The 72,089-nt window shown below is 42.1% G+C and overlaps 1 protein-coding gene across 1 annotated transcript; it reads right to left on the reverse strand.

Moving 5' to 3' along the window:
- Window positions 1-14,877: 14,877 nt before the first annotated feature.
- Window positions 14,878-43,196, reverse strand: EGLN3 (egl-9 family hypoxia inducible factor 3). The gene is made up of 5 exons (XM_032188640.1): window positions 42,738-43,196; window positions 22,750-22,869; window positions 20,718-20,854; window positions 19,965-20,038; window positions 14,878-18,663 (listed from the first exon to the last, which is right to left on the reverse strand). The coding sequence occupies exons 1-5, from the start codon at window positions 43,092-43,094 to the stop codon at window positions 18,626-18,628; spliced, it is 726 nt and encodes a 241-aa protein (XP_032044531.1). The 5' UTR covers window positions 43,095-43,196; the 3' UTR covers window positions 14,878-18,625.
- Window positions 43,197-72,089: the final 28,893 nt, after the last annotated feature.

A 72,089-nucleotide genomic window follows, 5' to 3' on the forward strand; every position in this document is an offset into this window, starting at 1 on the left:
AGATAAGGGTTATAAGGGTATAAAGAAATAGTTGGAGCATGTCTTCCCTGTTCAGAAGAAAAGATTGCTTACACACTTTATGATGATGGGAAGTTTTGAAGCGGAGGATAACCTATCATGTATTTATGTATTTCTTAATGAAAAAAAAAAAAAAAAAAAAAAAAAAAAGTAGTTAAGTTAATAGACTTATCATATGTAATTTATTCAATGGCAATGGCATAAAGATACATTACTTCTATATAGAATCCCACAGTCAAAGAAATATGGTTTAATAACAAGTGCATAATACTAACTTACACATAAAATCCGAGACACCAAATGTCTTTAAGAGATCAGCTATTGTCTAGGCATATGCCCTAGAAAGTTCCATCAGCCAGCAAGTGATATGCCATACTCTACAAGTAGAAATTGTACAGTTATTTTTCTGAACAAATCTGATCATGGGTGACAGATTAGATGATGTTAACAGCTCTTCTGGCCATAAGACCCCATGAAGCAGTGACCTTGCTGACACTAGTAAGGAATCTGCTCCATAAGTGTGCGTTTTATTTGATTTATTTGTGGAGCTAAGGACTAGACAAATTAGGAATCACAAGAAGTGAACAAAATATGTGGAACAAAAGCAGAAACAAATTTATCTATCGTGTCTATAAATTTCTGCCTATGCTTGCCATAATAATTTTGTGAGCAACAGTGAAGTTTTGTAAAGAATAGAAAGTATCTTTTCATTATTATATTAACTCCATGTTCTCATGCAGCACATAAGTTGTACTTGCAGGAATCTGCAGTCCACTGCAGAAAAGGTGTCAGTGGGAGTAGAGCAGGGGAACTGACATGTAAGACAGGCAGCACAGTACACACGACTCCAGCACAGACCTGCCTCACTGTCAACTGTCGTGCTCTGCACTCTGTCCCTCCAAGAAATCATTTCTGGCTGGTTGTGTTATGGGTACACTGATTCTGGTGTGTGTGGGCACAACACAGAATTACTAAAGATGTTTGTGGCCACCTAAATTGAAATTGAGATGCTTAGGATACTTAAATTCATATAACCAGAAAGTATCCCATGAAAACAATTTGCCCAATCCCCACAAACTCTAACTTGACTAATGTCACAATAATAGGCTCAAGAAAAAGAGTGCAGAGCTCAAAAATTCTTCCACTGCTTTAACAGTGTGGTGCTGAGGTGTGCATTGTCTCACACATACACCATTCTGTCTTTGCGGTGGTACAATGAGGCATAGACTTAGTCACCAAGCTATACGTTTAGTACATTTAGTTAAATTCATTTTAAAATACAGGCAAGAGATTTTTTTTCAAATTAAATGAAGTAACTATAACACCCTAGACCCTCAGTTAGATTATGCACACAAGCCTTCCTTCCTCACTGAGGATGTGTTACTGAGCCACTAATGCAAATGGAAAAGTAACTCCCTGGAGTCCATAGGTGCCACGGAAAAGTGTGAAATCCCATATTCCTTCTTTGAGAGATTCATGCTTCATCTTAAGACCTCCCATGTTGTTTTGGCCAGGTTCAAAAGAAAGAAAATGGTGGAGAGTGTGATATGTAAATGTAAGAAAACAGTTGCTTCTAATTAGGTAAAACTGTGTAGCGACGCTACTTAGTAATGAGACTGCTACTGTTAGCCGTAGAAGTTGTGTTAGAATCATTAGTATTGATAGCATACTGTAGGAGGAGGAGCAGTAGTATCACTCTGATTATCCCATAGCAGTAGTGGAGATTAACTATTTGAAATATTATCAAGATTAGCTCAAAGTACTTCTGGATTTCCTTGTGCTCATAAGATTTTGCTTAACTAGGAACATTTACTTTCAACTTCTTTTTCCCTATGCTTGCTTCTACCCTTTCTGGTCATTGATAGACTCTTTTTTTTTTTTTTTTTCACTTTACACAAGATTGTACACTGTCAGAGGTCAGAAAAGTGGGCAACTTGGAAGCTTCATTTTGAAATATTATTTGTCTGTTGACCTTGTAATACTGTCATTTTATAACTGTATATGATAGCAGCATTTAATACTCTGTCTGAACTGACAGATAAAATTCAAGGCACAAATCAGTAAATATCCAAGGACTTGATCACCATGAAGACAGCCTGCCTCTTCAAGAAGTGCCCAAACTAATACTTCCAAAAGAAATCTGCATGGGCAATTAGGAGGGTTTCATCATGGTAGGTCACCAGCTCTCAGACCGATTCCATTTATAATTTGCCACTGTGGGAACTTGGGAACCTTGAAAGGAGCTTTTCTTTGTCTAAAATGCCTGGTAAATTGTATAATGTTATACATCAGAAATAAAATTTTATTTGATGATATGGGTTGCTTTGGGGGCCTGCAAGGCAATTTCTGCTCCATACTATAAGAATCTGTTACAGACAAGAACTCCACAAATATCAAAATGCTGATTATTGTCTCAAAACAGGTTAATAATAACAGTAATAATAAACAGGCTTACTCACAAATATTAGTTAGAAGTGAAATCTGATTACATCTTCATGCACATCCCATCTATATACTGTACAGCTCTTTGCTGAAAAATAAAGGTGAGTGGCATGTGCTCAGTGAAGCTGACCCATACAATGAAATGGTTTATGAGAAATGACGATATATGATGAGAATACAAAACTTGATAATAGGTTTATTTATTGATTGAAAATAAAATTCATGAACTGTGAAGCTGAAAACTGCACCAGAGGGAATTGTTCCAAGAGGACATTAGGAAGAGAGAGAGATGGAGTGTGTGTGTGCGCGCACGCGTGTATTACACATAAACTAAGTTAAAGGTTGCCTAAAGGCTTCTGATTCCACAAGCAGAGCCTCTGAGGATAGGATCTGAAAGCCTTTAATGCTACTAAGGCTTTGTCAGTAAGATATTTGCATATTTTGCCTACAAACCCAAAATGCTATATTAATACGTTTTTATTTACCTTTCTGCTGCTTCCAAAAGAAACCTCACAGGAAGCCATTAATGACACAGCTTCATAAGAGATAATTTTCAGAGAGGCTTTGCAGGTAGTGACCGAGGGGGAAAAAAATGTGTGTCAAATTTAGGTTATTAACAACATAATCCTTAAACAGACAGTATCTCAAAGACTAATTCATCTTCAAATTTGACAGTAAAAACTGCATGATCCTTTGCTCTGTGTGCATGTGAATTTATATGGTATGTCTTTTTTTTTTTTTTCTTCATGTTTACTAGGGGAATGTGGTTAGAAAGTGAAGCAGGAGAGTTTTGAAGCACTGGGCTGGAGGTTAGAAAACACAATTTCATCTTCATGCTACCCATTCAAATTTGGGTCCTGTTCTTAGGCTTGCAGACCACCAGCAAAACTGCTGGGCACAGTGCTTTATCTCACAGTACATGTGCAAAGCCATGTGTCCTGCTCAAAGCAGCATCTGCCTGCAGAGAACTATCTGGGCAGGCAAGACTGCTGGGGAGCTCTCTGCAGGGATCTCCAGCAAGTCACAGCCCAAAGACTTTGCTCGCTCAGGGTGCATGGAGGGGAGTATTTGCCTTCCCTGGTATCACATGTAGGAAAGCTGGATTTCCATAACAACTCTCTGTAAACAAAATCATGCTGGAGTCTATTTCATCTGGGTTTCTTCACACAGAATTGGACCCGGAGTCCCTACTTTGTCCATGTTTCACAGCAGTAGGTATTTGGAACAAGGCTGCTGTATTAACTTAAATAATAGTTTTCATTTAGTTTAGTGCCTGGGTCTCAGTGGACAAGCCTTTGGACAAGCTGAATGAGAAGCAATTGCTCTGAAAACTGTGGCAGCAAGAAGGCAGGAGTCCCATTTAATACAATTTTAACAGCATGATTTGTTAATCACAATACAGCAAAAGCAGTCATGGACTATTCTCAGTCTCAACCTTTTCCCCACATAAGCATGATGTACCAAAACCTTTGTGTCCTTCCACACTGAGAGAAAGGAAAAAAAAAAAAAAAAAAAAAAAAAAGTAATTTTTCTCATGTGGATTTATAATATTCAGTATAAATTTCTTTTAAATTTTCCTGTTGTTTGCAATATTTTTTTTCCTCCCTCTACTTGGATCCTTTTAAGATCTATAATTTATTAGAGGTTTCCTCTTCCTTTCTGTACTTTTCTGCTTTGGATGCTCTATTTATAGTTTTTGTAATGTCAAAATTAGACATTCAATCTCTACTGAAAGGCTACAGTAAATTGCAGTTTTAGTTTTCTTATCAACTGTTGTGTTGTTCTGGTTCTTTTCTTCATAAATGGAGCAAATGTTGCATCTGAAAAATCCCAAAGTCAGTGGTGTTGAATCCAATACCCCCAAAGTGTCCTGCCTCCAGGGACTGTCAGGAGCAGGAAGTTTATTTGGATACAAAGATCTTGGCATGCAATACACCTAGGCACCTGCTGCTTGAGAAATAACCAAGTCTTTGATGCTAGTGAGTTGCCTATTGCTCATAGGCATTTTAATCATAGAATGAATCACAGAATGGTTTGCGTTGAAAGGGACTTTTAAAGACATTCTAGTGCAACCCCCTTGCCCTGGGCAGGACTCCTTCCACCAGACCAGGTTGCTCAAAGCCCCATCCAATGTGAACACTTTCAGGGATAAGGTTTCTTAATTTGGGTCAATTGCCTCCAGATTTGTTCTCATGCCAAAACAGCCCTATAAAGTTTGGTCCACCATTTTTCCATTTCACTCAACAGAATACACATACTCTGCTTAACCAAGATTACTTAGGTTTTTGTTTGTTTGTTTGTTTGTTTGTATTTTCTGTGTTCGGTATTGCTTGCTTTTTTCTTTTTGTTTTTCTTTTTGTTTTTCTTTTTGTTTTTTTTTTTTTTTTTTAATCAGAGATATAGCACAGTATTCACTTCACTGATTTAACACCTTCACTGAAGGCATTTGCCCATAAGCAAATATGGGTAACAACTAGAAAGCTTCCTGGCCCTTGTAAAGTCTGAATAAAAACAAGGTGGTTCTAAGCAGTTGCCAAGATTTTATTGTTTCCTTTAAACTGTTCTTTGTCAATGGATACAGTTTTAGTTGAAGTCACAGAAAGTTCTCCAGTGACTCCTTGTAGTTCTGTAGTTCTCTAAATTTGTGTTTCATTTTAACATGAATTTATGGTATTTTCTATTTATGTTTAAATCTCTTCAGCATGAGAAATAATTTAATAGAGAAGGAAAAAAAAAAGTGCATATTCTGCTTACAAATGCAGGTACCACAGATATACAGATACACAACAGATATAGTTGTATAGTTGTGTACAAACAGACAGCTGTCATAAAAATTTGGCCTCTTCCACATGCAAAACCCCACTGGTAAAATAAAGAGAACCTCAATTTGCTATAATAATGTCCAAAATAATTACTTCGTCTGCTTGTGAATTCATTGTATTAAATTGTTCATTTGATTTATCTGTGTTAATTATTCTTTAAAGGGCCACTAGTAATAATAATAATAAAAAAGAATGGATGAGTCATATGCAAATGCAATGTCTAAAAAGTAGTCATCATATTAGGAAAGTATTAGCTATTCATAAATGGTCAAGTTAAATATACTCTGTATAATAGACTGAAACATAAGCCATTTCAGGCAAGTTGCTCTGCTCCTAATAAGACATATTTTAAGTAGATCTGATATCCTAATTGCAATATTTTCCTTCAGGGTGACAATGTGTTGTTTAGGTTAACATCCCCCTTTATACTTATTTTCTTTCTCATTATAATGTGGAAAAAAATAAAATTGAAATGTATTCACAGTTGCACTTGTAAAAGCTTTGGAAGTTATGCAGAAAGATTTTGGAGACCTTCTCTCCCATCAGGTTTCACTAACACACACATTTACCATTTGTCTTCTAGTGGTTCCTTTCAGATGATCAGCTGCATTAATTTAACTCCTCTGCTGTGATTTGTACTTAACTAAACCTGGGATAAAAGGAGCTTGGTGACTGCTTCTGCCTTCTGATATCATTTTCTTGGTCTGAAGATAATGGTGGCAACACTGACAACATTAAAAAAAATAAAATAAAATAAATAAAATGAGAGTACTTCAAGCTTTCACTCTAAGAAACAAAAGGCAATTATCCAAAGATAGAGAGAAAAGGAGAGGTTGTTGAAAGAAAGCTGAGAAGTGTAGTCTGCTGAGAAAATATGTCAATTATAGAAAGCATCTTTTTAACCTATTTTTTTTTTTATTGGGTTCGTATTGCCATTCAGTTTATTGATGTGGCTGAGACAGCACCATGCCGTGCCCAGTGTACGAGGGTCACCATGATTTTCAGTTCTCCAAGCATGCTGGACCACCAGAACCAGCACCTTTCTGGTGACCAAAGGGAAAACCTGGAGACCTCCTGCACTGCTCCAGGTGTGGATGATTTCAATGTGCAAGCCCAGAGGTGGGACTTCATGTGCTTATGCATGCACGTGTGAGAGAGTGCACAAGAAAGGTTTTGCCTGCTTACAGTTGACTACTATAAAAATGAAATATGTCATTAAATTCATGACAGTTACACCCACACAAACCCTGGCTAGGTCAGAAGTACCTCAGACCCTGGCAATCCCTCTGCATTGCCCTCAGGTCCTTTTACCTGAGCAGCTCTTGGGAGCCCAGTCCTCATGGGAGAGGCTCCTCTCAAGGGTCTCGTCTCCACAAAATGCTTCCTTTGTTGTTTTTTGTTTTGTTTTGTTTTGTTTTGTTTGTTTGTTTGTTTTACATCTGAGTTTTCTAAACAGCAGGCAAAAGGCATTATTCAGTTCCTGCACACCAAAGAAAAACGTGGCTAAAGTACAGTGTACTTCATAAATTGGCTTAAAAACAAAACACCTTAGTGCGTACATAAGTGCCATTAAAAAAAACCACATAAACACGGAAATTATTTCAGAGGTGTCAAAGTCACTCAGGAGGGACTGTGTTGGAAATGACAGGAGCAGACTGGGGCATTGCCTGGCCAGTCTCCAGAGCCTGGGGGCACAGTCCCCTCTGGGACTGCTCACACTTGAGGTTAAGAGGGAGGGATACACCGCATCCCGATGAGACAGAGGACTGTATCGGGGCAGCCTGAACTGTCGTGGACACCCTGGGGACCTTTCATATTTGCCTCCCCAGTGCCTGAAGCGCCACAAGAAGCAGGAAGAGGCACTCTCCACATGACTATGGGGAGATGGGTGCTGGTATGACTGTTTAACATTGTGGGAAATAAAAGGCATCACAAAAGGAAAAGATAACTTTTATAGTCTTTTTATAAATACATCAGAGCATCTCAGATTCATCACTGTGATCTATAAATTAAGAGGCACTGCCTAACACAGCTTGTACCACTTGGTGGCAACACTTCCATGTTTGATTTATTGAACCTTCTTATAATCATTCCTCTGATACTTGAAAGAACAAGGGTAGGCACTGATTTGTGCAATTAGTTACTCTTGAGAACAAAAATAAAAGTTTTGAATGACTTTCCTACTATTGTCTGTCCAGGAGTCATACTAAATAGATTACAAGAGCATGTTGCTTTAGGTCCTACACATTTCTAATAGGAAACTTTTGCATGCCATGGAAACATCTCTGCACAGCCTTATACAGCAAGGTCATCTTAATACCAGCAGAAAATAATTTCTTCCAATGTGCAACCAGAGTCATGAAAAAAATAAATGACTAGTAGCTTGCAGAGCATCAGGTGTTCTGGAATGACAGTGTAGCTGGCTATGACTGCACAAAGTTCTCCATTTCAACAGTGTTTTAAGATCGCAGGTACTATGCAAATGTCATTCAAGCTGTTGGTCCTGAAAGCTGCAATCTTGCATGTTGCCCACACAACAGCTATGCCACAGCCCTTTCTTGCAATCTAAGTTCGGTCTGCAAGACTCATTTTTCAAGCAAAGGTCATTCAGTGTCCCTGCCCATGCATCTCTGGGCCCCTCTTGCTAAACCTGATGTAATGTCAATAACATCAATAATTGCCAGAATTGCTGGATGTGCAAGAGAAAACTTCTGATTGCTATAAGGGAAGAGTCAGCAAACTTGCGTTGCTGACCAATATACAGCATTAGACCCATACATGCAGTTTGAGGTGACCACTTCTGCTTCTTCTCAGAACTGGCATGTGCTGCCCCAAGGCTATCAAGGGGCAGGCAGGGTAGTTTGGGGAAAAGCAGCCCAAAACCGCACAGCGGCCCCGTGTGATACCAGATGGAAAGACGATGGGTTTCCATCCCATCCAAAGAGATAACCCAGCCTGGAGAGAATATACCCTCTCCTGATGCTGGAGAAGCCCCCCACTTCCTCCAAAATGGCCCCATCTACATCTTCTGGCCATGATTTGCTGACAAGGGGAATGAAAGGAAGCTGAGACGCCAGCAATTTTCGTGTGTTCCCTGAGTACATTCACAAAGACTAAGCAAAGGAAATACAGTAACAATAAAGGGGGAAATGTTTGCCTTATGATATTAAAATATTTATAGCAGCAAGAAAACTATAGGTCTGAACCTTATATAAAATTTTGATGGACTGCCAGTTCTAAACGTCAAAGAAAAGTTTGCAGGAATGATCCATGGTATTTAATATTAATTATGAACACATCCAGGCTCAACACTGGTATTCCGACTGCTTGAATTTACGATCACATTAGTCAATGCATGGTCATTCAGATGTGTTGAAAGAATTAATGACTCAAGTGAGAATTTACTTGCAATATACTTGGAAATTAACATAGCATTGCAATGGGGAGTAAAATGTTTAACAGAGGTAGCAAATGCTGACTTTCATATGGCTACAGGCATTTTCTCTTTAATCATGACACTAACTTGGGCAGAGAGTGAAGTTTCCCACCTTCAAAACCTCACATGTTCTCAAAGGATAAAGTTTGATAATCCACTGTATATATTTTCACACACGCACACACACCAGGATTATTTCCATTCATAAAGAATGATTGAAGATGACCTAAAATTCAACAGTTCCTGGAAAACAGAGAGCCCACCCAGCTGCACAGCTGCTCTGGGAAGGAAAACGGGATGTTTTCAAAAATCTGCTCTCAGCTCGACCTCGAGGCTAGATCAGAAAGGGGTGATTGGGAAGCTCTAAATGTAGGTGTTTAGCATGCGGTGTGACCCTTGGACACCCAGAGCCATGTGTATGCTGGTTAGCTTAACAAGGAGTGTGCATTAGCTGGGCTGTGTGACCGATGGTGGCTATGTTGCCATCCCCCATCCCAGGGGGATTCACACCCCAGGCTTGGCCAGGATGTGCTCCCAGAGGAGCCCCATTCATAGGACTGCACCCTAGCTCACAGTTCTGTCTTGGATTCAGCCCTACCACATCCATGCAATGGGATTGCAGAGCAGGGGACTAAAAATAAAGCAATCAGCTTTTCCCAAATCAAGGAAAGAGACTGCAGGTGAGGGCCAACAGTGGGAGCCAAGTACAAGGGGAAATAAAACATTTAAAGAAAGAGAAATCAAAATAACTTTCTGTATTGATATTTGTTTTTAAACTAACGACATAATTATCCTGTTGCAAGCCTTGGCTGCAGAGAAAAACATGTTGTTGGGAGCTAATTAAAGAATTAGCCAGTGTTTAGCTTCTCATAGATAAAGGAGCATAAGCTTTGAAACAGAAGTGTTTGCAGTGAGCTTTTGAAAACTCTCTGAAGACAGCTGAGCTTAAGTCTGTTAAGCCTGTTCCCTCTCCTATTAAATGTCTGTTCAGACATCTTATTTTTTTTCTTCCTTTCTTTTTTTCTTTCATATGAGAGAAGCCACTGGTATGTCTTAAGAACAGACATTTCCTCCCTCGTTTAGAGCACTGCTATGCATGGAGTGATGCTATACCTCACAGGGATGAACACAGAGCACCCAGTGAACCATTAGAAAGGTGGGACAAGTGTCAGCTTGCGTGATGTACAGTGTTTAGTAAATAAAAAGCAATCCACAGTCACTGCTTGCCGCAACACTAAGCTGAGGTTACAGTCTGACCAGACCTGGTGGCCTTTTGCAGACGCAGTCACCCCACGTGTCCTGCCTGGTTTGGCACTATGTCCCTGGCTGAGACAAACTCTGGCTGCTATCAAGGATGCCCAAGCCCTTTTAAGATGATGACCAACCTCTTGGTCATGTGTAGGTTGATCGTTAATCCAGGTTTCCCTGCCTGTGAACTCCTTTTCCTTGCTGGGATATCTTATATCTGTGAAAAGGAAAACTGTGCTTATTATGTGAGTGGACAATCTGAATGGTTTCCAGCTGCTGGTGCTTTTCTGACAAGGCTGCTGGACAGCTGGTGAGCTTGGCTGCATCCCCAGCACGTGTACATCAGGTGCAATGCTGCATGCAGTGCACCCATGTTTAATAATAATAAGGGAAATAAAAATAAAAAGTGGTCCTCCCACAGATGCCCTCAGTGCAGCCCCAGCTCTACGCACAAGGGTCCTACAAAATGCCGTGACAGCCCACCACACTGGATTTTAAACACAGAAGGGCAAACAGCAAGGATGTTGCCACTTCATCCCCTCGGTATACTACATATAATTATCTTGTATAAAAACAGTCTGCTCTGCACGTGGACTACCCACCTAGGCAGTGTGCTTAAATGCAGCGTGGGAGCTCCAATTCTTGCCATGCTTCAAGGAGCCAGTTTTTCTCCTTGCTGGAAAAATGTCTCTAATTCCTTTTTTCTTTTTACTTTTCTGGAAATGCCTTTGATTCAAGTTCAAGGAGGAAACCAAACCTTGATTGCTTTCTCTTTAGCTCCCATGAATGCAACGTGTATCGAGATAACATAAAATGTGAATAATATTCTCTCCTTTGGAGTAAAAAACAACACCTTTGGTGATTTGCACATCATTAGAAATAGCACAATTATCAGTCCAATATGATGCCTTTTTTTTTTCCTTTCAGCCTAAATATGGAACCATTATGCAGTTTTCCTGGATCTCAAAAGTTTTTAAGCTTCTTTGCAGCTTTGCACTCTGATGGTCCTTTCTCATCAGTGCCACGAGGTCAGGTCAGACACCTTGCTGACAGTTTTCCTGAGCAGGACAGGGGAAGCATGCCATCCCACTGCCACATTCTTCTGAAGCGAACAGCCCTGAGATGCCAGGTATGAGCACTAAAATCTTTGGAAAGAGGACTTCAGAGGTGTATTTTCCAGAGCTGTAGGGTCCAGCACAGGCAGCCTCCTGTAAAAGAGACCAGGGCTGTGCTTTGCACCAGAGACATTTGGTGAGCAATGAGCGGCAGCTGAGTTAAATCCACAGACTGCAACCAAGTGGACATAGCACCCATTTTATTTCCCAGTTTGCTCCTAGGCGACAGGCAGTAATGCCATGCTGTAAAACAGCTGGCAGAGAACTGGGCAGGAGGGTGAAACACAGCTGGGAAGGCCTAGAAGCACTACTGTGTCTTATTGCAGCACTGCACACCAGCTCACCCCTGGTCCCTCGTGAGAACAGCTCTAGTAAGTTTTAGTTACATCCTGAGCAGATGCTATGCTTCTGTATTTTTCTAACTGCCTCGCCTTTGGTTTACCTAAGGAAAAAAAAAAAAAAAAAAAAAAAAAAAAGACTACAAAGATGTGCCTTTCTGGAGCAGTAAATGCTTTTAGCTATAGATCAGTTCCTATGTCAGCCCTGGCAGAGGGAATTAATCCCTTCTGTGCACTGAAAATGTAGCATATTTTTCTTCTAGTAGCAGTAGCAAGGCAAAGAACCAGGAAGGTTATGTGAGCCATAACAAAGGCTTGATGGAAAAATTACTACTGTCTAAATTATTCTTCTTTCAAAAAATGTGCTCTGTGGTTTTATTTTGCAGTCCTTTTAGGAAAAAGAACTGCTTATTATTATCAACATTAGTTGCTAGCAGAGGAGCGACTTTCAGTTTTCTCAAATTAATTCCCCCTGGAAATCACGCTTCCCTCTGGCTGCACAGAGAAACAAACACTCGCTCACACACGCACATGCACACACAGCCCTCTGAGACTGGCGGAGCCTTGGATGCTTTCATCTTCCCACTTCCCCCAAGCAGTGGCTGCTGAGTCTCTGTTACAGCACCATGGAGATGTGGCTGGCTCCTTGTGCTGATATTAGAGCAAGCAAGAGGGAACAATGACAGCAATGTCATCTTTCATAAACTTTAAGAGCTCAGCATCCTCTGCCAGGGAAGGATCCACAAGCTCTCCGCCAGGAGGACAGCTCGACATACCTGGGGCTTGGCTTCAGTAGCAGCTTTTCTCCACTGCAAAAGCCAGTTCATGGCTACAGCAGGCAGCTGGCTGCAGGGACAGCATCACTCTGCTGCAAAGGGAGGAAGGAAGTGAAAATAAAATTGAAAAAAAAAACAGATTTTTGTCATAAGAAGATAGGACATGAATCCCAGAGGGATGTTGGCCTCTTCTGTGAGAGGTGTGAAGTGTCTGCCTACACAGACTGGTACACAAGGAGAATTTTCCTCACCCAATAAGGCACTCATGGGAACCAGCGATGCTGCTGCCGCCCCACACAGTGCATGCAGGGTGCAGGATGTGTCTGTGCTCACAGGCAGAAATTTGGGGGGGCTGCTAGACATGTGAGTGACTGACCTGCACCCAGAAGTGAGATCCCACTCCTCTGACTGCAAGGAATGCAGTAAAAGAGAAAACAAACTGGCCTCTGCCAGTTTCCATGGCCAGCAGCATGGGTGAACTTTCCCCAGCTGCCCCAGGCTCTCCCACAACCCTAGGATGACTTTCCCAGCCAGGGCACACTGGCAGAGGGTGGCTCAGTGCTGGTAGCTGCTGTTCCCAGGGTGCTGGGCAGTCTTCTTCATCATGCTAGGGAGCCCATGTTATTAATTCTTGCATGTTAGTTAATTCTTGCATCTGCCCTCACCTATTGCTGTCATATGTCCCATTAACGGACAAGCACAACCAAACCAGCCTGTCACAACACTACCACTAGCACTATAGGGCAAAGGCAGGGGGCTCAAGCGGTTCCTCCAAGTGCTTTTGAAGAGTGCTGTCCCCTCAACTGCTTATTTGCTAGTTGAGGAGCTGCAGGTTTCTGAGCTGAGATTCCTCAGGGCTGCAGGCAGCATCACAGACTTTGACAAATCATGCAGCAGCAATGTTTCATAGCTCATGGGGCATAAGAGACCAGTCCACAATTCTGGAAGTAAGTTATTAAATAGTAAGAGTAACATCAGAGGGGCAAGGCTTGTAAGGTGGGATAGTGATTTTTATTTATCAAAGTGACACAGTTGGGAAAAAAGGGGACATGTTCAGGTCCAAAAGCCTGTTTAAATACATTGGCTCTGTTGTTTGGAGATCTTTCTCCCCCAAGTGCTCTAGTTTAGAGCTCAGTTCTGGTTTTGCTGCTCTGATGTGTTACAGCACAAGACTCTCAACAGGTACGAGCTGAGAAACTGTTAAAATTAAAGGAACTAAGAATGGCTGTGTGCAATCACAAGTGATATTCAGAGCTCTGTTAGCTCAGACTAATCCGTTCTGCCTGGTCTTTCTCAACCATCTTCTCACGAGCCACCCATACAGCAAGCCAGCCAGATCACCCCTTGCCCCAAACCCAGGGACGGGGTAGCTACGCTCTCACCTGCCTTCCTTCCTGGTAAATCAGTCTCTGAGCTGTTGGCCAAGACTGGAGAACCACAATATGCCTCCTCCTGCAGGAGAAGATTTACCCCATAGGACATCCAATGAGCAGACAAGCATGCTGGCACTGGATGGGTTTGTCACCCAGCTTGCTGTTGGGACACCCCTTCATCCCTTCTAGCATCTCCAGCATTGCTTAAAATAAGCAGACACATAAGCAGACTCTTTTCTGATAGACAGGAAAAAAGTTTCTATTTGTGCTTTGTGATGGGAGTTTTTCTAACTCCCTGAAGAGGAAATATTCCACAGAGATAAAAGTACATGGGAAAGCAGAAACCATTTTATTAATTCCTCTTCCACTATCATACTGCTTTGTAATTTTCACTGCAGCCTCCCATGCAAGATGCATTCTCAGGAGGCATGGGAATTCTCCGTGCAAGTATATTTAGCCATATCCCTTTGGGTAGGTGGGGGAGGAAAGAGACCCCTAAATAGCTGTAAGATAACAATTTACTATAAACATATTCGTTTGGTCCAAGTTCAGAGAAAAGACAACGAAGTCCTTGGCAGCTGGATGGCCAAGGGCCAGCTTCATCAAGTAAAGAGCAAGCTCAGAAGAGAAACCCCTCTGCATTACCCAGGTCATCTCCATATGCTTTAAGTACTCCTCAGTGGAAGTGAAACATTTAAAGGAAGTGACAAGTTTTCTTCAATTCTCTCCCCTCTTTAGCAAAATAAATAAATAAGTCAAAACCAAGCTCTCCACCAAAGAAAGCCTGCTTTTACTTGGGGTGTGTGAAATCCCACCTTCCACGATATTGCAAAGGCACCAGAAAAGTCCACCACACTTGAACAGTTGAGTGAAGATGTCTTGGCTTTCACTCAACTGCAACACCAGTGGAAGTGGTGAAAAGGCTCCCCCATGGCTGCAGGAGAAAACTGTGGGATTCCACCTGAAGAAGTAGTAGGGAGAATAAAACCTATCAGCTGACAGGAGAATAAAACCTATCATACGACAAATGAACCATGAGAATGTTGTCTTGTTCAACAGGACTGTGAAAACAAATAGGCATTTCAAGAATAGGGTCACTAGAGCAAGGTAAATAACTTCAGAATAGCAGGCAGTGACCAAGGGAATGTACCAAACTGATTGTAGCAAATGGAGCTCTGCCTTATCAGCTGGGGACAGTGGCAGCTCTGTGCAGTGTCACCATGCTTCACCCAGCTACATGCCACCACCTGTGCCCACCACAACCCTGGCCACAGTAAGACAAGACCAAAAAGATTTACACAGGACCACATTTAACACAACCCAGTGTTTATTGACTCCTGCCACCTTTTTTTTTTTTTTTTTTAAAAGAGTAACAGGAACACAAAATGTGATGCATGATAAAATACTACTACAGGTTTCCATATCAATCCAATGCAAAGTGCCAGCATTGTTGACCAGCATACAACCTGACAAGAGAAGATGTAGTTATAACTCACTCTCAGATATCTGCTGGGAGTACATCACAGTCAAAATAAAACTAGTTATTTGCCTGCAAATAGATACATTTTCTTCTAGATGCAAGTGGTGTTAGAGCCAGCTATTTTGCAACAACAAATATATATATTATATATAATATTCCAACAATTTTAAAAAAACTCAATAGTAAAGGACTAGAACTGTTTAAAGAGAGATAGGGCAGAAAACAGAGTGAATCTTTTTAAAAACTACTTTGTTGAGGCCATTCATCACAGAACCATAAGTAATCTAGAGAAAATGAGATTAGAGACTACCGTGCCCAAAAGGCCAGCAAGTTTGGTTATAGGTTTAATACAAATAGTCTCTTGATTTTTAAGTACTGTCTCCTGGCCTTTTTCCTCACTGCACAACAAACCCCACCTGTTGGAAATTGTGGCTTGGTGGCTTCGTGTATTTTCCACAGCTCCTTAGTTTGAATGCATTTGGAAAGGCAACCATAGTTCTTAAAGAGCCACGAGAAATTCAAATGTCATGGACATGACATGTAACATCTTACAAGATAGGAATGTTGAAGGCACATTACCAAAAGGACCAGAAATTAAATGCCTTAGAGGAAAATACTCTTTCACAACTGGATGACAAGTGCTGTTTAACCACAGATGTTTCAGCCACCTCACCATGAAGACAAAACCCAAAGGAAAGAGCCTCCTTGAAATACCCTCTGTACCACAGCACGCTGCTGCTGGCCCCACAATTCTCCAGGCAATTACATTCTTGCAGAGCAGTTTGCAACAATTTCAGAGACAGGTAAGAGAAATCTACCTAAAAAACATCACAACTGGATTCCTACATGACCAACTCCCTACCACCACCACCACCCAGTTAAGCATCTTCAAGGACATCGTGCTACTGATCTGGAAATGGGGCAGAGGTCTGGAATGGAGGACAGGAACTGGTTTCAGAGCTCTGTGCCTTCAACCTTTTCCATGTCATTATACATGTTAAATATAAAGGCAATGCTCTCTGCCATGGGATAATTACTTTCTCTCCTCTATCTAGGCCAGGAAGACATAGGCTAATAATGAAAACATGTAATTTATTTACAATAAATGCACCTATACTGTTCCATCCTCCATCCACTACACACACTGCTGCCCACTGCTGAAGACAGATGGTAGCTACAGTGGTAACCAAAGTACCTTTCTTTCTCAAACTTCATACAAGTCCCCTCCCCTTCTGACCCATCATTTTTCCATTGTTCTAGGCTCCAATGAAATTTTTGTTAACATCTCTTTATAGTGCACTGTTTTAAAGTTTCTAAATACAAAGCAAGACTTGCTTTGCTCTGTTTTAGCTGTCTTTGCCCCCTTTAAAATCATACAGGTGCTTAAAACTTATGTGCCATTATTAATTTTGCATAGTAATACAACAGGCAGGGATTTTTTTTTCTCCTGCCTTTTGAATAGTAACTCCCTGACTGCCCCTGTCAGAGAATTTGACTCCTACCATCTTTCAGAGGGCTACCTCTCACTTTTGGGGAAGAGACCTAACTTTCTCCACAACACAAACATTGCAGAATGAGAGTTTCAAGTTATGGTCAAATTTCCTTCAAGTCTATGATGTGTTATTTAGTTGCAAGCATAGCAGAATACCTTTTCAACATTAAAGAACATTTATTAAACTATGTCTTTTTCTAGTCTTGAGTTATAAGAGTGTTTGTCACAAGTTCCCTCATATTCCTCTCTTAAGGTGCACAGTGGTCAGGCTGAATGAAGTCCAGTCCATACAACCACAGCTGGATCTCTGGGAGAAGCCAGAGAGGATGAGGAGTTTCTTAGCACTACTGTATTTACATTCAAAATTCAAGAACAGGTTGAAGGATGTCCAGCTTCTTCTAAGACAGAACTGCTTAAGAAATACTCCATTTCTATTACTTTTTTTTTTTTTTTTTTAATGTCCAGGAATTTATTTCTTTTCTGTCCTATGTAGCTGTTACCCTTCTGTCAGTACAGGTTAATAGCAGCCATTGCATGCTTACTGCTCATTCCCTAGCTGAGGTGCAACAGACTCAGGCCCATTACCAGCACGGTGTGGTGGACTGGTTCAGGGACTGGCAGCTTGGGCAGACCACCTCTGCCACCGTGGGCAGTTGGCACAAAAATAGAGGACACCAAAGAAGGGATCTGGAATAGTAGGGCCTGATGTACACTGACAACCTGAGACAAATAAATGCAAGTGCATGTGTATCAGTGAGCATATTAGGCTGAGAACAATTAGTGTGAGTGATAAATACATCCACAGCTAGCTCTCAGCTTCATTAAGAGCTGTTCTGAACTGCATAGTAAGTGCTGGTTGTAGAAGCTTAGGCAGATAGGAGATGGACTCGATGAGTAACTGCTGAGTTAATAAGTTCTGAAAAATAATGGAGGAAACAAAGTGCTCTGCCAATTGAATAACTCTAGTCTGTTGTATCTCTCATGGCTTGAGCATAACAGAAATAGTTACCTGGCATAAAAGACCAATTGAAACTGAATCACTGTTTCATTGCAATTACATACACATGCAAAGATAAACAAATGTGTTAACTAAGGATAAGCAGCATAGAAATCAAGTCTAAGTCAACCATTATTCATGTTTGTCAGACTGCCAGACACATCTTTTCATTTCAGATTCACATCTGTGTCATACTAGATATAGTAGATGGAGAAATCATTAAAATGACAAACTCCGCATACTGTTGGCCTTTAGTGCCAACACATTGTGTGCCATCAGCCTTCCAAGTTCAGACTTTTGGGAGGTAATAGCTGCTTTACAAAACAGTGAAAATAGACAACATAAAACCAATCCAGCTCAGAACAGAAAGGAAATGGTTTTGCAAAGCTGTGGACAGATGCATAGGCACTTCATCTTCCAGCCTGGGACAGAAAGGGCAGTGCAACTGCACAGCTCTAACACGACTTTTGAAAAGTGATCAAACTCCAGGAAGTGCAATGACTGAATACAAAAGTCTGTTTGTAAAGTCATGCTACAGGAGAGCTGAGCCAATGTTCTGCACAGCAAAGCAATGAGCAGTCCATCGATAGGTTCAGCTAGGACATACCATAAATGACACTCCACAAAAATCCACTTTAGTATCACATTTCCAATATCTCTCCTTGCCATCAGCAGTCTGCCACAGATTTTAAACTTGTAAAGCTCCTTCCCATTGAGCTAGATTTTTTTTTTTTCCTATAAAGTGCAAATAAGACTCAGGTTTTTCCTACTAGTTCCAATGATTGTTATCTTGCTTACAAAGTGATCAAAAGACAGTTGGCTGAGCCACTACCTTTTTTTTTTTTTTTTTTTTTAGATTAATACCCTGGTTATTTTTTCCAGCAAAAGGTAAACAGAAAACAAGGGTTCCTTCTGCCAGACGCAGGGCATGACAGGAGGCTGCCTTAAGTACCGTCAATGTAAGATGCACAGACTAGACAGAGACACAACCAGTGCATTCTTGTGCTTAACAAGAACATGCCATGGTCCACTGGAAACGGAAGTCATCTTTGGGGTCTTATTTCTTCACAAAGTTCAGAAACAGTTGATTAATCTTCATTAAGAGCCGCTTCTCTTTTCCTTGCATCTACATCAAAAAGATAAAAAAAAAAAAAGGTTAAGTCAGAGTTCTGGTAGGGTTCATCCAAAAATGAAACATAATAAAGTTGGTTTATTGTCAATGGATAGCACTTCCCATTTCAGACTCTTGAAATAAGTTCATTACATGGACTGAATTGTTGTATGAATCAACATGTTAACAAGTTAGTCACACTGAGGTTTTGTACATTTACCCCGCTGAAGCTGAATACAAATCATACAGTATGCAAGTAGCCAATAAACTTTCAGATTCTGGATTTGCAATAATTTCCCTCACCTGCCCTCAGCCCCTTGCTCATGATGGGTGAAGCCTCTATTTGCTCTGCCTGCCAGCTAGAGAAATGACAGCAGTCTACTCTGAAAAGCATTTGACTAATTATGATTTTGCCAGCTGTGTAGTACACATTTGAAAGGGGAGCAACACTGCGTTTTGAGGAACTGCCTGCAGCAGTCCCTGAAGACTTAGCCAGCATACCTTTGAGTGTGAACATAGGGTGTCAGAGCACATCTAGACACTCGTCCATTACTTGCATGTGAGTAGTGCAGTACCAGGCACTGCAGCTTGGAAAGCTGGGATCACCTTGTCCTGGGCTTCTGCACAAATGTCTCTGGGCTGTGAAACACAGCTGAAAGTAGGCAGTTCGTATCACGATCACAGTTATGCTAGCAACTGCCTGCCAAAAGGTGCACCTATATGTATGTCTGAACTTAGTTTCTTTCCAACTCATAATCTATACGTTCCAGGGTTGTTATGAATGTGCCCACACAGAAATTACTTGTAAGTAAAAGACAAAACCCTTTTTGCATTACTGCAGTCCACAGATGCCCTTCATTAATACAGAAGACAGGCCCTATTCAGCTCGAACATTTAGAGAACATGATTATGAAATTGTTTATGCAAGTTTCATGACTGTGCTAAGCAATGTTTGGAGGAGATTAAATATGCTTCCAAATAACCAAAGAGCTTGGAGATTCCCAGTGATTGGAGCAGCTACCTAAGGTAAGACAATCTCAGCTGCACGTTTGGGAGAAAAAAAAAAATCAAGAGCCCCCTCTCCCACATTCCTCACCATGGATGCTGAGGCCAGGCCTTAATTTTCTTCTTTCACAACTTTCCCACTTCACATAAAATCACTGACTGTTGATTAGAGACGAAAAAGCTTTCTGAAAAATGAATGCCATACCCATCTAGCTACAGAGTTATTCCCAGTCTGTCTCTGCCTTCGGGGGGAAATGAAAAAAAATTCAACGCAATTTGATATTTCAGTTGAACATTTTTAAGAGTCATACCAGTTAAGTTCCTGAACTTTTTTTTGGCTTCTGCTCTTTCTTCAGCATCAAAATACCACACAGTCATGGCATACCTGTAAAAGAAAAATCGTACGTTTGTTTCAACTTTCGCTAATAAAATAGAGCACCATTCTAAAGTTTAATTTTCAAAGAGAAATCTAACAATAAAACAACTGGATTAGTAAATAAAAAATATGATACACATGTCACATATTTGAAGACAAATATAGACAGCATTTTAAATGTCTACTTTATCAAGCACAGAAATATAGGTGAGAATTTCTGCTTGGAAGCACATAAGAGTGCACAGCCCCTGGTAACAGAGGGCAAAAGTAGCTTACAGACCTCTGCATGTTTTTCTGTTCTGGGATGCCTTTAGGCAGCTTGGGGGCTGCCCTACGTCACATCAGCTTTTCATAGCCTGCTGACAGATGGTAGCCCCAAGAATCCCTGTAGTGTTACAAGGGCAAAAGTGTAACCCAGCATCTCCCAGCTAAATAGCTATGCCTGGCTTGCAAGACTTCTCCTGTCACTGGCAGAGGGCTTCCCCCCCGCCCATCACATAAGGAACCTTATCATTCATGCCTGCTATTCCTCAACTGATATTTCCAGTGACTGAAATACAAAATCTAACAATCTTTTTATGCACATGTGTGTTTAAACATGATAGCACAATTTTAGGTACAAACAACATAATATTGGTCAAAGAAATGCTTTGCTTTTTCCTGGCCAAGTCTCAAATATACTACTTACCTGGTTGCATAAGAAGGCTGGACTTCATGTGGGTTCCTTCGATCTGACCAAAAAAAAAGCAACCTGTCAAAAATTGGCTCAACATCTGCTACATAGGACTTCCCCTCTGGGAATATCCGAAGAATTCCACCATGCAGCTGAAAGAGAAGGAAAAGGTTACTTTATACACATATAAACACCCACATATTCATGTGAACAATGACTTATTTTTCCCTCCTCAGCACCCAACAAACACAGAACAAACATTTAATGATAACCAAGACAGTTACATGACAACACTGGAACTGTACACTACATCTCCTGGCCACCTCAACAGTTTGTAATGTTTCAGCATAAACATCTGGCTAAAGTAAATGATTCAAGATAAAGAAAACACTGGCCCTGTCACAAATGCCCATAAACTTCTGAGTTCCCAGTCACATCTCTAGAAGCAGTGGATACCACAGGGGAGGTAAGGATGTTCCATTTCACCACTGTGAGATCAGACTGTCACCCCCAACAAGTGCAAGATGCTGCTCATGGTATTTCAGAGTCCATATCCAATCATATGAGTTAACTTTTACACCCTAGGAAGAATGAAGTCTTTATTGTTGTATTTGTAATTCACTGTAATATGTTCCCTGAATCTTCCAGCCATTCTTTCCCCTGCTTATGAAATAGCCTGGTTTCCCTACCACATTTCTCACCTTCCATTTGCCACCGGTTTCATGGAAAAAGTCTAGAGATCTGTACTCACTGTAGAAATTGTAGATGAGCCCTGCTGCTGTTAGAGGACTCTTTGGAGGCTTTTATGCTGCACCACAAAGTGCAGGGAAGATGCTGTCAACCCAGCACTGACCTGACTTAATACTTCCACACGGCATGCAAACCTCAGTAAGAAACTATTAGGTTGGGTTTAAAGCCACACAGCTGCTTTCACATGCCAACATAGTTATAGAGCATCTTATAGCGCATCTCCTCCAGCACACATTTGCACAGTATTCAGGTCACAACCGTGACCTACTCTCCACCTGCATCGTGGGTTTCAGAGAGGTTTCTTATTGTCCACTCAGGTGCTTCCTCACTATTGCAGTAAGCATGCAATGCAAAAAATCAGATATTTGCATTTTCTTCCACATCTCCTTTCTTCATTTCATTGTATTGGGATGTTTCCTAATCACACTCCCTGTAAAAGAATGTGTTTTCATCCAGCTCAGAGTTTTTAGTGGCACTGTCTCTAAATCTGAGCTCACTTTTGGGAGTTCATAATATTTATGTTTCTTTAAAGAGAAGCCACCTAATACTGGGCAAAACAGGTCAGAGAGAAAACAGGGCAATTCGCAAAAAGAACAATGAAAATGATTCTTTTTGGTAGTGGTAAATGGTTGCACAGCATTGCAACAACAGAAATGTAAAAAGACATCTTGCAGTTCTACAAACCCTTATTTTGTTTCTAACTTCAAGGTACAGTAAATTCCAGTCTGACTTCATTGTTTTATAATACAAGCAGAAACAAGCACACTGCTCTGCCAGGAGACCCACTGGTGCAGTCAAAGATGCAGAGAACAAACCAAGCCACATGCTTTTTCCCATCACATCATAAGGATGAAAACCACAAGTGCAGCTGACTGAAGATCCTCTGTAGGTCAGCTTAAAGGAACAGCATGAAGAATACTACAGTCACAAATTCAGGCTGTCATCTTATTCTGCTCCCAGAATCCACTTACTCCTTAGTGGATTTTGGTTCTTTCTAGTGCTTCGTTACTCTCTTCTCTAAACAAAGTATAAGTGCCAGCAGCCCAGTGCTTAGGTCGTTATTTTATTACAACAAAACAGTATGTGTGTGGGATGGGAGAGAGAATAATAAGGAAACAGTTCAGATTCTTACTTCCAAGGGGTTGCTATAAACACCACGAAAATAAATGTAAAGCGATGAAGAATGGACCAGCTGTTCAAGTTCACCACAGTTCACAGAAACAGCCAACAGTTCCAAAGCTCTGTTTCTGAAGTAATCATCCTTTCATGGTCTGGCTCAGCCCTGTGGCTCACTCACCTTGGAGTCCCAGTTCTTATTCAGGTAATAAATACAGGTGATGCAGCGCCCGTCACCATTTGGGTTGTCCACGTGACGAACGTACCCGGTTCCATTTCCAGGATAACAAGCGACCATGGCCTGAAAGATAAAGGTTGTAGGAAATACATTTTCAGAGATTTGTTTTTTTTTTTTCCTTTTCTGATCATCCCACCACCAATTTAGCTCAGCATTTTTCAGATGGTCAATCCAAACGCTGCAGCAGACCCTACCAGAAGGGATTCTCACACAAGTTTCTCTTGCTGGGTGGATCAGCCAGCGCGAAATTCCAAGCAGGAAATACATACCTTTCGTATTTCACAGTATAAAAAAATGAATGAAACTAAAATACTGTTACGCATGGTGCAAGCTTTTTGATCTTTACAAGCTACGTGACTTTGAAACAGTTTGAGCTGAAGCTTGCTTAGGTTTCTAAAACCAAGCAGTCATTGCAAAACTGATTTGCCAGTCAAAATGAAAACAGAAAGTGATCCCAGGACATCACATCTTATACCTCCATCCTTTATTAATAATCTTCCAATTTCTGTCATATACGTCCCCATGGTCCAACACAAAGTGAGGTTCCCCAGGAGGTGTGGGTAAAAGTCCACCGAACAAAGTCTGTAAAAACCTGCAACTCTTGTGCTGTTTGCACAGGGCAGCACATGTTTGCTTTCACAGACTGAGCCACAGAACTAACCAAACAGCTTTCAGAAGAATAGTCCTCTTTGATCATCTCCAGAGCTGCTGATATAATCGCGTAATTCACTGTTTAAATTTCACCTTGAATGGTGAGATAAGCTTAATATGAATCATTCCAAACCACATGACCAAATTAAAAACAACAGGTCTTAAAAGGGTTTTTACAGCGAAAACATTAAACTTGAGTTGACTCCATTATTACCTTAAGCAGGCTGTGGGATAAGAGCAGGAGAAACTGCTGGTTAGATACCAGATCTTTGACTCAGCATTGCTCCTTCATAACAGGCACTACTTGGTAGTGACACCAGTCGCCTTCCTTGGCGTTTGCTCCACTAAAAATGTGGCAGTAGAAGTCTTGTTCCCACCCCTCCAACATCTCCATCCAGTACTAACAGAAAGAATGATGGGAGACAAGAGGCTAACTCTGGTTAGAAAACTGGGCACAGCATTCAGATGTGGTCTCTCAGGGCTGAGTAGGGGGAGGATGATCACTCCCCTTCGTCTACTGGCTGGGCTCTGAGAATATTGCCCTGGATGCTGCTGTGCAGGGGCATGCTCTGGACTCCCTTTTAGCCTGCTGCCTACCAAGACCCCCAAGGTCCCCAGGGAGCAGAACTGCCTGGAAACCCCCAGCCTGCACTCTTGCAAGGTGCTCCTTCCTTCTCAAGGGCACGACTTTGCATATGTCCATGTTGAATTTCATAAAGTTCCTGTTGGCCTGTTCCTCCAGAACATCTAGGTCCCTGTGAGTAGCAGCCCTGCCCTCGAGCACATTAACTGATCCACCCAGCTAGATGTTATCTCACATTTGATAAGATTGCACTCTCCCATCTGCTTCAGGTCATTGATAAGGAGGTTAACAGGACTGGTCCCATGACAGACCCCTGCGGTGCTGCATTTGTTACCAGTCTCTGGATACACTATGACTGACTAACCACTATCCTCCATCCCCAACCACATCTTTTACCCATTGTTTTCCAGCCATCCAGACCATAATATCCTAACTTTAGATACTGAAGTATTGTACGTGCCTGTCCCATGGAAGAAGATGTGATTGTGCACCACTTGCACAACCTTCCCTAATAATCCACCAAGCACAGTTAATAACAGCATTGAAGATGTGGCAATATAGGCTTTACCAAGAACAATTTAGATTTACATCTAAGAATCCTAGGGTTTTGGCTTTTTGCTTCCTAGCACATGCTAAAGCCATGATGGGACAGGGACAGAAGTCACCGTCAGCCAGCACAGTGGATCCATGGACTCTGCTATAGGAGCAAAAGGAGCTGGCCAATTAGGATGTGTGCACACCTACAAGTGCAAAAATATGGCTTTGCATTTCAAGTGATGTAGGAATTGGCTTTGCTTCTTCCCCACAGCCACCAGCAGAGCGGTATCTGCAGGTAACCATAAGACAGAGCTCGCTCCTCACCCAGGCACCTCAGGCCACAGCTGCTTTGGTGCTGGTGCCCTGCAGGGGCGGGAGATCATGTTGAACAACAGCAAAGGCATCTAATTCTCAGTAATAAACCCTCTTCCATCACGCCTGGCTGTTGGCAAGGTGCCTTGCCATAGGCCCCGTCTGCTCTATCGTCCTTCTGTTGCTATAAACGGCTCCGTAGCTGAGCTTACACTTCACTGTCAGCCTGAGAACAGCTGTAAGGGCCAGTCTACAGCCTAGCACTAGAAACAAGTTTGTTATAGGGACAAGCCTGGTGGAAGCCATAAGCCAGCTGTACCTGCAACGAAGAAGTGGTCTGAGGGGGCTATACCCTCAGAGAGCGGCACAACCCCCCTCATACATCCCCCCGTCCCAGCTGCCAGCACAGCAGCTCACGCAGGCCCACACCTCACCAATCTCATGCCAAGCAAGCTGGATTATATTGAATAATTAAGCCAGTAACCCTTTGCTGGATCGGGTCCCTGCACACCAGGGAATGTGACCCTGGCAGCTGAGAGGGCAGGGAGAGAGGCAGTGGTTTTGGGCAGCTGGAGAGTGGGGTGCCGGCCTCCACCTGCAGCCAGCACAGCCACCCACTGTGAGAACGTGCACCCATGCCACCAGTGCACAGGCTGGCTCCACAGAGCTGCACTGATCCCACCAGAGAGGTGATGCACAAGGGGAATAAAACCCCATTGTTGACTGATGCACATTAAACAAGGTGTTAACACAAAGTTAGAGAGACCTTAAGGAAGCCTTTGTTTGGAGAGCAAACATCACTGCAAGATTACTGAACTGCTCCCCAAACTATCCAATATTGCTACTATTTCTTAAACACCATAATCAAAAAGATGCTGAAAAATAATAGACTTCAGGCTAGATCCTTAAAGTGATTTAGGTGCTTGGCTTGCCACTGAAATCTGGCCAGAGTTTTCCCTGGCCTCCCCTATGCATGTTCTGTTAGCAGAACTTGTGCTTTGACTCTGGGACACTGATGCATTATTTATTTATTTACCACATGCACCTTTTGCAACCACAACATGCAGAGCCCCCGGGGATGAACCAGTAGAGCAATTCCCACAGAAATCAAACGCTCTGGCCACACTTTAACTTAACTTTAAGAAGAGAAAAAGTTTTTAGTATTAGCAGCAGCAAACGGAGAAAAGCAGAGTTGAAATATCCTTCTTCCTGGCATGACGAATATTTAAACGAAACCTTAAACAATGAGGGGAAATCATTCTGGTCCTCCTAGAGCCTGTTGAAACGATATCAAGCTTTATCAGAGTATTGTCTGGAGCAGCTCCAGAGCAGATCAAGCTGGCCTCAGCAGGGACTCCAGCTGTTAGCACTACTTTTGGATTCATTCAAAGCAAACAAGAAACAGGAGATGAGATGCGTGACCCAGACTTAATTTAGGTAATTGGTGAACATCAGCATCTGCCAGTTTAGTGCATGGGCTAGCTGCAAAAGCTGGAGGCTGGATCATGCTAATCAAATATCCACCTCTCTCAGGTGAGGGAGTGTCAATGAAAACCTCTCCCTATCCTTTTTCACTGTCATACCCAGACAAGCACACTCCTTTTTGGGGAGTACCTCTTTTCATCAACCATCTCCAATCCTAAACTAACTACAGCAAACACCAGTGAGAAATGTGCCCAGCGTCTTTTACTTGGCAATACAATCCGCAGCAATTTCTGTTAGTCGGGTTAACATCCCATTGTACACACTCAGAGGAAGTTCCAGCAATCCACCTTATTTTGAGTTGAAACAGATGAGTGTCTTACACAACAGCTGAACAGTTAAAAACTTTGATATGCAGATGTCCGTGTTTGCAGTCACACACACCACAGTTTGAAGACCAATGCTCTAGTGGTTTAGCTGACAGTCAGAAATTAAAGCCTACAAAACCTGGAAAATTAAAAGCAAATCATCAACACTGCAGTTTCTGCATTGTCATTATCAGAGATGTTAGCTTTCCCAAGAGGGTGCAAATCAACCACCAGTTAAACAAGCAGCAATTACCAGCTTTAGTAAGGAGCCAGAAATCATCAGTAAACTCCATGCTGCACAGAAGCTTTCAAAAATAAGTTATTCATCATTCAGTTTTAAGTATTACGCTCAAGTCAGCCAGAGAAATCTGCAAGTCAAACAGCAAGACACCAACGAAGTTTGGAGATGGATAAAAAACAACAGTTCCATAGAGAAGCTTTTTTCCCCCCTGCCTTCCAATGCTTTTAGGAAGGCGAAAACAAGTTCTCTTAGCCGATAGCCAGGACCATGCTGTGAGGCATCATTCTGCTACATTTCATAAAACAAGCAGCACTGGAGTGGACTGATACTTGGAACAAAATGCTTCAGAGAATATCCCAGCTAGAAGATGCTCATAAGACGAAACAACCACACACTGCTGAACAGGAAGCCATGATGGCAGCAGGTATACCTGCCTCCTTGCCTGCCTGCACTAAGCCAGCGCCCTGACACGCTCACAGGGCAGGCTGTGCAGGTGGTGGTGTAACCCCACACCGATCCCAGCCTCTCCTCTCCAAACTACATCTTGTACAACCAGAGAAAGCTGACCTGTGCAACTCTACCTGGGCAACACAAGCCACCTCTACCCATTAACTGAGCACTCTAAAATATGCTTCTTCCATTATCTGCACCAGACTCTTCCTGGACATTGCTGAATAGCTGCCATTGTTGATCCCTAGCATAGATGACACCTGCATACAGCTTGTACATCGAACAGTTAAGTTCAGAATCACTTGTAAATTCTGTTAGTTGAAAGACACTCTATAGACACAAAGCAACTTTGACTCACAATATCACTTATTGTGGCTGTCTGGAAAACCAAGATATTAGTAAGAATTAATGGTGCTACAACCACTGCAGCTTTCAGATATGTTTATTTGGCTGCATACTTCCAAGTTTACCAAATTCCAGTCCAGTAAGTGGTATTCAATCCTGAACTCAAGAGCAAACAAAAATCACATGAGCAGATTTTAGGAAATGAGGACTACTGGAGTTCACTTGATTGACTTAGGTCTGAGTGCATATTGTACTCGAGCCGGTTTTAGTTTGCAGACTCGCACAGCATACAGCCAGAAAGCGAAAGGCACACAGCATGCTCTACATTAAAAGAACATGAGTAGTCTGACATTTCAAGATCAAAGACAAGAGATTCTCAGTTGAGGCTTGCCTGACACACAGGCACAACGGGGTGTTTCTTAAGTACTTGCTTGTTGCACCCAATTGCGCCCAAGTGTTTTCTACTGTGTAGCATATAATGGTTAAGTATAAAATATTCATGAACATTATTAAATATTAGTTTGCTTGAATTTATGAAAGTTAAAACACTCAGCTGCTATGCTGAAACAAGAACTAGGAAAATTGGTCTAATTTGATAGTCTGTAGAGATGGTAGAGATGGGAGTGAACAAAGGGAAGAAAATTATGTTAAAACAGAGTCAGAGACAGCCTCATGCCTATTGCAGAGGGAATCACCAGTTCCAAGAGGAGGGTGGGAGGGTGAAATCCTGCTCACTTCAGTCATGCAAGACATGAAATGGGCTTCAGTGGCAGTATTGCATGAAGTACCTCATTTCCTCACCTGTAACTTGATTTTCAGTCTTCAGTAAACAAGCTGTTGGATTTACAGAGCTAAGCTTAGCCTTATCTGTTTGATCAGCATCCTGCTCAGGGGAGGCAAGAGAGGGGGAAGGGTGTGAGGAAGGAGCTTGTTTTCAGAAATTAAAAAACACTGGGGAAAGAACTATAATTCGTCAGGGAAAGCCATCTGTATGTTTTCCACTTCAACTTTCATCTTCATACTGATGCTTAAACCCAAACAGTATGGAAAGCATCTAAAAAAGTAAAAACAGCCACCAGAGATAACAATAAAAACCCCAGGGCAGATACCTTCTTTCATGAAGCACAAAGCAGATCAAACTCCACAAATTCACCTTCAAGCACTGTCTGCCAAAGACTTTCTTCATTAGCTTGTGGAAGCAGCCCTACAACATGAAGGTACCTGGGATGCTGGTGGCAATAGTCTACTTAATGGTCAGATGATGCTGAGCAAACTTGATATGAAAGACTGACAGGACCCTGTACTGGTAGGCAGCTAATTTATGGAAGTCTGGAGCACTGTATGTTGGACTTCTTTAATAGTACCTTAATGCTGTGCAAGAACTTACAACTACACAAAAAATCCTGTTGCTATGGTTAGCACTTCAGCCAATTGGTCTCATACTTGCTCCTCCCTGCATGCCTGTGACTTTGATCATCAGACTGAGATCTCCCAAGAACCAAAAAGTTCATCGCTCCCTTCTTACTCCATTTTGGTCATACACATACACCAATGTAGCTCAATTACTGTTTCCAGGTGTACAGAGACATATTTTGGAGAATTTTTTGAGCACCAGCAAGAGATTGGGAATTGTGAGGGAGAGTATTGCTCTCATCTTCAGGGAAAAAGATGCAGAGGTACTCAGGTTATTCTTGTTTATTGTTCAGTTTTCTATAAAACAGAAGATTACTGAATTTCTTCTGGGTGGAAGCAAACAGAAACAAAGAACTACCCATGAAAGTTCTGTTCATGGATTTTCACCATACCACACAGCTGTTGACAACTGGCACGCTACCCAGTGGTAGCTGAAGGAGTCCCTTTCAGATCTCGTGGAGTTTATCTGTAAGGAAGCTAGGTCATAGATTGACACTGCTTTAAAAATGAACTCACCATTATATGAATCTGTAGTGGGACTTAGGAAGCTTTTCTAATGATTGACAACAAAATTCAGTTCTTCATGAACTGAAGAGTCCTATTAATGTGAAGGACAGCTTCAGCTTGTGCCTATTTTATTTCTTTTCTCAGCAGAACATCCACTTAGAGACAAATTTGGATGTCCTTCAATTTCAAGCTGGATGCCAGCGTAATGCTGCTGTGAAGTGGGAAGGCACAGAGCAGCCATGCCTTGCATTGGCCATGGCTGTCTGTAGCTGCCAAGAGAGAGGGGAGCATTTGCAAACCAAGCTTTGGAGACAGCAGTGAGATTCACTGGGATCCCGGGAAGTATCCAGCAACAAGGGGAATTCAAAGTTGGACAGGCTATTCAGGAAATGGCAAAGGACCTGACACAGACAGAAGCTCTCCAGGCTCCAGAGGAGAGAAATCAGATTTTTAGTTCTCTGGGTGAAAGGGTTGCAGGCATTCACTTTCTTCCAACACCTCTTGCTTTCAGACCACTACCTAGATTCTGTCCTCAGCCTTCTGGCATGGCCAGGAGAAAACAAAATAGTGAGGTTTAAGGAAACAAATCCAAAACTGCCATAGGATCCCAACTATACTTGCAGTGAGCAGCTTTGCCTCTTCTAATCATTAAAAGGATTAACCTCCTTCCTTGTATGTTTAATTAATCTACATACTGCTGCATGCTTATCAATTTACACTTTCCTCCAGCTCCCCAGCACTCCTGTCTCACATTCTGCAAGGTGAAAATCAGGTTAAGATTTTTATTTCACATCATCTTCTGACCTAAAACTACATTTTAGGCTGAAACATTAGCCAGCCATTGTGCCTTGCACGCACACAGTGACAATACAGCTTCCGAAGAGATTATCGTGCTGTGAAGAGCAGACATGCCATCATGGTAGGACCTGAAATTTAAAAGGCTATTGCCAGTGAATTAGTTCACTCAAGGATATTCAGATTAAGCCTCCAATTAGCAGCCGTAAACATGCGCAGTGCTGCGATGTATCAATAAAGGCTGCTTCAGTTTGGAAGGACCGCCCGCCCCTCAGCTGCCGAGCCCTGGCTGCCGGCCAGCGAGATGATGGCTTAATGACAGTGCTACGTGCAGAGCGTGAGGCTATCGGCAATCAAACACAAACTTTACTCCAGAGTGCACTTCATGGAGAAGCTGTGGAGGGAAGAGGAAAAAACCCACGCTCACTGCACACACCATCGAGGAGGCACTTCTCTTTTCTGGTTCCTACTGGCCCCGCAGCACATCCGCGCCCTCCCTTCTTACACACACGGTGCCATATCTGTGCTTTAAAAACACCCTGTGTGATTGCACTTGAGGATCATTTAAGCCTGCGCTTGAAGGTCTTTCATCACCCAGAAAACCACTCTGCTCCCCTTTCTCCCCCAGGAGGCAAACCTGGACGACCAGAGCTAATGAGAAAGCACCCCGCACATCCGATGCAGATGGAGAAAGCATCCTCTGTAACGGGTCCCCGGAGACAGGGGACAATCCCCACCCACACAGAAAGGGGAATTGTCACTGCAGGCTCATTAAGGAAATCTGTAAGGATGTCCCTGGATGTTCAGGCTCTCAGTGGGGAATAAATGCAAGGTAACCGGCAAATGCATTCTCTGCAGGGTATTCACACCTATTTGGTAGGAAGGTCATCACTCCTTAAATCCTCTCTCCTTTCATCTGTTGTCAGCATTGAAGACTTTTTCAGTTCTACTACTAATCACCCAGCAGATTACACCACACCACGTTTTTTCCTGTAAATTTAAAGACTTCTGTGTATTTTGAGACTCTTCCATGTGCATTAATAGAGGCCACGAAAGATGGCCACCAGACAGGCAAGCCTACATGGGAGTCTTGCTGCTATTAGGACTGCCTGAGCTGGCTGAAGTCCCTTTTTTCATCATTATTCATTTACTTTTAAATCTGCAGGCCCAGGGCAAGTGAACAACGCTGCCCACAAGGCTTTATCTGTCAACACGTGGTTGGTGGCACCCACAGTGCTTTCTGCGAGCATCACACCCCAGAGAATTGCCAACGGGCAGAGGTGGCTGTGAGCCATCACCACCTTCAGGAGGACGTCGCTGGAGAGAGGCATTCTCCTTTGCCCTTTTCCCAGAAGTACATGTCCCTCCCTGCTGCCAGGGAGGGAGGCAGGGTCCAGACCTGGGTCGTCACATGAGGCAAGTACCCCAAATGTGCCTCAAGGGTTCTCCCAAAGTTGACAGCTTCTGAAGCTGCTGAGACATTCCCACAGTACATAAACAGGGATAAATGGTTCTCAAGCATTTGTTTTCATGGCAGTATCACTGAATTAAGATTAATTTATTAAACTTGTTGTCTCCTATATTAATTTTGCAGTGAAGCAGTCTCACTTGCCCCCCTCCCATTTCCTGCTCAACCCCCAGCACCTTCCTGGAGGACATTGCCGAGCTAGCAGTACACTTATCCCTGCACAGGATTTTGTGGAAATGAATATTTATAGGCAAAACTCATTAAAGTTACCTATAATAAATTACTATCAGAAATCATTTATGTTGTGTTTAAACAACATGTGTAGTCTTTAAGGCTTTGCCTGCCCATAAAGTTGTGGGGCCGTGACTACACTTGTACCTCGCAACAGCACAACCTATCGAGTGCGGGTGCAATTAAAGGGGGTGAACGTGTGCATAATGACACAGCACTTTCCCCACAGAAATGGAAAGAAGCTGTTCAAATTCAAGGTCATTTTGTAATGATATAACTACATACCTGTTCTAAGGTTAGGCAATAAAAGCCATTAGTAAATAAGTACAGTTCAAGTGTTGTAGTGCCTGCCCTCCCCATCTACATAGTTGATACTTGTACCAGCAAAACATGTGTCAACACAAACAGCAAATCTGAGAAAAGAAAACAAATACACACAGTGATGCACACAGAAAATCACAGTCCATCTTTATAATTGCAAACCCTCACAGTTGCACATCTTAAAGCTGTTGCCAAAAGCCCTTGACCCCTAGACGAGGAAGCCTGGCCCTAAACACAGCTGCCAGGCATCATCAGAGCCCAGGTTTCAGCTCAGGCAGATGAATTCCCACTTTTTTCCACTGGTCAGAGCTCTCCCACAGATTTATGCTGCCACCACCTGACAGAAGTGCCCAACCCCACAGGCCAGCTGTGCAGCAGCAGCTACCACCCACTGTGACCTGCTGGCCAGGGCAGTGGCCCCGTGCAGGGACACAGCAGCCATGGGCCACTGGTTTTCTCCCCTGCTCCATTTGTTCTGCTCCCTGCTATCCCTCTGCAGCCTTACCCAGTAATTCCCACTGCAACAGCCCTTGGGAGGCTTCTCAAAACAGAAATTGGGGCTGGGTCCCAAAGTAATGATGATGGTCTTCAGCATGAAAGGTGGTTTTTGCAGGAAGGACAGCAATGGTTGAGGAGGGAGGTGGTCAGTCTGGTGTGAATTCAGGATATTTCCTGAGGATGCAGAAAGCCTGGAGAGGTCTTTCTGGCTCTGTTCCCTCCTTTTTCCTCTTCCTCTCTGGCAGCCAGCACAAGGGGCGCGGTAATGCAGGGGCAGCCGGCGGGGGGCTGTTCTGCAAGGGTGCAGCTGGTTGGGCAGCCAGGAGAAGCAGCCCTCGTCCCCATCCCACAAGAGGTGGGGCAACAGGCAGGGTGGGTAGGAAACCCTCTGGTGAGGGGCTCAGCTGGCTTTGCTGGAGCTGTGGGGTACAAGTGCTCCTCTGTGATAGAAAGGGCAAAGGGGGAAGGAGATACAGAGGCAGAGATGGAGGGGTACATCGGCATCATTAGTTGTGGGGGTGCAGTAGGCACTGGGTCTACCTATAGCTCTGGTCACCGTCAGCACAACTGGTGCTTTTCCTAAGCACAGCCAAGGCATCACACTAACATAGCTCATCATTAGCAGCAATTCCTTCTACAGATGGTGAGCAGTGAAACAGGCTTTTAACCGAGACCCAGCAAAAACCACGTGGAAACTAAGAAAAAAATATGTATTTCTTTCAGTTGCAGTCATCTTAAATAAAAAAATAATTTTAAAAAAAAAAAAAAGAACAAAAGACAGGTCAACATTTTCATCTCACCCAGAACTTATCAGTCAGGTAGGCACTGAGCCTTCAAATCACAAGCTAGATGCCAGGTTGGGCATTTAAGAATATAACAGCAAAATGCACAACCCAATACTTCAGCCTTTGACCACTATCATATGCTGAATTATAATAAATTTGGCAGTGAGAACTGGCATTCGCAAATCCTCTCACTGCTCCTCTGTGAAGAGGAAGTCTGTAAAATACTTAACCAGGCAGTGACCCTTCCTGTTGGCCGGCCTCAGAGACACCATGCACATGCTGCACAGACAGGGGAAATCAGAGTACACGTTCATTTCGGGAAATGGAAGCATTGGTGAATACTGTAAAGAACAGAGTTATCAATACATCTTGGGGGACCCTAGATGTATTGATAACTGTGTACGCACAGCTAGTCGTATACCATGATTTACATGCCTCAATGGCAGGATGTGCTACAGCATTTACAGTGAAGCTCCTCCTTTTTCCACCTTCAAACCACTTCTACCAGACTCCCGATGGGAACTCAGAAGGGAAAGGTGCAGTTACACTTTATATAGTCCAGCAGCAAACAGAACATCTTAAGACTTCACCTCAGAATAGTCAAGGACTAAGACATTTAAAAAAATAAAGAAAAAGCCCACTCCTACCAAATTCTCCTAGTTCTGCATGTTTTCCCTCCCTGAAGCCTATAGCAGTCAGCAGGCCCCATGCCAGCACCTGCTGTCTGACACTGCTTTGCAGCCCAGCACCATTTCCCCATATGCATTAGTGCAATAACTGCTGCTGTTACTGGCATGAGGCAGGTTTGCCACGAGATAGTCAATTGCAAAGGTCAGAAACAAATCATAACTGGCATCTATAACATGAACAGTGCTAGTACTAGACCTTTCATCAAAAAGGGCTCTTTGCTCCCTTCCAACGCACCATATAAGTAAAAGATGTTCCACATTGCAAATCTAAAACAAAACATAGACAAAAACTTAGGGCAGCACAAGAGATCACTGCAACTTTTCCTGAAGTATTCTAAACATTCTAGTACAGTCCAAGCCAAGCGCCAAAGGATGTACTTCAGACCCATTGATTTCCAAGAGTCTTTAAAAAAAAAAAAAAAAGTACTTAAGTGAGTTGCTGAAGCAGAGCCAAAGCTTTAAAAACATTTGTCTTATCAAATTGTATTAAAAAATGACAGTGCAAGAAATGAGGTCTACACAAAGATTAATTATTAGCATGACTTAGACAGGAAAAATGCAAACATTTCTTGTTTGGACAGTCAGATCTAAGAAGAAAGCAAAGAAAGACAACTCTGACCAAAGGATTCATATGAACTAGATACATATTAGATTCAAAATAATGATAAAAAAGTTATCTATTTGCTACAAAGTAGGCTGCAATTCCCTGGTGTTTGTCAAAAGTTGTGGTTACCCTGTGCTTTCCAGCTGACAAAGCTTTGGACAAACTGTTTCCAGTCTGTGCAGACAGCAAGCTATACTCTACTCCTCTAATTTACACTGTTCATTTCAGACTGGGTGGCTAGTGGCATGAACATTTACTAAGCCTTCACTGAACCATTAAGTTCAGTAAAATCTCTTGCACTTTTTCATTTGTGAGAAATCAGAGCAACAAGCAGCTTGTTCAGTAAAGTGCTTTCCATTAAGTGCTTTTCATGGTGGCACTAAGTTTCTTTGTCTATGTTATCTTGCCAAAGCACAATGACAAGAGAAAAAACAACTGCAGGGAAAAGCTCCCCTGTCAGAGAGGCAGGAGACGCATATGTGAGTGGGCGATGGAGGGGAAATGGGGCATAGTGCTCTGTCCAGATCACAGCAGGAGCAGTAGGGAACTGCACGCCTGCAAATAGTTAAGCAGTAGGAGACAGTGTGTTTGGCAGGAGCCTCCATCATTTTTCTTCCTCCACCTCACTGTCTGAACAGCCATAGAAACCTTCCTGCTTCTCTGACCAACTCCCTGTCATCTCTTTTCAGAGCAATGAAAGGTCTAAAACAAATTGCTGTGTAACGTCATGAGTAAATCAAAACCTTTTGTCAAGCCACCCCATGTTCTGTGCTAACACAGCAGTTATTTATCATCCTGAGCCCACCAAGGGGGCCATCAGCTGCCCGCAACACAGATAGCAAGAGCAGATCTTGAAACACCTCTGCCCTAGAGCTCCTCTAGTAATCCAATAAAACCTTTCCAGAAGCTGAGAAACTTGTGTTGCTGGCAGCCTTCTGAAAACATTGTTTCAGTCTTCAGCTTTGTGACAAGGATTAGTTATGATAAATCCAATCCACTGTTCCAAATTCCCTCAAGTTGCTATGCACATAGATAGCCTCCTTCTCCCTAAGTCTAAAACCAGCAACACTTACTCACCAGCTTCCCCTCCTGACCTCCTAATTCTCACAAGCCACCCACCGCAAAATGGATGAGCACTATGTGGCCTGCTGATGCCGAAGGACAAGTTGCCATTGACCTATTTCACAACAGGAAAAGGCAATCCAGTTGAAACAGAAGCAGGAAAATATAAAACCTTTTTTAAAATGAGTATCAGAAAAAAAGTACTTTGACTTCATAAGAATCATCTTGAAAAGTTTGGTAAAAGTATTGATCTTTTCCAAGCGTGTCCAGTCTGCTCAGCAAACATCGAGATTTCATCTGATTCAGAATGCCTTCATTGTCATTGTGACTTTTATCTTCTCCCTCTGCCCCACACCTTCCACATATGAAAGGAACTGCTGAGGAAGTTGCTGAACCCCACCACCAGCGCCATCACTGCAGGAAAAAAGTCTGTCTGGAAAGACAAAATGGTGCAGTGGAGGAGACAAGGGAAGGAGAAGAGACTTCTAGGGATTAAGTCAAGAATTGCTTAGGATAAGGCTGTATTACTTCAAGCTCTTTTCCAGGTAAGTCTGGAAGTCAAGGAGCCAAGTGTTTACTGTGTAATCGAGTAAAGACACTGGGTTAACACAGACAGCTTGAGTTCTTAATGGAAAGGAAGAAGTTCACTTTTATTGTGCACATGTTGTCCTTCATCAGTGTTACAAGCACCAATGCATCTTCATTTAAGCATGTACTGTTATTAGCACTGAGCTGTAATGAACTCAATTATTCATTAATAACCACCTTGGAAAAAGGCTGTGTACAGATTCTAATAGCAGGGACCTGCTCCCCTCCTTCCTGAAGTGCAAGCTCAGCCCGCTTGGTGAGGCGGGGCGGGGGGCACTGAACTCTGAATCTTGCAGCTTTCCCCAGCAACTCTCCCAAGGACACTTTGCCTTGCAATGCTGCACACACCCCTGGGAGTCCAAAGGACAAACATGCTGTGTGCTGAGAGGCACTAATGCCACCTGTGTTACCCAGCTGTGTGGGGAGGAACAGGGTAAGGTTTACATTGACATGTAATGAGCAATGAGCCCTTATACAAAAACAAACCAAAAGTCACCTATTTACTTAGAGCTTGCAATAGGGATGTTGACAGGCATGCCAGTACAGCTCCCGCAGCAGGTCTCCAGCTTTACAAGCTGACATAGTGGCACTGGGATGAACCGGTACCAGCACAGTTATCACAGTGGATGGGAAAGGTGCTGAGGAAGATGTCCTACTGGTATGGGACCAACTGTGGAAAACCTCACTGCTTTGCCATCGTTACATAGCTCAGGAGTCCAATTAAGACCCATCAAGCACTGCATGACTGCAAAGCTACAGACAAAAGGAAAAAAGTCAAGTAATCTGCCCTGACACTATAAATGTGCACAAACTAAGGATAAACAGACCACTTTGCACTCTACACAGTCTAGCCCACGCTTACCTCCCTTTTCTTACCAGATTAGCCATCTTCTGCCTTCCTCTGCAACTGTGACTATGAAGCACACAGGCACGCTCCTCAAGGAAGGCTGCTGGGTGGTGGGGGAGAACACTGCAACAAGAGGAGGACAAGAGGACCAAGGGCAGCCACTCAGCTGGCAAAGCCTCTGGCACAACATGCAGGTGAGATTTTTCCCAAAAATGTTTTTAATTTCTTATTTTTATTTAAAAAACAAGAACAAAAAAAGGCACCAAACCTAAGATGCTTCTAAGCCACTTCACTTGAGTATGAGTTCACATACCACCCCACAGAGGCCACCCATGCTCCTGAGCTTGCTTGTGGGCATGTGCATCACTGATTGTAAAATATTGACCCATTTTGCCAATACCCTATCCCTGCTGAGTGAAGAAGCAATCTGAAAGATTCTCTATATAACTATTACCAGAAAGAAAAAGCATCTTTTGAAAGTTTTAAAAAGTGATTGAGAATAATTTGATGACGAACAAAAACAAGAGCTAATATACCCAGGTTTATACTCATTTATTGCTCTGACTGTCAAGTAAAAATTATACATTCCTGTGTATAATTAACCAGGCTAACTAATCTTGCTTGACAAACACAGATATAAACATCAGTTTTGACACAGAGCCAAAGCAACCACTCCAGGATCCCTGCCAATGCTGAATTCCTCAGTCTGATATCATAAAATGACTTGTCTGTTGTATTTACAGTTCCAGTGGCTCTGGACTCTGCCGGCAGCCAGCCAGAAGAACAGATTTGAACTTACCCATTATGCCAGAACATGTGCATTTGATTAGAAAAAAGAAAGAAAAATTATGCATATTTCTTCTGGATGGTGGTATTCATCAGACATCCCATTGTAAACTAATTGCAAGGCATGCTGCTACACAAGTATCAAAAATCCTTTGTGAAGTATAATGAACCCGTATATTTCTATAAGCAGTACTGCTCTTCAGCTCTGCTACCCTGCTCCTTACCTCCACACCTCAAGTCAGAAAAAGCAGTGTGTTTCACATTATTTTAATTGCAATGGACAGAATTTGAATTCTGAAGAGTATAGAGAATAGAAGCTTTCTTCTTTCATACATAAATACAACAATATTTTACCTTATTACCTGAGTTATGAGGAATGTGGTAAAAGCCACTCTAGCCCAGCCTGTGACATTTCACGTTTCTTAAATCCTCATGAACAGAAATCTTGGTAAAAACCTGCTAGGCAGGCCATGTGTTAAAACCTGCCTAAGAACACCCTATCTCATGGCAGGCAAAAGGAGACACCCCATTTTTCAGCTGTCACTCACAAGCCACCAAGTGCCACCACCACAAAGTGCCAGCTTCTCCTGTGACATTTAGCAAGCCCATCAGTGTGCTGGTGAGCAGGAAAAGTGTCACAACTACAAGTGGAAGATGTGAAAAGTGTCCCAGAAAAAGCAAAAGGCCTACATGAAGATTCTGAAGCATGTGTTTCAGAAGAGTTCACATCCCACAGGGACTTCTAAGCAAATGAATCACATATTGGAAACATATTTTTTAAACTTCAGGCCATATACTTGATACTGAACAGGAGCAGTTGGATTATGAGCTAAAAACAGTCACAGGCTTTCCTCAGAAAAGATCAGCTCCTGAAAATAAGGCAAGGAGCCTTAATCCCATTTCTAGCCAGCAGGACTCATCAGCACCCAGCACACGCAAGGTGAGCTCGAGGTCCCCAAAGGCAGCCCTTATGTGGATTTCAAACCCCAACAGCACCCGAGAGGGTACCAGTGACACGGGGTGGGACAGGCCGCAGCCAGGACCAGAGTGCAGAGTCCAAGCCGAGTGCCGCCACGCCGGTTCGAAGTCCCTTCCACCCCTCACTGCAGGCACCAGCGCCTCCAGCGCTGACTGGGACCAGGCTGTCACGCGGCTTCTTTCCTGGAATATTTTCCCACCTCTCTCTCTTTTTTTTTTTTTTTTTTTTTTTTAAAATGTTGCTGCTTTCAGTTATACATTTATAATACAGGGATTATTCTCCAGGACTGACATCTCACCTCCTACAAAACTTTATAAATGCCCCTTCCCCCGGAAGTTTTACACAACATGGCAGGCCCCCGTGCCACCTCTGCACCTGAGCAGCACTCAAGTGGGCCCAAGCTTTACTCAGACAGGGCCATTTCCACTGCCCCAAAAGCCCCTGGGGAGCCCAGCTAGCACCAAGAAGGGACTCTGGGAGAAGGGACTTTGGGACAGGAGGAGCTCATCAGCACTTCACAGGCAGCCCCCGGGGGCACTTCAGGTGACTGGCCTGGCAGGGCAAGCTGCAAGCTCACTTCCCAGCCCCGTCCCCTCCACCAAGCACCAGAGCTCCTGCAGCATGGAGACCGGTCCCTAGGACCAGGCTGACCTCCTCCTCAGGTCACAGCATCCCTCTGTACGAGAATGTGAATCCTCTTGCACCAAGAAGGCTGACCCCAGGTCAACTACACCTTGGTGAGGTCCTCATCCATTTAATTTCTGTAAGTGGGCAACCCTTGTATTATTTTACTAGAAAACGGGAAGTCTAGGGGAATGCAGAAGCCAACAGGCACTATGTTGGGTCTGCAACAGAGTAGCACTCTGGAAGGATGTTGTCTAGTTATTTTTATCTTTTAACCATGTCAGCTAATATTTTTAAATATGGCTCGTTCCAAAGATAAATTTGGATCACTGCTCTGCAAAGATGAAAGGTTACATTTCATTATCAGCCCTCAAATACCAACCAACAGCTCTTAAGTGTATCCGGTGCTGTTGTAAAAACATATCTTCCACCCATTCTCTTTGACGCAATCTTAACTTTCTTGTAATGGTGTTGAAAGTCGTATGGAAATAGCAAAGTCCTAACTGACTGATTTCTCATATGTAGATGCAAGGAAAGCTTCCTTCAGTGTATGAAAGTCTTTCTTGCCTCTTTTGTTTTTCTTGGTAGTTACAAAAAGCAAAAGCATGAAGCACATTACACTAAGCAGACAATAAGCTCACAGAAGTTCATTTGCTAAGCAAACCTCCCCCCTCTTCCAGTACTTAGGCTGAAAATTAAAGACATACTTTTGTTTTAAAAAGGCTCACACTTTCAACATACTGCTCTGGACACTTAGTCCCATCTGTCTAATACCCCCACATCCCAAACCAATAAATTAAAGTGCTGATCCAGTGGCTCAGAAACAACTCCCTTTCCCAAACATGTGGCAGTTTTTTGGGCATCCAATTCTGCTTCTAGTCTAACTGGTAAAATAAAAGACAAATACATTGAATTTAAAACTGATTTTTTATTTTTAGCATATGCACTCACAATTCTTCAAAAAGATAAACAACATGGGCTGGTTTAATGGCAGAAGGGAAATGTCCATAGGTGACGTGGGAGCCTGCATGCACTGCAGTAGTCATTTGGTTAGTCACAGGAAAAATCTTCCTGCTGAAGATGTCCCACATGCCAGCTACAGATGACAGCTACTACTCCCATATCCATGGCATTTATTATTATTATTATAATAAAGGGATTGGTTACTATTAATTTCAGATGGAAATTCATCTGCACACAGCTTTACAAATTATATTGAGTCCCTTTCAATCCTGGAGTATAGTATAGCATTACCATTTGTTTGGAGTCTGATACCTTTCCTGCTAAAGAACAAGAGCCAAAAAAATCACTTTACAGCAAGTAACTTCATAATTATTTATAAAACAAGCTCTGTCCTGCATTGTTATTATTGGTACAAAAATGACTGCAAGAACACAACTCAGTTTTAAAGTCATCTCTACAATCCAAATTCACTCCCCAAAAGACCTTTATCTCCAGCCAGTGCCAACAGCTCTCATGCACACAGTTGAGTTTTCCCCATAAAAACCTGACAAAACAGCACTGCACTTTCAGCAGTACTCAGGCACACAGAAGAACAAACTAGGATGTTCTTACAGGCATGCCAGAGACGACTGGTTATTTATACCTCCCTGCACCAAACAGGCTCCTACCACAACTAAGTCAACTTCAGTCAGTTTCCATTTAAAAGTAAATCTACTCAAGCTCTAACTGAATTGATCAGTACTTCAGTGGGGCTAAGCACTAGATCAATGCTCCAGCCTTATTCTCATCACTGCATGTAGGTGTGCAGGGGCAGAGAGGTGCATGCACACACAGGTCTTAAGGTGTTCCCAAGCAACTGGTAAGCATACTTTTTTTTTTTTAATATTATTTTCTGTTAAAAAATTACATACATACTTATACGAACAAAACAAACACAGCACCTGTCACGTATCCCTGTAGTTTAGTGCAAGTTAGGATGAAAAGAAATGCCTAACTTCACTTTTGTCATGTTTCTTTGTTGGTTTGTTTTTTTAAAGCTTTATCATTTCTATTTCTCACGCATCTCAAAAAGATGTGAATGTTTTGGAAGCATGCTATTACAGAATTCAAGTCAGAAGAAAAAAGAAACCTGGACATTTTGAGCATTCAGGACAACGAAACAAAGTTGGTTCCAAGCCAGTCCAATTTGCCACTGCAAGACGAGGTACAAAAAATGAAGTTAGCCCAAACTAAAGTAACTACATGGCAAGGGCAATGAAATTTTATTGGGAAAGACACCTATGATGGTGATATACAAGTGCCCTCTCCACTCCTGAGCAAGAAAGCCTACAAGAAAAATAATTCTCCCCTTCCAAAAAGAAAGTTTGCCACACTCAAACAGAGCATCCCTTATTTTGTACCACATCCCCGATGCTGCAAGGACAGCCTCTTCAGCTGCAGGGCACTGGCAGAACACTGAAACTAGTTCGGAAAACACCACCGCATGGGCGCCAGCAGCAAAGCAAGGCGATGCCAGCCGCGTACGTGCACACAGAGGGGTAGGGAGCTCTCCCGCCCACCTCAAACAGCCCTCCAAGGGAAAACCACGATCAAGGCCAGGCTTTTTCTGCCAGGGTGCTCCCAGCCCCGGCGGTGCCGGCTGCCCGCAGCTGGGAAGCACCCGGGGTGCCGCCGGCAGCAGCCCCGCTCCTTGGCGGTGCCCGGCGGCACCGGGTTCGCCCTGACCAGAGTCGACAGCGACACAGGAACTGTAGGGGGAGGCGAGAGGGCTCCTACCCGTTTCCCGGCCCCCGGGCACGGCGCGGCTTCCCCGGGACGGGCACGGAAAGTTTGTGCGACCGCGGGGCTCCGCAGCCCCTTACCTTGGAGCGCTCCTTCACGTAGTACTTGCCGAGCCGGCTCCCGCAGTACATCACCAGGCGGTCTATCAGTGTGAGGAGGAAGTTGATGGCCTCGCAGCCCTCCTCCGTGCCCCCGATCCACTTGATCTGGTCGCCACGGAGGTGCCGCTTGGCGACGCCGCGGCTGGGGCCGGCCAGCTGCCCGTCGGCCAGCTCCCCGTCGCGGTGCATCCGCTTCACCCGCTCCAGCACGCAGTCCCCCACCACCTCCCCCAGGAAGTTGTCCAGGTAGCAGAAGCCGATGTCGTGCAGGCAGGGCACGACGTACTCCAGGGCGATCCTCTCCAGGTCCAGCCGCATGATGTGCCCCAGCGGCATGGCGCGGCGGGGACGCCTCGGGAGGCGACACCCGCCGGCGCCAGGCCGAGCACCGCGGGGGCTCCGCCGCCGCTCTGTGCCGGGTCAGGCCGGGACAAAACTTTCCCGGCGGCGGCCGCCCGGGCTGCGCTCAGCACCGCGGCCGGGCACCGCGGGGACAGCAGCGCCGACGGAGCCCCGCGCTACCGCTGCTGCAGCTACCGCTGTGCGAGCAGCGTGCGCTGCTGGGGAGCCGTGCGGGAGCGGCGGCGGGCGGCAACCCCCGCCCGCTTTAAGGAGCGGGGCGGCAGATGGCCCCGCGCTGATTAATACGCCTGCTACGTGCGGGATGTGTGCTCGCCCGCCCGCCCGCTCCCGCGGCGCCGCCGCCGCACGTGGGTGGAGCCCGCCCGGCGCGCCGCGCCACGCCCGCGCCACGCCCCCCGCCGCCCTGGTAGCCAATCGGTTACCAGGGGGCGGGGCCAGCCCGCGGGGAACAAGCTGCGGGGCTTTCCACACGTGCGCGCGGGGGGCGGGGCCTGGTAGGTGTACGCCCCGCCCACCTGTGGAGTGGGCGTGGCCAGCGCCATTGAGGAATTCCCCCGGGGACCCTGGTGCGGGGCGGGGGCTGCAGGCGCTGGGGGGTGCCGGGGGGCTGCCCTGCCCTGGTGGGAGCACCGCTGCTGTGCGCCTGTTCATGCGTTTGTACCGTGTAAAACCCTCTATGTGACAAAATCTACATCTTCCTGGCTGCTTTCCCCCTCAAGTTCCTTGATCACACGCATAGAATCACAGAATCATGACGATTGGAAAAGCCATCCAAGATCATCTGGTCCAACCATCACCCTACCACCATTGTCACCCACTGAACCACATCCCCAGGCACCAGGTCCAACCTTTCCTTGAACACCCCCAGGGACGGTGACTCCACCACCTCCCTGGGCAACCCGTCCCAGTGCCTGACTGCTCTTTCTGAGCAGAAATGTCTCCTTATTTCCTACCTGAACCTCCCCTGGCACAACTTGAAGCCATTCCCTCTAGTCATCTGCAAGAAGAGGCCGACCCCCAGCTCCCCACACCTATGTGTGGAGGGTGGTGTGCCAGAATCAAGTACGGGTAAAGGCCAGACACCTAGCCTTTCTGTCAGGTGCCATGCTAACACTTTGACAAGTCAATGGCTCAGAGATATATCTTTTGGCTGTAGCTGAAGTCTGTCATTACAGCTCCGTTCTTATCCTTGTGAGAGTTTGAAGTGGTTAGGCATCTACCTGAAAAAGCCGTCCTAGAAGATCTAGAGATGAGTCTTAAAGTCTGAGCCCACAGCCCCACTTGCACAGCGATGTTCACAGAGTTGTAAATATTTTTATTCCACAGGTGCCAATAAGTCGTGGCTTCCTTGTAAAGGAAGTTGTGGATTCCCTCATAAAGGCATAAAACAGGTGTGAAGTAAGGCAATCTGCAGTGTCACCCACACCTTTGGGTATCATACCATAGAATTGTAGAATGGCTTGGGTTGGAAGGGACCTCAATGATTGTCTAGTTCCACCCCCCTGCCATAGACAGCAATATGTACAAGCTTTATTTACAGTGCCATGTATCATGGGCACAAAGGCATCACCACGTCTTAATTAAAATTTTACATCTTAGGCTTATATATGAGCTATTCCTCTGCCATGTGAAGTTCTGTTTGCCCTTATGCTATAGAAGCTTACATTTTCCCCTCTAAAATTAATTCTGTATTTTGTTACTTTCCTTTCTAGGATCTCATTTTTAAAACTGTTCCAAGTCGTGCGCATCTGTTGCTTGCCCCTACAGTATGTTCTGGGAGAGCTCGGGAGATTGTGACAGGGCGTTATCATTTCAGCAGGGTGTTTCTAAGTTTTGTTTTAGGGGACAGGAACAATTGGTAAGTGTCAGTAAAGCCTGGGTACCTTGTTGCACGGTAATGTATTTTTTTGACAGTAGTTCACAGATGCACTTTTTTTAGAGCAGAGAGTTGTAAACACTGAGAGTATTGTTTTCAGATTCTTCTCCAGAAGCCAGACCACTTCAGTGCCAAAAGCTGAATAGCCAAGGCCCCAGAGAAGTGGGAAAGGGGAAGAGTATTCTTTGTATTGGTTAGAAACTGAAAAATAGGTTTCTCATACCTCACAGTATGATTTGAAGAGCTGAGGCCTTGCCATCTAGTTAGACAACATTTGAGCCCCTGCCTACAAAAGGAGGTTTTCTGATCATTTTAGGGTGGCTGTACCCACCCCTCCTGTAGAGGCAAGCTGTGGTTGTACGGGACCAACACCCCAGCACTAGCCAGCCTTGCTATGCCAGCTCGAGGGGTCGCTATTCCCATCTGCCCTTCCCAATCCTCTGCTGGAAGCTTCAACATCCCCACCATGGGGCTGACAGAAAGGACCGTGTGTTTCTGCCTCTGCCACTTCAACAGGGCAAAATCCAGAGCCTTAGCACCTCCTTCACTGGTGGTTTAGTTTTATGCAGCAGCTGCCGAGCCATCAGCACTCACAGCCACTTCGCAGCCAGCAGCTCCTGGCAGAGGGGCACAGCAGCTCCTTTTGGTGCGCTGTTTCCTTCAGCTGCAACACCAAGATTTGCCAGGGCTCCTTTGTCAGCACCCTTAATATTATGTCACCCTCAAAGCAAATGTGAGGGCAAAGGCACATGTCATGGCTTGAGCTGATTCAGGAACTTGCTCAGCGCCTTTTCCCCCACAGCTCCTGCTGCACTTCTCTGGCACGCTTTGGGCTCATCCACAGCCAGTCCCACTTGCTAAGGTGGCAGAAAAGCGATCCTGAGCAGCACAATTAAATGTAAGGTAATTTTCTGCCAGGTCCGTGAGTTGAGTTGTCTGGGGCCAGACCCTATAAGAACCATGCGAAGAATGGGGCAGAGACCTGGGGAGACCACCAGGACCGGCTGATTTGGGGCAGGCATGGACAGTTTGACAGCTCAGCCCCAGCTGGCACCTACCCTTCATGGCCACCCTCCTGCAGCCAGCATTCGGGCTCCAGGTGGATCCTATGTTCTGGATTTGGGGTTAGTTACGCAGGATAAAGTCCAGGCTAGGCTTTGGCTTGATCAGCTTTACATCTCCCAAATATTGCCTGTCTGTGGGAGGCTGTTAACGTGTGTTAACGGATGCACCAGTAAGGATCTTCCAAATCCTCATCTTGGGAAATACAGCACTATAAATACCACAAGCTCCTGATGTTGTTAGCACTAAAGGAGCTCAGCTAGCACCAGGGAAATTGTATCAAAGCTGTAAACATTGCTAATACAATATTTTTGTAAGCCAAAATTCAGTGGTTCTTAAATTGCTGGCTTCTTTTAGGAATCTGACTATGCCAACATCCACATATGTATTTTCCTGCTTTAGAGAGGTTTCTTACCTTTGTGATTTCTAGTGATAAGAACTTCATTCAGGGCAACTACTAAGATTTGAAAGGAAATAATAAACTACCATACATAACATTCTGATTGTCTAAAAAATGATTCCTTTTTAAAATAGATATTTCTGTCCAGAGACCATATCCCATGCTACCAAGGATAGCAACATTTTTCTGGGATTGAATCCCAGTGACAGAGAAGTCTGCATAAAATGATGCATTGTAATAACACAGAGGATCCAACTAGGGTAATACCGCTCCACCAACCAGAAGACTGATGCTGGAGCTGAGTTAAGATGCATTGTCTGGGATTTCAAGTCAGAAAACCCTCACAAATGTAGAGTTTACCACACCAGAAAGCAAAGTTCTTAGCAATAAAGGGATTTTTACTGAAATAATCAGCTTTGAAATCTTTACTGTGTCTTTTCTTTCTCAAAGACATTAAACGGTCACTTAACATAGGTGATGATGGAGAAGAAGAAAGTCATAGATAAAGTGTTCAAAACAATTCTCACCCTCTCCATCTTGCATGCTGGTTTGCAGTTGAGTTTTCACACTTCTAGTTCTGCCATAGCTTCCAAAGAAAATTAGAATTGAGTGTGATTAGAATTGTGTGATTTCCTTTCTTTATTTTCTTGTCCATTCTGTTTTTTGTTTGTTTGTTTGTTTGTTTTGTAAGTTGCTGAAGCAGTAAATGGCAAAAGTCCTTATAATTGAGGAAAAAAAAATCACAATTCTGATTCTTTTTCCACCTTTCTGACCCAAATGGCTACAAAACATTGTGTTCAGAATGGTGAGCAGTGATACTGCTCAAGTTTGTTCCATCTGCTCGCCTTTTATTTAGAAAGTTCCTATCTACCACTAGAAAATTTGGAGGGGCTCAACAAATATACGTTTTAACTGTCATGCCTTACTTGAAGTATTATGGTGCTGAAGAATCATGGCTTTGTCTTTACAGTACTGTATCAACCAAGTTAAATACATGCTAAAAAACAAATAAAAAGAAGGTTTTTCAAATTGAATGAGCAAGAAGTCAAAATGTCTTCCACTGAATTACTTAAGATAATAAAAGCAGTCTATTTCTGCCCTTTTTCTTTTTATCCCACAAGTATTGGTGAATTTATATAGCTAGTATGTACATTTCTTTGAATTAGAAAGGGAATAAATTCTATCAAATGCAACGCATATTTGGACTGTTGTAATTACATCCACACCAGTAGTTGTACCAATATAATTATTTTGTCAAAAAAATAAAAAAAAAAAAAATAAAGATTATAAATGTTGTGCATAGCCAGGTCATGAATAATGTGTTACCTCTGCCTACCTAAGTGCTTATGTGTTTCACAAAGATTTTCTCAGTTATGTTGATGAAAATATTGTATATACTTTGCTATTTTTTATTTTATAAAAAAAATAAATGTTTGACACTTTTGTATAAAGATCACCATAAAAAGTTCTAGATATGTTTTTTTTTGTGATACAAAATGAATATAAACGTAAGCTTTTTCTATATTCTGGGTTTGATGATTAGGAACAGATGTTCATGGACTTGGACATCTTACAGTATGTGTAATTACTAGAGCTGTCCTCCTAATCATAGCATGCAGAATTGATCACATACTATATCTAATTAAAGCAATTTCTCTTCCCGAGGCAGAACCATGAAAGTACTGTTCCCTAAATTCTCTTCTGAATGGCTTGCTAATAAAACTTACATCAAAGATTTTTTTTCCTTTCTTAAAATGTTTCTAATAAAATTCTTCACAAAATTAAAGTAGTATTTGGCATCTATTTTGTAAGATGTTTGCCAGATGTTATTCTGAGTAAGTACTGTCTGAGTATTACTTTGGCTGCTTAAAATGTAAAATATGTGTTCATATCAAGTTATAAAATTAACAATTTACACATACAAACAGTTGCAGAGTCAGCCTTAAGACCAAACTGCAGCCAGTCTCTCCTGGGCCCAGTTCCAAACACCCTCATGGAAGGACATATGCTTTATTCAATTTAAAATCTGAATTGCTTTTTTGTAAGCAAAGTTTAATTAAGATCTCAACACTAAAGTGCTTCTGAGGATCTTGGTGGCTGCCTCTCATTCATACATTTGATCCTCTGATAGACAGTTGTTGTTTTTTTCTTTTAATCCTTTCCTGCTTCAGGGGCTGATAGCAACCTTCTCAGCCCCATATTAGCAACAAAAATTGATGTTATTAGGTGATCATCGTGAGCTAAAAGTTTAACAGTTAGAATTCACACCAGCTTCCAAATTTGCACTGCTCACATCTGGCAAATCCTATGCCCACTATTCCTCTTCACCTCCTAGCCCCATCCTGGTGCCTGAATAGTGTGAAGGTAGCTTTGCAGTCTCCAACACAGGGCGCCCACTCTCGTGTCGAGCCAAATGATGGCACCTTTTGGCAGTGAACAACCCACCTGCAGCTCAGCAACAGATACCAAGTGTAATTAAAAACTGACTTTTCAAATGTACTTAGTTGTTTCCACTTAGCCAGTAGTGTCTTTCCCCAGTGAACCTTTCAAAAAGCAATGCAGAAAAGAAAAGCAAAAGCAAAAGAAATGCAAAATGCTACAACCAATGGAAGCCACCATTTATTTAAAATTCTGATTTTATTTATGATTTCATTCATATACTTTTAAAGCATTAAAGCATTAATTTGGTAGACAAGACAGTATTCACACAGCTAATCTCGTGGCCAAAGAAAGTTGCAGTTACTCCTAAATCATTCTTACAATGGATTAATTGTCCTTAATTCATGTAATTCATGTTTTCCATCATCTTTCCATAGAGACCAGTTGTAAATTATCAGCTTTTTTTTTTTTTTTTTTACCGGCTGCTTGACAATGGAACATTAGCATGTTTCAGTGCTGCAGTGTGTCGAAATAAAACCACTAGACCTGGTGAACACAACCTGCACCTTTCCTGCACAAAAATTGCCATAATTAAACTCAGTTCAAAATGTTATTATTATTGACTGTCAACAAACACATCAATCCCACTTTGCAGTTCTTTCATTGCCTTTCGGGGGTGTTGCAGTTCAGAGGGTAAGTAGCTATTTTCTGACAAAAGCCCAATGGAGGTTCAATAGCATCCTCAAGGCAGCAGCTCAAGCCCAGACAACACACAGGAACATCACTTTCGGGCTCTGGGTGCCCAAAGCAGATAGCAGCAGTTAATGTCTTCAGTGAGCACTTACTGTCTTCAATTAAGGCTTTCCTTGACTTAAGACAATATGAGCAGACACCGGGTAATAGCCATATGCAGAGACTGGAGCAGACAGGCACATGTTCAAGGCTGTAGGACTACGGTGAGCTACTAGATAAATCATTCCTTACCAATTTTGAGAGAAAATATCTATTTTTCTCGGTGTATGGAAGGAAGGAAAAAACACTGGAAGAATGCTCATGACTAAGCTTGTCTCCCCATTGTGTGGTGGTGTATAGAAACTTTATCTGAGTCCTTATCTGTCCTGCTAAGCTCTGAATGGTCTGATGTTATGAACTGAATAAGAAAAAAAAAAAAAAAAAAAAAAAAAAAAAAGTCTGAAAATTGTTCCTTTTCTCTCTTCCTTAACGAAGAAAAACTTGTTTATGTTTTGCAAACAAAGATTTTAGCAGATGACCGCGCCCTTGCTTAACTAGGAATTATTACGTGATTATGCCTCTGGCTTGAGGGTGAGGAATCAGGGAGATCTGTGCCACATTGTGCTGTAATTTGAGAGGCTGATTGCACTGATTTCTTGCGGCTTGCTCTAGGTACGAGTCTATCCCGGGGGCCCTGTCCTTAGGACCACAATATATTCCAGGAGCTACTCTGCTTCTTAAAAGAACAAACTGCCTGATGAAAATCACATTAAGGTCTTGCATGTGACCTCAATAAAGTCTCAGTGAGGAAAAGCACGCATATTTCTTCTGGAAGAGTTACTGCTTTTCCTAGAGGCCAGAATCTCAATAGATTATAATACATTGGTCACAGAGTGGATCGATTCATGTTCATTATTTTTTTCTTTTCCTCAGAGATTCTGTTCAAAATTCCCATGCCTTTACCCATGAAAGACAGAAAAGATAAATCGACACTTTAAAGATCATCTTACACAGTAAGTTGCTATTTCAGCAACAAGCTGTCTGATTGCATGTGTATTAAATATGTGACCAGGAATAGTTACAGCATCAATGATAAGAGTAGGCTGGTTTTACAGGGAAAAGTGGATCATCCCATTAACCTGCCTCATTTAACAACACATTTTAGTGCAGATGAAAGTAAACTCATGCACTAAGAAGCAAAGAGCATAGGTAAGATCAGGGGGCTGCATGTGCACAGATTTTTTTAATGCATAAAAGTTAGATTATATATATTATGTTGTCTTTTAGGATCTATATATCCCAGCAATTTTTAAAAGGCCTTAAAGGTTGGGAAAAGTAAGTTTGCTTTGCAGGGTCACAGCTGAGAAAGGGATACAATCATGGCAGAGCTGTTGGTCTAAGCCCGGGAATTACACCATGAGTATTTACTTTGCTCTGTTAGGGACACATGTACACTATGCTTGCTACTTGCTGCTGACACATCCTGCTGACAACATGGCAAGCTCCTTTCTAGGAGCTGTGCAAACCCTTACCAGTGGGTCACATCAGAGCAGCAGAAATGGAGACTTACACCAATACAGCCTGCCGAACACAGGTCTTCTCACGTTCAACAGGCAGGTGTCTGGTAACCTTCTGGAGCACTACTACCCAAAATCCAAAAGCCATGATGATACTGAAAGAGCTGCTGTGCTCCCATGTCTATTCCCTGACAGTGAATAGGCGCAGCATGGCTGGTAGGGTGCAAAGAGGAAGCTGTGGCTTGGCTTTGTCTGAGAGGCAAAGAAAAAGTACAATGACTTGTTTGAAAGTCCAGCATTGGTCCAGGCCAAATGCTAACTTAGGGACAGAGTCCAAAGTCAGGTGCCTGAATATTCATTACTCCACTAGAATGGAAACTCAGCTAAACATTTGACATGCACATAAGTCTCTGTCAATTTCCTGGGCAAAAACCTTAAATTCAAAGTAATATTTACTTACTTAGACATCGAGTGAGCATCTCTGAGCCCTACCTTCGCAGCTGGTGAAGGTAGTTACGAGTAAAAATGTGGGAATTCCGTCTTTCCCCCAGCTCATTAGCATGCTTCCAAATCATCTTCCATTCCTCTCTGGCAAGTTTTTTTCTCTGATTCACTGCCTAAAAAAAAAAAAAAAAAAGTTTCCCAAAAGTGGATCACAAGGTTCCTCAAATTCACATCAGGTGGTTGCACACTGGAACAGGCTCCCCAGGGAAGTGGTCACTGCACCGAGCCTGTCTGAATTTAAGAAGAGATTGGACTGTGCACTTAGTCACATGGTCTGAACTTTTGGGTAGACCTGTGAGGTGTCAAGAGTTGGACTTGATGATCCTTAAGGGTCCCTTCCAACTCAGGATATTCTATGATTCTATGATTCTATAAACTTCAATAAGATCTAGCAAATGGCCTCCTCCCTCCTCACATAAGCCAATAAGTCACCTTTATTATTGCCAAAAGCATAGGTTGAGTGCAAGAGCAAAAGACAGCACTCATGGCAGCATTTTCATTTCAGTGATACAGCGAATGATAGATTGTTGATCTCTGTAAAGCTCACAATTCAATTAATGAAACATATTAAACCCATATGTAGCATATTATGCAGTATTTGTAATGCAGTCAGTATGACAAAACTAATTTACTGTAATGCCATCATATAGAAAAGTAGAAGAGTAAATTATAAGTGCACACAAAACACATTCATTCGCTCATGAATGAACGTGTGGTATGAAATGTGATACACATATATAGTAACTAAGAGAAAACGCATGTAGGATGGCTTACAGAAATTGAAATACATTATTTTCCAGATAATATATGTAATTTTGAAATACAGCAGGATTTTTTTCTGTCACAAACTCAGCCTCAGTTGCATAAACTTGTCTTGTGCTTGTGCACGTTGTCAGAAGCCTACCTTTTTTGTTCAGAAAGAGATTTGAGTACGTGATTGTGCCCCACAGATTTCAGGTTATCACTCTGTCTGTATTGCCATGTGATGGAACAAGAACATATAACAGTATTATTTATTTAGGGATGGGAAAGAGCAGAAACGAGGTAGCTTGGCAGAAGCCTGTAAAAGCTCATGGGAAGTAGCCACACTCCATCCCGTGGCTTACAACCACTGAAGCCTGTTATCACACATACTTAAAGGCAGTATTTCACAGGCTGCTTAACACTTTGCTCATATGGCACAGAGGAAGAAAATTCATTGTGCCAAGAAAACACTCCTTCATAATTTCACCAGCACTTCTCAGAAGGCTGTAAACAATATTGGCTGCATATTTTCCCAGCTTGTGTCCCACCACTCAGGGATTCCTCTTGAAAGATATTCCCTCAAGGATTCTGTCTGGAACAGCTTAACTTCCTTCAGTAAATGTTTCCTCTGCTTTCCCTTTTCTAACCCTTTAATTCAGTGTTCCCAGGAGAAGTTTTACAAGATGCTGATCTTGCACAGTAAAGAGAAAAAATACTCAGCACCCAAGGCCTTAAATGGAGTGTTTGCTTCAAGACTTTAATTAAGGCTTAAATATATGTTCTTAAGTGAGGAAGTAAAAGGGCTAGGAACAATTATCTGTTCTTTGCTTTATTTTTATTATATTTTTTTCAGCTCATTTGTAACCTCAAGGAACAAATTTCTGCAACCTCTCTCCACACCCCTGCAAAATTTCTGGTGAGAGTTTGAATTATGGGGTAAAAAAAGAGTGGTGAGTGTGTATTTTGGAAGCTTAAATCCAGAGGCCAACAAAACACCAAAAGAAGCAGAAAATCCTATGGTGTTGACTGTGCCAAGTTAGGATGGTATACCTGGGAAAGGATCCCTCCACATATGTCCTGTTATTGTGCACCTTCCCAAAACATCTACTGCTGCCACAAGGACAACGAGAAACTGGTCTTCTGCTCCCATCTAGGAGCATCATTCTGGGAATGGCAAAGTACTGAAAGAGAAGGGGAAAGGCAGAGATATTCTGAATGCAATCCAGGCAATGAAACACACAACAGAACTACTGGAAAAAATGGTAGGGAATGTGCTGGCAACCCCAGGAAATACAACCTTTGAGCTACAAAGCTGAAGGAATGCAAGCCATTGCCACCAGCCAATATGTACATCTTGCTCCACTGGGTTGCCTTTTTCTGCTATGGAGCTCTCAGTACACTTCTTCATCCCACAACAATTCCTCATTAATAAATTTCAATTGTTTTGTAAATCAGTGTCCTTTTACTGTAAGTGATAACCATAACACTAGACAGGAGATGAACAACAGAGACAGTACAGACAGATACCAGCATGCAGCTTTACAATCACTGTGCCAAGGAAATCCTGTATCGCTATCACCTACTGCCAAAAGAAGTCAGTGCTGCACTCCCCATCCCCATGTGAAATGCGGTATACCCCTTCACTATAGAAGTGAACAGACAGTCTCTTTAGGACACTTCCATGGGTTAGTGACAGCACTTTTGGTTTCACAAACTTTTTGTACCAAAACCCAGGTAGTCTAGTAATGTTCTTGCTGAGCTTAAACCATGTTAGGAGATGCTTCCACTTGCCCGACAACTTTCCCCAGACCTACTCCACACCCTCTGCAACTACTTGTCACCTGTGGACTCTGAGCAGGAAGAGAACACTGCGTTGCATCAGCCTGCAAATGACAGGACGGGCAAGGACAGCTAGCACCTTGCTCAGCGTCATGAGTATCAGCGAGGTGACTGGGGATGGGAGGCGTCCTTGCTAACAGCTTTGCCAAATGTTTCCTGAATGCTCTGCTGCCAGGCACTTCTCCAGCCCAGGCGGATGGCATGGAGGCATCCCCTGTGACCTGCTGCAGCATCTGAGATACCAGCTCACAGTTATCTTCCTGGCAGGTGGGTGAGGATGACACAAAAATTAGCACTCATGATCAGTTAGGAACTTGGAATGAGTCCTAATGGGACCTATGTTCTCCATGCACATTTTCTCAATGGAAGTCCATAGCTTCAAGGACGTGATTCACCACGAGGTTTCAATCTCCTTGCTGGCCAGTATAACAACCACACTCACCAAATGTACATCTGTCCTGCCAACACAGCACTCACAAGCAGCCACACTGCTTCCTCTCACCCGTGTTCTCTGCCTTCCCCTGGGCACAGACACCAGCATCCTTCCGACTGCAGCGGGATAGGTCCTGACCTAACAGGTGGAAAGGGCTTAACTGCTCCATCCTCATCCACACAGATGATGATAGGCTCAGGAATGAAACAGGCAAATAAATCAATGGATTTAACAAAGCAGAAGATGGTGTTTGAACCTCCAGCTCCCACTATGGTGATGAGAGCTGGTATGCATTTTTAGCTAATTTTTGAGTAGATACAGAAAGACAGAAGCATTAGCATCTGGCATGAGTTAACACAGGTATGTCTGAAGCCACGCACAGCAGAAGACAAACCTTGGCTGGAATAGTACAGTCAGGCATCCATAGTTTCAGAAGAAAATGTAAAAATAAATAAATAAAATTGAAAGATTTCTGAAGAGATGACAAAAATGGCAGAAAACCTGCTTTACAGGGAATCTGAGCACACTGTATTACTTCACAGTGAGAAGTCTTTGATTTGGCATACGAATTATATATATATATAATATATAATTCGTATGCCAAATCAAAAAAAATTATATATATATATATATAATTTAAAAAATTATATATTATATATATATATAATATATAATTTTCTAACATATATTTATATTAGAAAAATGGCTAGAAGCCAAGACTTCAGTTTCAGGTTAGCAATAAGGGGACACAGCAAGGGGGAAAACTTACAAATGCAGAAACAAATGTTCCACAATTTGAAGCACATAAATGAGGGTTAGAAACTTTCCAGGTAATGTCCTGTCTTGGCCCAAGCTAAGGACTAAGCCATGAAGCACCACTGTGAAAGTTTGATGGCTTCTGCTACACCTGTGGGCAGACAAGATACTCCCAGTGGGCTGGCCCAGCTGTGTAAAGCTATTAAGTCATTTCCTTCCAGAGTTTGATAAGATTATTTTATCCTCTTATAAGAGTAAATATCTTTAACCAAATGGGGATAAATATGTTGGGAAGTACAATGCCCTTGACCCTGGTTTGAGGAAGAAAACAGAAGAGAAAGGCAATGGAGAACAGATGAGTTTGGGTGGGTCATAACATGGGGCAAGAAACTTGGATAGCCACTAGCATTGCTCACACGTATTTTTGAAAATGTTATCATGTGACTGTTTTGCACTTCTATCAGAGATGGTTCTTTCCCCCGGTCTGTGAATCTAGGCTTTGCTCTGTGTTTTATCAACAGGGTCTGAAACCAGATGACTGTAAAGTACCTGTGATCTGGTGTCCTTCAGATAATCAAAGATCCACCTTTTGACATGGTGACATTTGGCCATGAAGGCAGAACGGAATGGAGCCTACATGAAATGTACAGCCAGATTCTGCCAAGATTCTTTTCAGGAAAAAGTATTAACTCCTTGAAATGGATGAAAATATTTAATATGAAACATCAGACCCAGTTCTAACACGAACAGGTTTAAGCCTTCTCATCTGTTACATCAACAAAAGTGTTACTATTTCCTCCCTGCTTGCCAGTGAGATTGCCTCTGCAGTAATATTTGTGATACCACGGAATTTTCTTAGTATCATTAAAGGAGAAAGTTAGCTCACCAGGCAGTCTGGGGAGTAATGGAAGTTTTATAGATAGATGTGCGTGTGTGCCTGCACGCTCATGTGCATCCTGGATCTTCCTCGCATCCCCACGAATGCTGTGTGGTAGCAGCCCTGGAATGCCAAAATCATCTGGGGAATTCCTCATTCCTAAGTTTAGCACTAAAGAGCTAATGGCTTCAGTATGTTTCATTGTTCAGATATGAGGTTAAATGCAGAGATCAGACTCAGTTTCTTTGCTGGAACACCAGTCTAATACTGTTAGGATGTGCAAGTCCCTTTCTTGGCTGCCCTGCATTGGACCCTGGGGGCAGGGCCCTGGAAACTGCAGAACAATTTGTTTAGCAGAGCAGTAGCACAGGTAACTCAGTATTTCATTTCTTTTTCTCCAATCACTAAAATATAATCTGTCAACAGAAGAAGGAGCAATGTGGAAAAGGACCACTGGTTTTAAGGAAAATACATTCATTGAATTCTTCAGAAAAAAACAGACCCTATGTGTAAATTTAATCCCCCTATCTTCAAAGGAGACAGCTTATGTAAACTATCATATATACAACAAGGTGCAAAGGATCTACATCACTGCAGTTCCCTAAAACTAAATATGTTCCACCTTACTTTTCTAAATTATTATATCTAGTATTTATTCTCCAACCTACATTAATGGCTTTCTGAGTTTGTTCAATCCTTTTTAATCTCCTGACTTATTTTCAGTGGATAAGAAATTGCCTTTTGGTCATATTACCACATCACATCACTGAGGTGACTGACGAGTTTGGCCAAAATTCCCTGCCTTTAGAACACAAGAGCTCAAATCTGCTGTTAGTGGCTACAGCTATGCCTAGAAAGTAAAACTAGAGTTGTACAATCCACTAGACTTAAATAAATAAAGGAAAATATGATTCCTATCACTGTAAATAGCTGGCCACCATTGAGAAAGGGAACGTATAAATAATTATTTTAGCTGTATGTATGCAAGAAGGGCCAAAAAAGAGTTCATCCAAAAATAGTAATTAAAAAATAATAAAAAAAAAGTCAAGTCATGCCTTTTATTACTTTTGCTAGATTCCAGTAATGAAAACACCTGAATTTCAGTTTATCAACAAGTATTGTAAAATTAGCAAACAATATAAACCCATATTCCATTCAATTTCTTGGACACAAACTTGGGAAACTCAGTAGAAGAGCCTTGGTAAACTTAGTAGAAGAGTCAAATGTGAGGATGTGAAGGTAATCCATGAGTTATAAAAAGTGGTTCCCATAATAGAGCAGCACCTCACAACCAGTTATCCCAGTTATCTGCCAGATAGGCTGGTATTTTAGATGTCTGCTTCTCTTGGGTAATCTGAGAAGATTCACTAAATTTATAGTACAGATTATTGTTTTCTGAATTCTCTTGCAAGGCTGAGATTCCCTATATGCTATACCCCTGTGATCAGCCAGGACCATCATCTATCTGACTAGGCAAGGAATGGAAAAGGGATTTTGCTCCCATATCCCAGGTCCTGCACTGAGCAGTCAGACAGGGCTAAGAGTTGGACTGAGATACTATTAATAACAGCAGGGTCTTTTTAGTCCATGCTAAACAGCAGGGGCTGTATGGTAAAGAGAATTTTCATATTGAATTGAGAGTATACCATAAGCTTTCCACAAACTATTTTTAAAATCCTATGTTTTTGAAGCTGCCAGCACGTTTGTAAAAGTCATATAACATAGACTTAATTAATTATATTAATTAAATAAATAATTATACATAGAAGAAAAGAAAAACAAAACAAAACAAGCAAACAAAAAAACACAGTATATATGGGGACAAGTTTTCCTACCTATACTGTTTAATGTATGCTGAGAATTGTTACAAATAAATAAGGAACATAGTCTTCCAGTGTAAAAACACCTACCTTATCATTTCTAAGTAGATTGAGATGGACACAGTGCAGATTTTGAACACCTATTGACAGATAAGCAGAAATATAATATGGCAGCAGAACTGGTAAACTCTAAAGAGATTACCTACTATTTGATCCAGAATACTTTTAGTGATCAAAGAAAACTGTAAGTGAGATAATTTTGCAAAAGGCACTGTCATTTTCCACTGGTAGGATATAATGCTTTTTGCTATTTTTATGGGCACTGTTTTTATGGTGCCATTCCATCATTTTGTTGACAAAAATCTACAGAATTGTCCATTTCTTTTTTGTGGTAAGGAAAAGTTTACTACACTAAATTAAGATAGATTAAGATTGCATATTAAAAAACAAACAAATTTGCTTCTGGTTCTTTTTGAAAACAGCAACAGGCCACAGCAACCATTACCATTTTTTTTACTTTAAAAATACCATTTGTATACATGTATATAACAAACGTAGCTATACAATAGCAGTATATGACAATATACTGTAATGACAATAGCAGTTCAAATCAGTTGTTTTATATACCAGAATAGGAAGTCAGAAGTTTATAAAGGAACAGAAAACCAAACAAAAATTCTATAAACTGCATTCTAATGTGACAAGAAAAAGTATAGCTTTACAGTGACAAAGACCAAGAAGAAACATCCTAGAAACATTTTAGTAAATGTTCACTATGAAAGCAGAACGTTGGTCATAACACAGGGATTTTTCTGTGATGACTTAAAATTTCTTTCATCCTAAGGTGAATTTGATGCTGAAATATTTTTCTATGCAGAATACTGTGGTTCTTGTAGAACCTGAGATAACTGTAATGACTCTGTAATTATTAGCTGAGACTTATGACAAAATCTTTCTACATCCAGTGTTGCTAATAGCACCAGGTTGATGTAGGTCTTTGTTCATTCTACACAGCTCAAGTCACATGAGGATAACATTGACCTTATTTCAAGGAAGAGTTATTCATGCCACTTCTTTTACTTAGAGAAGTTCACCCAGTCATGCCTGATTGAAATAGAAAGGATGGATTTACAAATTCAGTGCCAGATACACGGAGTTGTCAAACACTATAGTTAATCTGTAAAATTAGTTCCAGAGCTATAAAAGGCACAGGGAGAGACAGATCCAGCATGCTCACTGGAAGAACTCTACTATCATTTACAAACGCAAGCAGCCACCTGTCAGCTTCTGTAGTCTATTCTCCCCCACACACTTTTTCTTCTGTCCCTAATGTAGTCCATATACTTGTCTAGCCCTGTGATTTTTTTATTTTTTTATTTTTTTTAACTTTCCACTTCCACTATCATCTCTGTGCAATGTCTTTCACAGAGCCCAGCCTCTCATCTCTCTCAGGTCCTTATTCCCTGTTCTTCCCCCCCCCCCCCCAGTATATACCTGACAATCTTGAAGATGCTTTTGTAGGATTGCTCTCCGAAAAGTGCAGTTATTCCCAATCCTCCAGTCACTCAAAGAAACAAGACTGAAACTCTGACATGCCCAGGTGACAAAGAAAAGCTAAGTTGAAGCAGAGAATTAAATTCAGGTTATCAAGAGTCTTTACAAGAGGACATGTCTCATGTCTTCCAAATCCCCTTCCTTAAATCCACTCTTACTACTGCTTGGAATCTAGCCAGGGCAAGTGCTAACACTTGTAAAACAAATGACCCAAATTGTAAAGAGTCCAAATATTTTCAGTCTTACTTGTCAAGTGAAAGATATCACTGTCTAGCAGGTAATGCTCATTACACTTGAGACACAAGTCTTGAAATAGCTAGCTATACACTTCTGAATCCCTGTTTGAATCTAGCCCTAAGGGAAGAAATGATGTTACAGCCACTTTCATTCTGAGTAAGAGCATCCATACAGGGGGGATAAGTACGGTTCAGCTACCACACTTCATGCAGATTTGTCAAATATCCTGATATACAGGAGCATTTCTGGATTTTCCATGCAGGTACTAGTCCAGTCAAGCCCTCTTCAGCATTAGAAGTATGCCGCATATCATAAGACAGCTTATTTTGCAGCTATATTTGCTCTGTTGTTCATTCTTTGTAAGATATGTTATGGGTCATATTGCTGGGTACCTGTCACCTGAATGTTTATTGACGTATGAAGGTTATCAAACGACTAGAATTACTTGCTATGTCATACACCATTACTTTGTATGGACATTATAGTGGCCAATGCTTCTACTCCCATCTTAGTTCAATGTGACTGCTGCTTTCCCCAATGATACATAAGCGGTAATAGGTAATAACTATGCCATGACATACTTATTTTGTAGAGCTCAAGCACCCAAGCAATGAAGGAATTGCCAGTGCTGCTTTTATAGTCCATGTTCATACTGGTATGGCAATTAGCCAAACTGACAAAATGGCAGTATTTCACTGAAGTATCTTTTTATTTTCTCTCTTCTGTGTATGTACATCCATTTCCACATTTATTCCATTACCTTTCACTAATACAAGAAATAATTGTGAGACTGAGGTTTTCCTTCTTAACTGCTTCTATGCACCATTGATTTTATTTCAGCTTTGTTGTGGTTACACTAACAAAAAGCAAGCATTTGAGCTACGAGTGGTTTTGTCTGAGACATTGTCTTTCATCTGATGGCTTTTTTGGTTCAACATGGGCTATTTACATTTAGCTTTTGGAATTAGAGTAATAACAGCAGGAAAGGACCTCAGGAGGTCACCCACTGCCTCCCCCTGCTGCAGGGCAGAGCCAAACAGCTAAACCACAGTTAAGCAGATCTGAGTTTTGCCTAGCTGTTAACACCTGACCAATGCCCACACAAAATCCACTGGTGGCTATTTACCTCAGCTTCAAGATCTGATCTACTTACAGGTGCTGTAACTGCTAACAGATGATGTGACTCATAGTGTCCATTGCACACCCAGCTCTTTTCATTCCATGCTTTTACTGTGTCCTGTCACAAAGCTCTGCATCTTCTGCAAGCCTGAAAATCTACACGTTGCAGTAGAAAGGACATTTCCACTATCCCTCTACCCAACACTATCATCTGCAAACAGTTTACATCAGCCTCTGTGCTCTGTGATAAATCATCTGCTTTCACAACCCAGGGCAGTTATAAATAGCAACACATGATTTCACATTTTGTAAAACCCACAAAACTTCCCAAGAAACTGATTGCCCAACTCAAAATGCAGGAAAAAGGGCAAAATTAACTATAACGCACCAGGTAAGCAAGGCGTCTGAGACTTTTTTTTTTTTCTGTTTTCTTTTATTTGCAAAGCACTGAGATGCAAGCATCATTTCTAAAATGATGAAGTTTGCTGAGGCTGCAGAGAGCTTCCCTTGAAAATCCTTTTGCACAGCAGGAATTCCACTGGGAGAGTGTGGTTTGGATAATGAATTGATCTCAAAGTTGGTGGTCTGTGTTCTAGGAATACATCACTTATTCATATGTGGGATTTCTTTGTTGTTTTTCCTGCAGCATTCATCTTCATACCGTCCTGTGTCTTCAAAATTTCCATGGAAAGGCACGTATCTTTTGAAGGAACTTGTGTGTAACTATATGGAAGTTATCTACAACAAAATAAGCATGGGAGAAAAAAATCTTTCACTGAGCAGGAATTTTGCTATCGAGTTTCGGATTTCATCCTCAAGACTGTGCCTCCCTTCACAATATAGGATGAGTTAGAAAAATATTCCCAGCTTCTCTGCAGAAGGGGAACACCAGGCAATGAGCATATTGCCTATCACTGCTGCACTGGATCTCAGTAATAACCCCAGCTCATTGCCCCAGAAACCTTTTGTCTTTGTGCTTTTTCTGATAAAATAGCATTAACAAATTCTACAATTTAAAACCTTTGAGAGTTGTGTTTTTTTTCCCCATCTGAATGGGAGTTATCTGGTGCAATGTGTTTAGACGATATAATCAACAGTAAACTCTAACTAGGGTAATCCCAAGAAGAGGAACCTGATGGTTTGGAACAGATTTAAAATAACCAGAAAGGGCACAGATCTGACGTGCAATGACATATTTCAAGCACTCCAAATACACAAGACCTTTCAACCCATTAGAAATGATAAGCTTCATCCCACTGCATCGTAAGAAGAAAATAAACCACACTAACCCTAATGCCTGTTAATAAAGCAAAGTATTGTAGCTGCTTTGTCAGAACTTGTATGACCTTCCTCTCTATACAACATGCCTCATAACAATGGTGGGGTTAAAAATCAGAAGTAGGATACAATTTACATTACACAAAAACAAACTTGGAGATATTCAGCCACTGAGATACTAATTTCCTGATGTAAGTCCCAGGCAAAAATTAGAAACTACAGTCCACTATTGCCTCAGGACAGTGCCCCTTGATATGCCCTATTATAAATCCCAGGGTAGCGCAGCATAGTAGGCTGAAAGAAAATGCTCTTGATGATGTACTGGAAACAGATGACTCTCAGTACCCCAACACTTAACAGTTGTGTCATACTAAAAAATATTTCCAGGCATATTCACAGATGGCAGGCATATATCTAACTGCCTGTTAGTACAAGGACATGCAGAGGAGCATGTCTTGTGCTCTTCACCATTAGAAAGTGATTGAGACAATGTCCTAAATTCCAGTGGTACAGCTGGAATGGATGTATATGTAGGACCCGATGCATATGAATCATCACACCAGCAAGATCCTGACCCTTCACTCATTTTTTTCAGCTCCTCTTCAGGCAACATTCCCATTTACATTAATGTGACTACTTTCACAAGGGAAGGTCATAAGCATAAGAGTCATTGCACCATTCCTAGAGGCAGATCATGGCCCTTAAGTACACATTTATTGTAGAGCTGATAGGTATCTGATGATGTAACACAGCTGATTGAAGAAGACATTTTTTGGCAAAAGAAATTAAGTGAAGTGAATTAACTTTATGGATCGAAACACAGTAAAGCACAGGAGGCCTACTGAGGAATGGAAGTACCCATTATTGAGTGTTTCTGCTAATGAGAATCTAACATACAACCTGCACAAGAACAAGCTAAAGCCTCCATTACTCAGAGGAGATCAATTAATGTCATTGGGATTGTTTCTAAGGATGGTAGTTTTAGACAATTTAGAAAAGTTTAGCTGAAACTAAAAATTCTCCTTAGATTTTAAGGACCCAAAGGAGTTATGTATAATAATCCTAAAAAGACTTCCTAAAACAGCTAGATAAACCATCTGTAACAAATGCATATTGTCAAAGTAAAAGCAACCAGGGAATCTGGCCACATCATGGATTTCCAAGTTTGAGCCCAGGAAGATGGAGACACCAAGGAACTATCTACCCAGCTAAGCACATGTAGCATGGCTCCAAGAAAAGGTTAAAACCAAAAGACACTGGAACTTTTTGGACATATTTTTAACAGTTGGGTTGGGAACAGAACTGTTGAAGTCTTAATTAATGTTGTTCCTCCTTATTCTGCAGCTATGTACAGGTAGTGCATATATATGTTGCAGCAGTACTGCTCTTAGGAAGGGAGACTAAAGCAGTGAGAGGGATTTGTCATTTTCAGAAAGGAACGTGATATATTTGCAGAGGATGCTCAACTTTGGAATGAGAAGGCAGAAGAGACAATGAGCATGCAGTTTGGCTGAAGGTATACGGCGTGATGGACCAAGATTACACTTCTTTCCTTGGCTGCACCTGTCTCCCAGCTTGCAGACATCTCCAACACCAGACCTTCTGACCTTTCTCAGAGCAGGTCTCATCAATAAGGATCTGAAACTGCCCGCAGAATCCAGTGACTCATCTTATATAATGACTCAGTGTTGCAAGCTGATGGAGCTCAGACAAGCTTAGCAAGAGTGGAAAGTTTTCATTTTTTATTTTTTTTATACAAAGATTTTTGAGACTAGTGTCTACCCCTCTGCTTACAGATCCCTGTTTAGAGCCCACTGACCATTAATTTCACAGATCTCACTGCAGGGTGCTTCAGTTCCCACAGCAATTCTATTCCTAGCATGTGAACAGCATATTCAGAGCATTCTTCCTGGGGGATGTCCCTCAGAGCATATGATGTTTTTTAAGCAAAGATGGGGATCAGAGTACCACAGTCAAACAATCAGATGTGAACTTAGGAGACTGACCTTATGAGGAAGCATGATGTAGGGAAGCAAGCTGCTCATTTTAGAACCAGAATGTTTATGATACGTGTGTTGAAAGGCAAAAGTCTGCACAATCAGACATTGGGTAATGTAGGTTCAGTGGAAGCTGTGCTACCCACGTCTAAACATTTTCCTCACTATTACACTGCAGTAATTTTGTTTCCCAGGGACAAGCCTCCTGGAAATACAGACAAGCTTTGTGGGATAGACTGCTGATACTCATGCAGAAAAGCAAGACCACCAAACCTTTGCACTTGTCAATATTTGTCCTCCAGCAGCTGGTGACTGGTGGCTTAACACATTGATTCTTGTTTCCACCCTCCCCCGTCTTCCAGTCAAAATAAGACTCAGTTTCCCAACTGAGGGGACTAGAAAAAAAAAATCAAAAAATGTTGACCAGCCCCAGCCTTCAAAATATTGTTCATTTTCACAAAGTCCTTTATACCCAAATACACCCCAGGCTTTTATTAAAATAACAAAGACAACAACAATGAGGTCATAACAAAAACAACAACAAATCCAGCAAGGACAGTGATGTCTATTTTCATGGCACAGACTCAGTGTTTTGCCTGAGCTCCCGCAAGAGATCTCTCCTTGACCTGGAACCAGAGCCCAAGGCTTCCAGACTCTCACCTCAGTACCCTGTCAGCTCGGTCGGTACAACCTACCTAGCACTTCCCCACCCAGCTCTTGCCTGCAGGTGTTTGCACACAGCTTGTAGCTTTTCTTGGCAGAGATGGGAAGGGGAGGTCCAAGCATCATGCTTGGAAATGGAATATCACCTCCCGCATCTCTGACTCACATTGCACCAACTTAGAGGAGCTGCCTCTCACCACTTCCACTTATGTAAAAGCTGAAGTAAACACAAACCAAGTTTGTCCTGTGTACAAGCATGGCCAGCACAGACATACATCTGCAAAACAGCCTGGTAGGGGTCAAAGACCTGGAGTTTGACTCCTTTGACTACCAAGGTCAGGCCAGCTGGCCACCTCACCCACCTAACTTAGCATTTGTCAATTAGCATTACAGATCATGTCTCTCCTCTTTATGAAGAAGACTGGTTTTTAAGTTTTGGTGGTGGTGGTGGTTTTAGGTAAAATTCTTTTCCTGGCAAAAACAAACAGACCTGTAATGCACAAAGGAGTCAAGGCTGCATTTCATGCTAGGCCAGGGTAGGACCCACCGACAGTTAAAGTTCGATTTCCTTAAAGGATCTCTGACAGAACACAGTTTCAGTTTCACACTTTGTAACTCTGTGTTTGAAAAGAGAGAGAGAAAAAATAGCAATGTGAAGGGGAAAATAAAACTGCTCAAGGAGTTTTAAATTCCTTTATGGTGTAAGTTTTCTGCCAAGGCTATGCACAGGAACAGAAGTGAAGGACGGACATTTATGGTGAGGTAGTGCCTCTGCAGACTCTCCCTTTAGAAAAAAATGACTCTTCCAATAAGTCTTAGCACAATTCTTGGTTTATGGCAAGATCAGGGCAAGATTACAGCAAGATTACAGTATGTTCCTTCAGCTCAAGAGTCCCAGTTCTTCATCCTACTACTGCCAAGAGATCCTGTGCAAAACCTCTACCCCGGCCCACAGACAGTCCCAGGGATAGCTGATGCTATCAGACTGTCATAGGAATAGCAGGGGATCAGGTAAAATCCAGTCTGTTAGAAGCCAGAACTCAAACTCAGAACAATCATCTTCTTCCAGAGTGTCTCCAGGACTGGCCTAGAGCAGGACAGACTTTCAGCCTAGGTTTATTTATTCGTATGCAATCACTTGCTTACTTAATTTTCTGTCATAGTTACCTTTACAAACCCACTTGCACAATCTTTTAAGCAAGTGTAAACCAAGAAGGCTACTTAATTGTTCTAATGAAAATTTTCCTCCAATAAAAATCTGATCTTGCATCTGAAATGTCTTTGTTTTCAAGAAAGAGGAGAGGAGAGGAGAGGAGAGGAGAGGAGAGGAGAGGAGAGGAGAGGAGAGGAGAGGAGAGGAGAGGAGAGGAGAGGAGAGGAGAGGAGAGGAGAGGAGAGGAGAGGAGAGGAGAGGAGAGGAGAGGAGAGGAGAGGAGAGGAGAGGAGAGGAGAGGAGAGGAGAGGAGAGGAGAGGAGAGGAGAAAAAGAGTCTTGAAAACAAAGTCAAAGAAAAAATTGCCAATTTTTGCTGGATTTTTTTTTCCCCATTTAGGCAAAATAAATTTACAGATCAGTGTTTTGGCTTAAAACTTACCCAGATCTGAGGCTTTGGGGGAATCCTTTTATCCCAAAATACTAGAATACAAAGGATTGTGGGTCTTTTCCTTTCCCTATTATTTTCAAAAGTTCTTCCATAGAAATCTCTTATAAACTTGCCATGAAGACGCCTGTGAGTATATCAGCCGTATCCCTCTGTGAACTACGAAGACGTTACTATTCATAGTGTTAAACTTGCAGCTTTTAAGATAGACATCTTAAACAAGAAACAGCAAAAATTAGCTAGAAGTCCTCACATGAACTGCAAAAATCTGATCAGGTAGCAGAGTGAAACAGCCAAGTTATCTGAAGTGGCATAAAGCAGTTGGTAAAGATCCAAGATGATAGGGGTGCTTCAGTTAAAAAACAAAATACCTGACCACTTGAGCTGTTACAAGATATTGCCAAAACAAACCACAATTATTTATTCAGATGATGTTCCTTGGCTTTCCTTTCAGGAAAACTGCCAGAAAATAAATGAAGTATTCCCTGAATCAACAATACAGAAAAGACACTTAAAGAAAGGTCTGAAGTTGGAATATGCAACACACTCTGTTTAACTAAGTAGTATAGTTAGAGTGAGACTTGTTTTTCTTTCACTTGCTGAGATTGCTTTTTAACATTTAAAATATAACAGGCTTACTCAGAATGAAAACAATTAAATAGTGCAGTGAATTATGCCACTAACAAGAAAAGGTACCCAAATAAGCATTTTATTTCTTTCCTCTTCAATTTCTTCCTTTCTTATCAGTGTTACTTGGCCAATTTAGTCTTCAGTGATTTTGCCATATGATTTATTATACACCAGGGACAATGAAGGTGGTCATTACCTTTTAACTATCTGCTTTTCTTTTCCTTGTTGTTGTTATTCATTACACATACCTAAGAGGCTGGGTTCTGAGTGTGATAAATATGAATAAGGGGTACTGGTTTGGGGTTTATCAGCCACCACCAATGTGGTAAACCACACAATATCAAAATCTGGGCAGCTGGAGGACAAGTACCAGGTGCTAACTGCTGCTGTGCATGGGAAATGCATGGGAATACCGGGAAGACTGACTTGCCTTGGGCCACCCTCTGGGAGATGGGCACCAGTGGAAACCAGGTCCCCCTGGCCTTTGCTCTCAGGATCCAGTGCCTTTGTCAGAAGTCAGACAAGAAGTACAAGGGTGGCTGTGGGAAGGGGTGGTGGTGATGGTGACAACCACGGGGAGCCCAGGGTGAGGACGAGATAGAAATACGCACAGCATCTCAGGATATAAGACCTGTGAGCCCATGACATGCTTGCTTGTTGATTCTGTGTGTTTGATGCTGTGCAGGTGATGTAAAACAGCCTCTGAAACAGAAAGACAATATTGCCCATTGCTGTAAGAGACACTGCTGTAAAGTTAACATACTTTCTAGCTGAAATCATTTAACTGATGCATCTCAGAGGACAACCTGTTTCTTAATGCCTAAAGCCTGACTAATGCAAAGCATATGAAGGCAAGCTAAATTACAGCCTATCCTGTCTACAGTTTGTATGTTATGTAGATTAGCTCATACCTACAAAAATAGCGACATAACTCTCCCCCTACCTTTTTTCTGAGGAGGTATGTACCTTCAACACAACTGGTATAACCCTGTACATGATTTCCAGTAACTGCCTGGTGTCAAATGAAGCTCACAAAATTGTCTCATTAAACCTGACTAAAATTTGGGTCTAAAGCACTCAAAATGAGGCATGAGCCAATTTCTCTGTAAAAGGCCTATTAACAATGAGAGAAAACATGAAAAGAGAAGTTTTGAAGAACCCTAACTTGCTTTCTGTTGCCAAGGGATACACTTCATTGGTCTACCCCCATGTTCTCAGTAAATCTGACTCACAAGAAGTCCGGCTTTCAGTAAATAATGAAAGCCCTATGCTGCTGGAAACAACGTTAAGAAGGGATAAAAATCAAATCAAATCAAATAATGTGCAAATTAAACTTTATATACCGAGTTCTAGGCACTAGGTATGGTGCTTTACTGCAGAAGGTCTGTCTCTATAGGCTTCATAATACACCAGGAAAACGGATGTTAAAGCAGACTAAGTGTCTTTATTCTATTTGAAAACTGGTATTTATATTAATGTACTCCCCATTCTACCAAGCCCAGACAGCTCCTTGCTATTTGTGTCCTTTTTTAATTTTTTTTTTCCCTATTTTATTTTTCTCTGCAGCAAATGCCACTGCCAAATATCTTTCTCCCACGATATCTCCCTGTTCCTCTCACTTTTTGTAACCTTTTCTTGTTATACGGAATGGTTTCAGAGACACAGAGGTCAAGGCCAAGATCTACCCAAGTGACTTCCACTTTTGGATGTCTCCATACTGTGTGCCTGAAACAAGTGATATGTTGGGGATGGAGTTTTTAGTTCCCATGCCATTCAGAGAAAGCTGCTGGTGGTCAGAACTTCTAAAATTAGGAATTCTTCTGAAAAATTTCACTAATCTGATTCAACCCAAACATCACTGTGGGAAGCAATTCCAAAGTCCTAATGTTGGCTTTGGCATTTTCTGGCTGGATTACAGAGGAAAGCCATAACCTTCTTGCTCCTCCATTGCTTACTTATATGCTTACCTATTTTGTGCCTATAATTGCAAGATCCTCTCCCTTTTTGTGTTTGTTATGCTCCCACTAGTAGGACTGCTGGAATGATTGGCTTTGGATTTTCTAATACATTTCAATGAAACTATTCACATGGGTGAAGATACTCACAAGTTCAGAGACTGATCTTAACCAACCATTTCAAAATAACTTCACTTATGTAAGCTATGTAATGAAAATGCACAAAATGTCTGCATTTTAAAACCAAAATACAGCATATTACATTATCACTATATAATTGAGATATCTGTTTAACTATAGACTAGTAAACACAACATCCAACTTGATAAAAAATGGGACAATTACGCAACTCATTATAGTGGAGGAGGAAAAAATACTGAGTTGGGTTTTCAACATTTGTTCACCTGAAAAGAGGTTAAGGGAAATCTTCCCACTGTTTTCAGTACATCCATTGAAGAGCTATTAATCCTCTGACTCACCAGTCAGTAAAAGGTCAGTGGTCTTTTCATATAAGCACACTAACAATTATTTTCTAACAAAGTTAAAAGAAAATCCCCATTGGGGCAGGATAATAAAAACCGGAAAAGAAATGTGAGTAATAGGGGAAGAAAAAAAATTAAACAAGCCAATGTTAACACGCAACATTGTTTTTGATTATCATAACACAGGTGTCACAAGAGGGGAAAAAGTTAAAAAAAAATAAATAAATAACTAGGAAAATCTGTTAGGCAAACACAGAAACTTTCTTAAATGTCCTCTAATCCAATGTATCCCGCCCACGCTTTTTTTTTTTTTTTTTTTTTTTTTTTTTGTCATTACACTTGGTATTAAACTTCATACAAAAATAATTACTCTGAAACCCTGTGTACTAAACCCTGTAGTTCTTGTTCAAGCAAAAATTCCCTCTGACTTCAGTGGAAATTGCATTTGATCAACTTATTTTATATTCCAGATTGCTGCAAGTGGAGCAGCAGGGAACTTTACCAGGCAGATGGAAATCTGAGTTTAAAAGTGGTCCTCTTCCTAATGCACTGCACATCTGGAGAAATTCCCATGCTAAACAGTATTTTGTTCATTTAAGTTAAAACATCTCAGAAGCTAGGAGTTTATACTTTTTATTCTTTATTACTGCAATGCAGCCTGGGAGGAATGGATGTGTGGGCTTAGAGAACATTTTATGTTACATGTAGTTAATTTAGCCATGTTTGTTAAATAATGGAGTTTTTAATGTAAAACGAATGCCAGTGGCTTAAAGAAAATTATCTGTGAGCTGTTTCTCTTTACTTTGTCTGAATCTGACTGAAACTACAACAATATATCAGTGCTTTTTAACTGTATTTAACTTTGGGTTTCAGAGCAGACTGAAGTGCTTTATTTTTTTTAAGCCCCCATGCCCAGCACTGTCTTGCAGTTCCTACCTAGACAAGCCACATTGGTACCTTCCATTTTAAAACAAGGAAAGCAGTATTTTAAGAAACAGATATTGCTCTTACCAGTTTTAGATGAAAAGTTTGACCCACTGTATGAAAAGTGGTTGTTGACTTAGGTTGACAGACATTTTGCTTTTGGCTTAAATAGATTCACCGGTCATCTAGAATCACTTTCTCCAGGTTGAAGGGGTGGTTCCTTAACCATACATGAAACCAGAGACAGTCATCAATAATTAGAATAATCTGTTGCCTATTTTGACGTAAATGACTTCTGCATTCAAAGGGCATGATTACGGTAGCAAATAAAAGCAGCAAAAAAAAAAAAAAAAAAAAAATCACATTTTCTCAGTAAGCTGTGCTACTAAATTTAAAAACTATGCTTTGTGCCAAAGAGATTTGCACCACTACAGTAGGAGGAAAAAGGCTGAAACATATATAAACCATGTAACACTTTGCCCTTCCTGAGTGACTTCCACATCTATGAAGTTCTATCTTTACATCTTAGATGTTTCATAAATCAGAAAGAGGATGATTAATCACTAGCCTTATCTCCTTCAAGAAGGATCACAAGCAGCTTTTTCAATACTTAAACAGAGTCTGACAAGCTAACTGTTGTACCTTGTAACTCTAAAGTTATGGGGGATCTCTGCTGCTGAAAGTGGATTTAAGGCTATATACCTGTGAGAACTCTCATGTATCCTTCTCCCAACCAGTGCACTTTTGTCATCTGAGCAATTTCCTGTTCACTTAATTATGCTTTATATACTGACATCTCGATGTGAGCTGGTCCTCACTACCTAGTGCTTCTATCACCTACTGTGAAATTACTGCAGCCTGCCCTTCACAAACCTTGAAGTACACTGTCCTACACATACTGAACCTCAGTGGTTGACATTTCAGCTTGAAGATTTCATTTGCAACTCAGTGGGATGAAAGGTCTCATATAGTTGCACGGTGACATCTTACTACTGTGACATTCAATTGGGAAAAGACACACACAGAGAAAACATTCACCTGGATACTTGATAAAATTATCAAAGAACCCAACGGGGTATCAAATTTCTAAATAATTGCAATTAGGAGATTTACTACCATTCAGAGAGTGCTGCAGCTCTGTTGTCACAGTAACAAGGAGCAGCAATACCATTGCCAAACCAAATCACATTTGCAGTCTCCCAGCACTGTATTCAACAGAACATATCTGAATGCTTTCCATTTGCTAGCACATGAAAGAAGCATGTTAACTTAAATAGCAAATAGGTAGATGGGATTATGTTCTCATCTCTTATTTAATGTGAAAGCAACATGGTGGGAAAGTCATGAATGTGCTTTTTGAAATATAATACACAGCATACTCTCTAATGTTCTGCTGTGATTTACGGCAATTCAACATTAATCAAACTTCAGAACTCTGGTCATTCATTTGCAAATGGTTTTTTGTTTGTTTTGTTTTGGAATTAGGAACCATTCAACAGGTTGCTATGGGAAGTTGTTTTTTTTGTTGTTGTTTTTTTTGTTTTTCTTCAGCTAACCCAATACCTTTGCAAAAATTTCCAGTGGTTTAGT

The sequence above is a fragment of the Aythya fuligula genome, chromosome 5, assembly GCF_009819795.1.
Source record: "Aythya fuligula isolate bAytFul2 chromosome 5, bAytFul2.pri, whole genome shotgun sequence".
Taxonomy (NCBI): domain Eukaryota; kingdom Metazoa; phylum Chordata; class Aves; order Anseriformes; family Anatidae; genus Aythya; species Aythya fuligula.

Bases quoted from the DNA above. Each gene is read 5' to 3' on its own strand.
- EGLN3 (XM_032188640.1), bottom strand. From the start codon at position 43,094: ATGCCGCTGGGGCACATCATGCGGCTGGACCTGGAGAGGATCGCCCTG. The intron at 22,870-42,737 runs GTAAGGGGCTGC...TTTATCTTTCAG, and splicing joins ACGTGAAGGAGCGCTCCAAG to GCCATGGTCGCTTGTTATCC. The intron at 20,855-22,749 runs GTGAGTGAGCCA...CTTCTCTTTCAG, and splicing joins ATAAGAACTGGGACTCCAAG to CTGCATGGTGGAATTCTTCG.